A 60,948-nucleotide genomic window follows, 5' to 3' on the forward strand; every position below is an offset into this window, starting at 1 on the left:
GGAATTTATATTTGTTTGGTAGGTGCAGAACTTAACATCAGAGACCGGTGGACATGACCCAATCTTATTATAAAGTATAAGCTTTGACCACTTTACACTATCTGCAGATACAAGAGGTCACTAACCACCAGTCCTCACACAAAGGTCCACCTACCCATCCTCTTTGTAACACAAATAGTAAGCTTTCCTCCTTTGTAATGTGAATAAAATTGTTTCAATAAGCCAATCAGTCACCAAATATAGTAAATCACAGCTTATAAGTGGTTATGTTGGATTAGGGGGTGAAATTAGGGGAATAAAATACAGAATAATGCCAAATATAAACACTAAGTATAGCACATCAAATGGAGTTAAAAACAGGAGGAAAGTGTTTATCTAAAAGGGAGAGGTAGCTTATGATAAAGGAATTAAAGGAGGCAAAATCAGCAATGCGAGAAATGAGAAGTGAAAGTTTGATGACTTTACCTTGGACAAATATATGGGGCAGGGCCCAACAGGTCCAAGGACAGCCCAAAGGCAACTGTGCTATAACATCCCTTACAGGTACCCAAATTTCAAGTGAAGTTGTGTTCATTTCCATCTAATATAAAAGGGTGAATAATTTAGATAATATAGATACATATAAAGTATATTTCTTCTACATAAGAATTTAATAATAATTGGCATAAGATAGAGATAAACTTATCTCAGATCCAAGCAGAACATACCTTATCAGTTTTTAAACTTGTAAACTTTACTGTGAGAAATTATTAAATTGCTTCTACTTACATTTGCATCAAGATGGAGGGCTAATATAATACTTCACAAATCTTCTCTTTATTTTCATAACCAATCACTGAAAATGTGAGATTTTATTTCCTTGAAATGTTATGACTGGTGTAAGGGAGATAACTGAATGATATACATAAGGTGTGGTAACCTCTAATACAGTATCCATGTAATATAGATGAGTTCATCAACAACCTGTATTAACTTCATTGCAATTAAATTATCTCAAAATACATTACTGATAAAGTGAGAACCTAACATTTAGACTCCTATATTTAGTGGAGACCTCAAGAGTCATGTAATTTTAATTTCTAAGATGACGCAGCTCTTTCATATCACATAGTTCATATTTTCTACAATGCCGGCATGTAGAGTGCAGCCTTCCATAACCATGCAGATATCATCTCATGCCAATTTGGATTCTTGTGATGGGATGCAAAGTTTCAAGAACAGTGTGGATTTGAATGGAATGAATACGCACTGTGTGACTAAAATGGTTATCATTCTGTAATGTTGGACCAAACATGGAAATTCCACAAGAGCAGCTTGACAGAAAGAAATAGGATTAATTGAAAGTCAATAGTAGATTATAATTGGGCTTATACAAGTGCCAATGGGAAATGATGACTTAAGGAAACTGTTCTTGTTTGTTGGTATTCACTGCTACTTCAACAAAAGGGAATGCAAGAGAACTGAACTAACTACATGAACAATTTCAAAGCAGGAAAGTGTAAAAAAAAATGGACAATTAGAGCAGGACAATTCAAATCAAAGTGTGAAGGAATACCATATCCTTAATAAATTACCTAAAAATTACTCATGCCAGAACATCCCACATGGTACAAGTGATCTCTCTACAAGTGTACTTAGAGTGTTCTCTATCCTGGTTTATGGCATGCCTTACAAGAACAAGAAAGCTGTTTTTTGTACACATGATTTTTCATCTTTTGCAGGTAAAATAGCCAATATTTGGCCAAAATCAACTATATTATGTTTCCATAACTTATTTTGTTGCATGCATTCCAATCTAGGAGGTAACAGCACATACATAAAGGCATCAGGTAACACAAGTCTATATCTATCATAGCTATAGTTATCAAAAGTCCCCATCCAAAGCCAACTTGTGCTATTTTCTGAAGATTTCATACATTTTATTCTTAAAGAACTTTCAATATTTGACCAAAACTGTTCAGCACACATTTGTTTTCCTACATCAAACTAGTATAGTTCATAAATGCCGCCCACATGTATGCGTTTCTATGGATACACTGTGAGGCTATTCTTTCCTTTAGGTATCACGGTACCAATTGTTTTTCCATATACCTCAATGCTAATGTTCTGTGAAATAAATATACTTTCTGTCCTACTTGGGCATGCATGTCACACACTGCCATATAGAACAATGCTAGATTGTCAATTTGACAATGACATAACCAGGTACTCCATTGCATTTAAGAGAGATAACTCTACTGGAACTAGACAGGGGTAAGAGTTATCTAGTCACAACAAGCACATTTTCAGCCATGTGTACCATATTTTAAAAAAATCATAAAAAATACAAAATATGATCTAGATAGAAATTAACACAAACTCACATGTTGCCAAGAGGCTCAACATTTTTTTAAGCCAAACAGAAAGTACAACTCTTACGTAATGCACCAATCACAGCTAGTGTTGTTCTTTAATTCTGAATACAATGTTCCATACACCTTAAGCTCCGCCCACCTGGACTTGCGCAATTGGTACCGTTATACCTTATGAGATAAAAATGAGATAAAAATGATAAAGAAAATCTGGAATTCAAAAACAAGCATGAAATCCAAAAATATTCTAAATCTATCATGCTACTAAGAGATATACCTGACCATGACCCTAAGATGATCCAATTAGTCATTCTATTTTCTGTCTTACTTACACAGCAATCATACTCTTGGGTGGAAGGACATAGAGGTTCAAAAATCAAAGTACATTTGTTATCTTATCACTGATGAATGTTTGCCAAATACACTCATTATTCATTAGATACAATCTTCATACATCCTATAAAATCAACCTGAAATGATCTTTTTTATATCAAGCCACTTTTGTTAGAAGATTTGTTTATATTTACACTAAATTTAATTTAAAATTAAAACAGATATATTTCTTAAATATATGCACTCTGTGTTTCAACATTGAATTATCAACTTTGTTTCAACACTGCAAGCAATATATGACTTGAATTGTTGGTTACCATAATGCAAAACTAATCACTTATAACATATATAAAAAAACAACAGTAATTTACAATTTTAAAACTATCACTTATAATAATAAACAACAGTAATTTACAGTTTTAAAATGTGTTGTATCTCCTGCAGTAGAGAACAACTAATTACATTCGAATACTAATAAGCTAGTGGGTCCATCAAGTCCATGAAAATACCATGTGGATAAATTTTAACATTTTACTGAGTGACATCACAAAAATAAATTCCTCCAAAATTTACCACCTTATGTCTTACTTCTTTGGACCTACTAAAGCTGCAATATATCGAGATCAAAATTTTAAATCATCTTTTTTTAAATAAAATCACAAAATTTTTCATTTGCAAAACTACCTGTTATATGGAAATATAGTTATATATGAATTATTGTTACATAAAAATATTTCTCAAAAGCTGCTACAGTCAGTAGATCATCTTTCCTCAGCAATTACTACTGTATCGTGGTTATGAAAAATACAGGTATACTTGCTTACTAGGAGTGGGTATTGAATAATACTGGTGTACTTGCATACTGAAACTGGGTATTGAATAATGCAGGTCTATTCGTATATTGGGACGTCATACTGAATAATACAGGTGTACTTGCATACTGGGACTGGGTATTGAATGATACACATGTACTTGCATACTGGGACTTCATATTGAATAATACATATGTGCTAACATACTGGGACTGGGTATTAAATAATACACATATACTTGCATACTGGGACTTCATACTGAATAATACATATGTGCTAATATACTGGGACTGGGTATTAAATAATACACATATACTTGCATACTGGGACTTCATACTGAATAATACAGATGTGCTTGCATACTGGGACAGGGTATTGAATAATACACGTGTACTTGCACAATGGGACTTAATATTGAATAGTACAGGTGTGCTTGCATACTGGGACTAGGTATTGAATAATACGTGTACTTGCACACTGGGACTGGGTATTGAATAATGCAGGTGGACGTGCATATTGGGACTGGGTATTGAATAATGCAGGTGTACTTGCATACTGGGACTGGGTATTTTATAATGCAGGTGTACTTGTATACTGGGACTGGGTATTGAATAATGCAGGTGTACTTGCATACTGGGACTGGGTATTTTATAGTGCAGGTGTACTTGTATACTGGGACTGGGTATTGAATAAGGCAGGTGTACTTGCATACTGGGACTGGGTATTAAATAATACAGGTATACTTGAATCATGGGACTGGGTATTGAATAATACAGGCATACTTGCATAATGGGACTGGGTATTGAATAATACTGCTGTTCTTACATACTGGGAATAAGTACTGAATAATACAGTTGGAATTGTATACTGGGACTCAGTACTGAATAATACAGTTGGAATTTGTGTACTGGGACTCAGTATTGAATAATACAGGTGTCCTTGCATACCAGGACTTTAATATAGAATAATACAGTTGTACTAACTTGTATCCTGAGACTGGGTATTGAATAATACAAGTATACATGCATACTGGGACTAGGTATTGAATAATACAGGTATACTTGCATACTGGTACTGGCTATTGAATAATACAGTTCTACTTGTATGTTGGGACTGCTGTTATGTGTGTCTATATTCCATGTTAAATTTTTATCCAAGATCATAGATTACAATAATCATTTGTACATATTACATAACTAAATTTTGTCCATGCATGTAGATAACATTTTAAAATAATAAGCTATAAATGCTGTTTATTTGGGTTTGAGCTAAGAAACTTACCCGTGTACAATAATTTTCTGAGTGGATGGTTTAAGTTATATAATGTATGTCAGGTGGGGATGTAATGTGTGACATGTGGGTGTATTGTGACATGTCACATGGAGGTGAATTATGACAGAATCGTAACAGAGTTGAGGGGATGTATATAAGGAAAAAAACAATTCCTTTCTAGTTCCTATTTTATTACTATTCTTATTTTATTTCAGTCTGAAGAAGTAATTAATGTTGCGTTTAGATTTATTTCAGAAGAATCATTTGTTTCAATTATTCCTTGGAATTACGTGCTTATAGACTTTGGACCAAAAATATGTTGTGATTATTGTGAATTTATTCAAATGAGTTCAGGACAATGCAGCTGTAATATAGATCAAGACAGTTGGCAATTAAACACAGTTTTACTTGTATCCTAAGACTGGGTATTGAATAACAGAAGTGTCCTTGTATACTGGGACTGGATATTACCTTATGCTTTGCATTGCAATATATACTGTAATACAGAACAGTAATGATAAGTACTGCAGTATATTGCAATTCAAGATAGTGTAGTGTGACAAGTATTACAATATATTGTAATACAGGACAGTATTGTGGCAAGTATTGCAATATATTGTAATACAGGACAGTGTATTTTGATAGATATTGCAAAATATTGCCATACAGGACAGTGTACTATGATAGTTATTGCAGTACATTGTAATATAGGTACAGTGTACTGTGACAATTATTGCAAAATAATGTAATACAGGACAGTGTATTATGACAAGTATTGCAAGATATAGTGATACAGAACAGTGTATTTTGATAGATATTGCACTATATTGTAATACAGGATAGTGTACCATGATAGTTACTGCAATACATTGTAATAAAGGTACAGTGTATTGTGACAAGTATTGCAATATACTGTAATACCGGATTGTGTATTGTGACAAGTATTGCAATATACTGTAATACCGGATTGTGTATTGTGACAAGTATTGCAATACAGGACAGTGCATTGGCAAGTATTGCAATATACCGTAATAAAGGACAATGTACAGTATATTTTGAAAGGTACTGCACTATATTGTAATATAGGTACAGTGTATTGTGATAAGTATTGCAATATATTATAATACAGCATAGTATTGTGACAAGTATTGCAATATATTGTGATACAGGACAGAGTATTGTAATAAGTATTGCAATATATTGTGATACAGGACAGAGTATTGTAATAAGTATTGCAATATATTGTGATACAGGACAGAGTATTGTGACAAGTATTGCAATATATTGTGATACAGGACAGAGTATTGTAATAAGTATTGCAATATATTGTGATACAGGACAGAGTATTGTGACAAGTATTGCAATATATTGTGATACAGGACAGAGTATTGTAATAAGTATTGCAATATATTGTGATACAGGACAGAGTATTGTAATAAGTATTGCAATATATTGTGATACAGGACAGAGTATTGTGACAAGTATTGCAATATATTGTGATACAGGACAGAGTATTGTGACAAGTATTGCAATATATTGTGATACAGGACAGAGTATTGTAATAAGTATTGCAATATATTGTGATACAGGACAGAGTATTGTGACAAGTATTGCAATATATTGTGATACAGGACAGAGTATTGTAATAAGTATTGCAATATATTGTGATACAGGACAGAGTATTGTGACAAGTATTGCAATATATTGTGATACAGGACAGAGTATTGTAATAAGTATTGCAATATATTGTGATACAGGACAGAGTATTGTAATAAGTATTGCAATATATTGTGATACAGGACAGAGTATTGTAATAAGTATTGCAATATATTGTGATACAGGACAGTGCATTGTGATAAGTATTGCAGCATCATGGGAAAATCTGTTAAAATTGCTACTAATATTAAAGTGTGAACAAGAAGTCAAAGTTTCATTCAACTTTATTGTCTTTTAAATCTTTTTACATGAACAATGATTTGAAAAATATCCTTACACGTGGGCAAATCTGAACTACACGCAACATGCTCTGGTTTTATTTGCATCTCCTTAACTCTGTCCATATTAGTGGCTAGGATGCGATTGTACTGGCCAATGTGGGCAGCTGACTACATCATCCCACCTGTGACTTTCACCTCCAGTTTACATTTCCAACAAATGACAAGGTTATCAACTAATTTATAATCATTCATTTAGTTATAGACAACATGTTGCCAAATGAGTTATTTCTCTAATTTATTTGGAACCAGCTCATCAAGACTTCATGCCTCACATCCTCAATTATGGATCACTGCTATGCAAGGAAAGAAATGAAGCTGAAGGAATTGTTTTAATTATTTTTAAAATACCATAAATATTAGTTCATTGGACATGCACCATGAAATACGTACAGACAGGATCTGTACTTAACATGCTCATAGAAATGAGAAGAATGATACAACTTATATTTGGACTAAAGTTCTATTAGCGAAGTTCGTGTCAGGTTTTCAAATATGAAATTTATTATTTCCTTTGCAAAAATACAGACTGTGATTTTGGCCTTCCACCACTTGGCTCTTCAAGCAAAATATAATCAACTGAATTTGACAGGAAAGTACATTGCCCATGGCTGAAATAAAACGGTTAAGTTCCCAACAGTCATGCTGTATCAATCCATTGCTCGTAAACCAGTATCAACATAGAACAGTGGAACCCGTCATATGCAAATAACAGGGCTGTGCATATAAAACTAATACATGTAGAAACAGGTCTTCATGGTACAGATTAAACCATTTAATCAGATACAATTTGATCTGCTAGACACAACTGAAGAATTAGTCAGTCCTGATTGGGGAAAAAGATGTCAAAATGGAAATATTGTTTTAGATCTTTCATGAATGGTCTAGGGTATTAGTAAAATAAAAATACACCTACAATAAATATATTAAGTTACAAAGCACAGAGCATGAAGCAGATATACTGTTAGTAAGAGTAAGCTGACACTAAAACTTCATATGACTAACGGCCCTCACTGTCTAAGTCAACATAAGTGAAGAAACTGCATCATGTGAAGTGATTCTTGGCACTTTTTCTGTTTAAATGTAACAATTTTCCTTGCTTGTCTAGTTCTGTCCTACAAATGGCACTTAAACTCTTGTATTCCAAGGTCTTCCACAAATTTCCTTGAAGCTGGTGCAAATATATTTCTCTACATTTCATCCAATGCACATTAATACATACTGACTTAATGGCAACAATTTATTAAAAATCTAACTATGCAAATATACTTGATACAAAAATAACAGTAATAATACAAGTGATCAAATTCACTGAAAAATAAGAAGAAAATAATTTTGTATTTAAATTATATTTAAACAGTAGGTATATGCAAATAGACAGTATGAAATTAAATGAAATGCACTTTATATGCACCCTGATATCATTAAGCAGAACAAAATAGTTTTATGACACGTGTATAAAATCTTTTACTTGATTATTTGGCACAGAGGGTATCACAGAAGACTTGCAACATTCTTCTATTCAAACATCTTGATTATTTATTTTATTATCCATGCCTTTAATCATCACTAATGGTGTTGCTGCTGTTGTTGCTGTCATTTTGGTGGTGGTGAGTTTTGCAGGCGACATTTCTAATATCTTATGGCTATAATAGAGAACATCCTTTATGAAATATACATACTTGCGAAAACCACAGCCAGTAAGAAATGAACATCCCTGTATTTTGCAAGGATGATCCTGCCATGAATACACAAAGCTTTGGTGATGTGAGTTACATCTTTCGCAGGCCATGGTTCTGATATGTTAACCGTATCTACACCATTGTGGATCAAAGAGATATTTCACTGCTTTGGGTCTATGAATTACACTGGATGCAGCAGCAAGCTGTTCAAATTTGAACACTATTCCTGCATGATCGAGACAAGGTCAGCACACAACTGGAATGGATTCATAAATAAGCAATTTTCCATTGCCAGTTGTTCCATGCCCTCAGATACACCTGTAATGGCTTCCCTCTGGTCCTTAGTCATACTATCGATGTTAAACTTACAAAGTATCCTTTTGAAGTCAATTGTCTCCACCATTTCTGGCTGATGCACAATACTGTGCTTTTATGCCCTATTGGTAAATTAGCATTATATACTAAGGCAGACAATTCATGAACTCGAATAGATGTCTTCAGGAGAAAGCACTTAAATATCTGTTTAATCCAACAATGTGTAGATAGGGTTTACACATCATAACCTTGGCAAGCGAAGATGTATGAGTTGGGAAAACAAAATCATAGTGTCTGCATCTGTCAGTGCATGTTTGTGTAGTGTTCATCCCTCAACAATTAAAAAAAATTTGGAATTCTACTGACACTTAAAGACACAACTGATTTCATAGACCACACTATCTTTCTACCCATGTTGCTTATTTGATTTACAATAAAATCTGACAAAGTTCATTCTATTGGAAATATGCTGGAGAGTGAAGAGACACCAAAAAGTCATTTTTATTTAAAGCATGTTTTTCAGTTTCATTCTTACCAGACTTTAAGTCAGTTAAATTATTTTAATCTCGTATAACATTTTTGGGTGGGAATAAATAAATCCATCCTTTTGTTTCAATTTAAAACTGAAATGATTGGCAAAGACAAAGGCTTAACCAAAGTAAAAAAAATTCATAACAAGTGGCTCATAGAGCAAGTAAAATGAATACACACTTAACAAGATAACTTAGAACATGAAACTCAAGCACAAACTTAAAACCCCAAATTAACATGTAGTACCTGGCATATATCTCTATTATTAACATTTAGCAAGAAAAGGAAGGAAGAGTTCTATAATTCCAACTTCACTGTAATGAAAGATGCAGAGTCTAAAATTCTGATATTTGACCTTCAGTCTCTTGCTCAAAACATCTTGAAAATAAAGAGCAAAGAATGATAGAAGAAAAAAGAAAAAATGGTGAAAAAATGGTACAAAAATGAAAAACAACATCTGAGTGAACGTACATCATGTAAATTAAAACCATGGATAAAAAGAGTGCTAAACTAAAGGATATATTTAATGAACAAGTTATTTAAATCTACAAATGACAAAAATAACGTTATATTCAGTACATACTGAAGTTATGCAATTTTTTGTTTTGTACATCATTAGTAATTGCCCCAGTAATCTAGTGGACTATGTCATTCTTGTCAATTTATATTTTGAAGTAAATGCCCTAGTAATCTAGTGGACTATATCAATCTTGGCAATTAATATTTGAAGTAAACGTCCTGGTAATCGTGTGGACTATGTCATTCTTGGCAATTAACATTTGAAGTAAATGCTCCAGTAATCTAGTGGACTATATCAATCTTAGCAATTAATATTTGAAGTAAATGTCCTGGTAATCTTGTGGACTATGTCATTCTTGGCAATTAACATTTGAAGTAAATGCCCCCGTAATCTAGTGGACTATATCAATCTTAGCAATTAACATTTGAAGTAAATGTCCTGGTAATCTTGTGGACTATGTCATTATTGGCAATTAACATTTGAAGTAAATGCTCCAGTAATCTAGTGGACTATGTCATTCTTGGCAATTAACATTTGAAGTAAATGCTCCAGTAATCTAGTGGACTATATCAATCTTAGCAATCAATATTTGAAGTAAACGTCCTGGTAATCGTGTGGACTATGTCATTCTTGGCAATTAACATTTGAAGTAAATGCTCCAGTAATCTAGTGGACTATATCAATCTTAGCAATTAATATTTGAAGTAAATGTCCTGGTAATCTTGTGGACTATGTCATTCTTGGCAATTAACATTTGAAGTAAATGTCCTGGTAATCTTGTGGACTATGTCATTCTTGGCAATTAACATTTGAAGTAAATGTCCTGGTAATCTTGTGGACTATGTCATTCTTGGCAATTAACATTTGAAGTAAATGTCCTGGTAATCTAGTGGACTATGTCATTCTTGGCAATTAACGTTTGAAGTAAATGCTCCCATAATCTAGTGGATTATATCAATCTTAGCAATTAACATTTGAAGTAAATGTCCTGGTAATCTTGTGAACTATGTCATTCTTGGCAATTAACATTTGAAGTAAATGCCCCAGTAATCTAGTGGACTATATCAATCTTGGCAATTAACGTTTGAAGTAAATGCCCCAGTAATCTAGTGGATTATATCAATCTTGGCAATTAACATTTGAAGTAAATGTCCTGGTAATCTTGTGGACTATGTCATTCTTGGCAATTAACATTTGAAGTAAATGTCCTAGTAATCTTGTGGACTATGTCATTCTTGGCAATTAACGTTTGAAGTAAATCCCCAGTAATCTAGTGGACTATGTCATTCTTGGCAATTAACATTTGAAGTAAATGTCCTGGTAATCGTGTGGACTATGTCATTCTTGGCAATTAACATTTGAAGTAAATGCTCCAGTAATCTAGTGGACTATGTCATTCTTGGCAATTAACATTTGAAGTAAATGTCCTGGTAATCGTGTGGACTATGTCATTCTTGGCAATTAACATTTGAAGTAAATGCTCCAGTAATCTAGTGGACTATGTCATTCTTGGCAATTAACATTTGAAGTAAATGTCCTGGTAATCTTGTGGACTATGTCATTCTTGGAAATTAACATTTGAAGTAAATGCTCCAGTAATCTAGTGGACTATGTCATTCTTGGCAATTAATATTTGAAGTAAATACCCCAGTAATCTAGTGGACTATGTCATTCTTGGCAATTTATATTTTGAAGTAAATGCCCCAGTAATCTAGTGGACTATATCAATCTTAGCAATTAACATTTGAAGTAAATGTCCTGGTAATCTTGTGGACTGTCATTCTTGGCAATTAACGTTTGAAGTAAATGCCCCAGTAATCCTGTGGACTATGTCATTCTTGGCAATTTATATTTTGAAGTAAATGCCCCAGTAATCTAGTGGACTATGCCATTCTTGGCAATTAACATTTGAAGTTAATGTCCTGGTAATCTTGTGGACTATGTCATTCTTGGCAATTAACATTTGAAGTAAATGCCCCAGTAATCTAGTGGACTATGTCATTCTTGGCAATTAACATTTGAAGTAAATGCCCCAGTAATCTAGTGGACTATATCAATCTTGGCAATTAATGTTTGATGTAAATGTCCTGGTAATCTTGTGGACTATGTCATTCTTGGCAATTAACATTTGAAGTAAATGTCCTGGTAATCTTGTGGACTATGTCATTCTTGGCAATTAACATTTGAAGTAAATGTCCTGGTAATCTTGTGGACTATGTCATTCTTGGCAATTAACATTTGAAGTAAATCCACAGTAATCCACTGGATTAGGTCATTCATGGTAATTAAAATCTGAAGTAATGCCACAGTGATCCACTGGACTAAATCATTCTTGGCAATCAACATTTGAAGTAATATCACAGTAATCCATTGGACTAAGTCCTCCTTGGCAATCAACATTTATAGTAATACCCCAGTAATCCACTGGACCAAGTCATTCTTGGTGATTAACATGGCAGGTAACATAAGAAAACCTATCACTTCCATTAAGACTGAGAATGGATTTTACTTTGTAAAAGAATAGGTATATGGTTAAAGTTTGAGACAGTTAAGGAAACAATGCACTGGCTAAAAAAATAATGGATACATGGATTTTAAAAAGCATCGTTAAAGCTAGAAAGAGAGAAATCTCTGTAGCATAATAACAAACATCGATTACAATAGATCAATGCTTTTTGCTTAAGTCTATTCAACAGGGGTGCAAAGATATACTAGTAAAACGGTATATTGCGGTTTACTGTTCTGGCAATAAATACAACAAAGCTGCTTTCTGTACTGGAATTGTTTTCATGGTCTTATACTCATCCAACAAAAATACAATTTTTACAATTTAATTAAAGAACTGTATTTTCATATTTTTTTTACATGAACTCTTAGCATGAGATTACACTAGAACATTTGGCAATGTTTAATTGGGGAGGGGTGTGGCAAAGCACGACCAGGCGACATTTTTCCAGTTAAAAATAATAATTTATAAACTTCAATTTGCCTGAGATATTTATGTCCTGTTCATAATGACACTAAATGAGCAGTACTTGAGAATCTGTGTTTGTAAATATATCAATTCTGCAAAAATAATTTATTTTTGTATCCATTGCCCAGATTGTAATACAATAAAGCATGCAACATCTGCTGTTATGAATATTTTAGCTTCAAAGAATAAAAAGAGAGCAAAACATTTAAACAAACAGCTGCCACATCAGATGTTTTGCCTCTGAAATACATGGCTGGTCAGATCAAAGTACTTACTTCACATTAACTTCCTTTTCTTGTCTCCAAATATCAATTAATGTCAACTCATTTTTCAAGTTATCTGACAGGCATGTAGATGAATTTTAATTTTCATAAATTTTTTCTTCAAAAAATGGATTTTGAAACTATTCCCACCCGAAAAAGCAAAAGGTGCACTGTGGGAATTCGAAAACAGAGACTAGAAATGACAGTGAGATTTTTATTTGCTGATAATTTTACTGCTTTCAGGTGTTTGTAGACTTTCATTCTTTTGTTAATTTTATATGTTCATCTGTCTACCATATGAAGTCTTAGAAGGTAACATCACTTATAGATGTTGTATTTTTCAAGCAGTAAATGTTATAGTAATTATTTTATTGTTTTCATAAAGTGTTTGGTATATCTCAATATGGTTTTGGGTGTATCACTGCACCCCTACTAATCAACATACAATTAAAACAGAATATGAGAAAACGGTATCCTAGTGGAGTAAAAAATATGAATAATAAATCAGTGTATCAATTTTTTTTAAGATTTTTAATTAATCCTATGGGATAAACGCCAATACTGTTCATTAACATTGTTTAGCACTGTTGTAGCTGGATGATCTTTACCTAATATATCATTTTGATTGACTAAAGTTGTAACATTTTGTTACATGGCTAAATGTAATTCAAAAGTAGCATTCAGCTTTACCATATATATATATATATATTTAAAGAATATATATTATTGTCATAATACTTTAAAGATAATTAATGAGAAAAGGAAAATATAAAAAGCAAGTAAATAGTGAAATCGATTACATGTAAATTCCCACCTCACTATTTAAATAAAAGTAATTAAAGTGTTCTGAAACGTAAAGCATTGGTATGAAATGGACTTAACAGTTTTAACCATTTCTTTTCAAATTTAATCATTTCATTGAACAAATTACAGGATAATGTAAAGACCTCAATGAAAAACAGACCCTGTATCATAGCTGTTGTCCAGATAACTAGGAGAAGATGAAAAACCTGCCATCAAGTGCACATCACCACTATCACAATCAGCCAGTCAACTATTTTTCTGGTTCAATATTTATATGTTCTAAGGATCTGTCATTGTATCAGTACTCTCTGGACTGCAATCAGATACTTTATCAGTATTCTCTGGACTGCTTTAATCAGATGATTGACTCCACCATGAGTGTCAGTACACTCTGGACTGCTTTAATCAGGTGATTTAATCCACTGTATCAGTACTCTCTGGACTGCTTTAATCAGATGCTTTAATCCACTGTGAGTATTGGAACTCTCTGGACAGCTTTAATCAGGTGCCTTAATCCACTGTATCAGTACTCTATGGACTGCTTTAATCAGGTACTTTAATCTTGGCAATTGTAATAATCAACAAGCTTGTATTTTGTTATCAGGGACAGAGTTGTCTAGAATTGGATGCAACAGATATTTTTAATTTAGCTTCCCCTTCTTAATACTGAACAAAGTCTGATGGATGTATGTTAACAATATATCATGATTTCTGGGAAGTTTTAGACTGAAAATTACGGTGGTCCAAAGTCCTGGACCAATTCTTTTTAGCCACAGACCAGTCATATTTAAACAGCACAAGCCCTGTTGACCTTTAACATTACTTATTTGTTTTTATAAAATAAAGTAAATGTTGTTTTTAAAAAAATCCTTAAAACAGCTGAAAAAGAGTCATAAAGTTGTACTGATGCATGTGGAAGCCACAAGATCAAGGGATACTGGTGGTTTAAAAAACTGCTGAAAATCTGCAAAATTTAGTATGCAATATGCTGATCACCAATTGAAGCTTGACCACTGTCAATCAAATGTTTGTCTGGTCTCAACCAGTGCAAAAACTAAGCATCCATAGTATTGGTTTACCATATGCTCTAGATGCTATGAGTTTGTATGGATTTACCTGTGGAAGGGAAATTGTATGCTATAAGACGTTTAGCACTGAAGGCTTCAAACATCTCAGGTCCGAAAAGGACAGAAATTATTATAAAAATAAACGTATTCTGACTTTCCAGGATAAATGAAAATGACAAGGGCTGAGTATGATAAGACTAGGTCATTTAAATTTGTTTATTATTTACAGCATACACAGAGTCACCCAATCGTTCAAGTCCCATATTCAAAGGCACATTCAATTTTATAAATGACCCACTGATAGTACATGAAACAAGCAAAGAGAATATTAATTCAACCAGCTAGTAAATAAAACATACCCCTCTCAATCATCAATACCCTCACTGCCTGAGCATTAACAAAGCCGAGAGCTGACCCAGTTGTTCATCATGTCAGAGACCATAGAACTAGCTGATTTCTGTCCTGATGAGACCATGCACACTGACTGTTTCTTCTGAGAACAGAGCACTTGACGTGTACATCCCAAGGGTCAAGGCAAAGTTCATTTCAGACTGAGCAATCTGCCAAGTTGTCCAAGTTTTCTCTGACCTTGCACATTCCATTTTTAGATAATTTGTCAATAAAAATGTCAAAATATCTAAAATGGGATGGAAAAGATCAGAGAAAACTTTTGCTCTTTGCCAAAGTGAATTGTTACTATTGAAGCCATGATTAGATATAAAATGACTGGGTTGTTTTCCCATCTAAATGAGTTTGGAATGGCAAATGTTTTAAAATTTATCTGGGTGTAAGATATTTTGAACTGATGCTGAGAACTCTTAAACTGGAAGTTTTAACTACATTACTGTAATTCAAAGAGGATCTGCCCATAAAAGGTATGATCAAGTGATTTGAAAACTGTAAAATTTTAAGCTTCAAAAATATTTATATGATCGAATAAGCAAACAAATAGTTGTCTAAATTTTGAGTTTGCATTAGTCCCCCCCCCACCCGCCTTTAGTTTATGTTAATGTACTGGAGTAAACATTCACATCAGACTTAGCTACTTAACTGTTCCATGGCTTATGCAGACATGGGCAATTTGGGGTCCTACTGGTCCTACACCAGCGAGTCAAAAATGAAATTTTCTGGCCTGAAAGTAATTTTCATTAACTGAATATCTGACGAATCAACCTTTCATTTGGGATAAAATCCATTTCAATCATTTAAACAAACATAGTCATTCTATTCAATGTGAGGTCACATGAAGATATTCTGGTTACATGCTCGTTATCGACAAAGCAAAACTAGCTCATTGAGAACTTTTTTTTATCATTTACACATTTACAGCTTTTTAAACATCCATAATATATAAACTTTTTTCCATTTATTTTACATTATCTTAAACATAAAGCACACAGCTATGAAACCTTGTTAGGAAGATACTGATTTCAGTATAGACAGCCCAAAAAAAATGGAGTAAATAATAATTAGACCAGAAACACCTCAAGCAATGTTAACCATATATGCTTGACAAAGAATCAATGAACGACAAACAAAAGGATAATATGCATGATGATTCAATTAAAGCCAAGGTATTCCTCAATCAGATTTTTTAAATGATAACTGAAATCGATACCTTCTTTATCTCGTACACAAACTTGCTCTCAATGACTAGGTCTGTTTTAGGAACATAAACAAAATTACAAGTATGCATGTATGTATATAGTTAAATGGCACATTTGTGGCTAAATAATGCCAGTAAGTTTGTTTATTCCAGGCTGTATAATCTCCAATAAGCTTGGGTATTCCCAAAAAAGACATACAAAATAAAAACAAAGATGACTAAATCCTTAAAATACAAAGAGAAAGTTTAAAAAAATATAAACTTTATTCATTTAAAAAGTCAAAGACCTCAGCTGGAGCAGAAAGTTGGTGGATAATCAGCAACTATGACAACAATAATAACAACCACCACTACTAATTGACCAAAATCAGATGTTAGTAATCATTAATGCACTTTTTCTTACCAATAACACATTATAAATGTAGTCCACTTGTTTATTAACCACTTGTTTATTAACCTAAACAATCGACCTTATCTGCAACAGTTTACATTGAAATTGTTTGAAATTTTTATCTCCAAAGTGAAGCCTTGAAAAGTGTACTTAATGAAAGGCACATCTGAGGCACATTAAAAACAAGAGTGCAATAAGGACATAATCACGTTTTTAATGCATGGAAGAAAGCCATTATATACAGAAAGATTTTTTTGCCAGGCAAGTTGATTTTATTGCTGGCCGATTAAGTTTTAATTGTCTGGTGGGCATGTGGGGAACAAAAATCAACATTTAAAAACCCTGAGATTAAGAAATCAAACCATTTCCATTACAAAAAACATTAACTGAATTATAAATCAATTATAACTTGCCTTTATGTCCACACACAAAAATCAGCCAATGAAACATGATTGAATCATTTTTTTAAATTTTTGTTTTGTGCTATGGATTGAGATTCAGTGCAAAATTAAATTCATTGCCAAAAAATTTCATGAAAGATTTGAATCTTAACTTTCAAAAGTTTTTGAATCTTGATCTAGTTGTTTCAAGAAGCTAAGCATAATGACTACAAATAATACAGTTTATATAAAAATAATTAATAATAAAGCTAGACTAGTAGTGACATATGCTGAATGATCTAGATGTAACTGTATGAAACAAACTTATTCTCAAAATGTAAATCTGTGTCATGTACCAACATCCTGAAAATACAGTATGGTGGCAAATTGCTTGAGTGACATTTTACTGTATTTGCTACTGTACAAAGAAGACCAGATCAAATCTGCCCTTGCATTAACTTATGTTATATCAAAGTATAATTGGTTTATCCTACTCAGGATTTTTAGCAAACCATGTAATTTTTATTACCTTATAAACAAAATTTCAAGAAACATGATTTGTCAAACATCAAGTTATAAACTCGAGTATTTCTATTGAATTGTTTTAGCCAAGATCACAGGGAGAGAGGCAAGGGAGGTAAGTACTATAACTGGTACAGTCCTTGTCAACAATTGTCTGCATAGACAACAATGGTAGCTTTGTGATTTATAACATACTAAGAATAAAATCTTGACCTAAATAGGTTGATGAGGTAATAAATTGCTTGCATGTTAATTTACTGGGGAATGTTATGACTGTCAAGATGGTTAAAATATTCCAAACGTACTGGTGTAACTAATAATATGGGATATGCTGTTTAAAGCTCACTGCACATTATATAATAGTAAATAAAATAATATTCTATCTTGCTTATCAAGGTTATTGTTCACATTTTTATCCTGATCTGCATATGAACTCAGTAAAAATCATCTATTCAACCTCTGAGGCACAAATTGTTCTTTTGATAACAAGCAGAATTTGCATGTGGGTGCAAAATGATATGTTCACATAAGACAGCAAAATGTGCAAAGCTACAAGACAATAAAAAGACCATAAATTATGCTAACATTGCTTCCTTCAAGACACTTGTTCTATACCTCAGTACATATTGTTCTATTGTTTAATTCATTTTATATTAGGATTTCTTTGCCCATTTGAGATCATCATCTCTTGGTTTAAAACCTGTTAAAGTTTCTATAATATTTTCTAATGCTGGCCAGAATCGCATTGCTTCCAGTGGATAGTTCAGCCACCCCGTTGTTATACAGAAATATGTCTCATGTGGAGCCACATGATGTATCCTGTGGTGCTTCCGAGGCAAAATGATGTGGCAATCCTGGAGAAATGTTATCCACCTGGGTAGTCCAAAGTAAGTGTGAGACCACTTGTGAAACTGGAAAGTACAAAAATATATTGCTTTAGAGTCAAAACTCTTTAACAGATACTGTATGTAGAGACCAATAAAGAAAACTTACAAAAACGGACGAGTTGGTAACAGTAATGAAAAGTTCATTTCAAACAAGAATTAGAGTATGATAATTTTTAACACCAACAAATTTAGTTAAAAAGCTAGTTACTTCAAACTCAAATGAACTTGTTTTGTTGCCTTAAGCAAAAAAGACCTGTACTTATAGTGATAAAAAGTAACTTAATAAAATTTGTTCTAAATGATGTTTTGCATGCAAAACTGTCAGCAAATTCTGCTGCGTCTATCTTGACCAAAAATGGTGTAATTTTTTTATTTGTATATGTGATAACTGCAGTGCAGTTACCCCTACCCAAAAAAAGCCAAACTGACAAAAACAGAGTGTGTGTGTGTGTTTGTGTATGTGATTTGGATTTTCAATGTGGCTTTCACAATTTTTCAGTCATATCGCTTTGATATCTGCAGTGTGGCAGTTTATAGTGATGTCAAGCACTGGGGCATCATGCCACAGACATGTAGCATGATGTCCCACCCAGTCGAATTATCCTGACACCAGGCAGACCAGTCCTGACACTAACCTCTTAATGCTGAGCACCAAGCAAGGCAGCTGTTAGTACCATTTTTATAAGTCTCTGTTATGACTCTGCTGGGGTTTGAACCCTTGACCTCCCAACAAAAAGAATAAGAGAAGTAGTACTGCAGAAAATTCATAACGACAAGAAGACCTGTCATTTGTCTTTTATTTCAAAATCTGTATGTCAAAGCAAATGCGATGTCAAAGCTTAAAAACATGTACCAATACCAATACTGCTGGCATACTCTGACAACCGTCTTAATGTCTGAACTTATTTCTGTTGTTATGTAAGCCATATACTGTGAACTCACTGATTTTTGAGATATTGTCATGGTATTTCAATTCATCAAATTGGAAGGATTGTTGCTCATTAGGTCTCTAAATTTGTGGTGCGTTGTTGAACAGAAATACTGCTACCAATTAAACCACAAAATGTAAAGAATTCATGTCCACTTATAAATCTATAGATTCCTGGAAAGTAGTACAGGCTGTACACAGGAATATTTTTCAGCAATGGCCTTTTTGTTATTCTGAATTTAACTAAGATTACTAATTTATCAACATTCAAGATAAAAACTTGTATAAAATGTGAAACAATGCAATCAACATAAAAACTGCACCTACCTGACTTTACATTAACATATTTACTGTTTATTTTCAAGTACTACATTTTTAAACACAAAAAACTGTTTAGCCAGAACAATTTTTTCATGCCTTGCAAATTTCTGACATAATTTTAATGTTTTTTTCTCTCCTTGTGAACTTTGTGTCCAAAGTTCTCCAATGATAGGAAAAGATGACCATACTAATATAATTTTAGGAAAGAGGAGGAATGGCTTGCTTTTTTATTTTAATTTGTCCCAAAAGTGTTGATAGTGAGAAAACCATGCTTCACTATTCAATAAGTCACTGACATTGATAACACAAACCGTTTGTTTAACTATATTACTCACCAGCTCAGAGAAAAAAATCTCAGTATTAAGAAGAACAGAAGAATGTGTCACCTTTTATTAAAAAAGAAAACAAATAAAGTTCAAGCCATCTGTGTGAAAAAATTATAAATACTTGTAACATGGATAACATTAAGATGCGCATATGGTTACATACAGGTCTTGCTGTTGTAGGGTTTAACACCATTTCTGTACGTGAGAAGGCTTGCCAGTAGCTTCTCATGGGTCAGTGGTTCTTCCCGGGTTCTTCCTCCACCATTAATACTGGCTGCCATGTATAGCCTATTGTGTGCTGAAAAATGGCGTTAAACTCCACCACAAAAACAACACCACCATTTTTCAGCACAAGATAGGCTATAAATGGCAGCCAGTATAACTGCTGGAGGAAGAACCCTGGAAAACCCCAGGAAGAACCACCAACACACGAGAACCTACTGGCAAGCTTTCTTATGTACCCATGTTAGCCGAGTTTGAGACCTGAACCCATGCAGACAGAGGTGAGATGACAGTGATCCGGAATGGTGAACACTTTAGACCACTTGGTCACTCGAGGCCCCCTACAGGTCTTGTAACTCAGAATGCGTATCACAAGTGAATAACTAACTTAAAAATTAATACAGAGAAAGAATATATAAGTAGTGCAATATAATTATTTTTTTTTTAAAAATCAGTCTGCAGTAAGTTTTGGTCTGAAACCGATAAAACTGGGATCACTTCATTAGTTCTGTTAGTAACATTTAAACATTCTGATCTCCTACCCATTAACAAAATACAACAGGCCAGTGCAACTTCCTCCAGGCCAGAAGCAATTTTTATAGCTGCCCCATATCATCAAAAATAACCAAATAAAACTTTATAATGGGCAAAATCTTTTAAGACTATATAGGATAAATAAGGCCTTTTTTACATTTGATTTTCAACATACTTGGTTTGTTAAGCTGACAAAAATGGTTAACAGGAACATGTACATCTCCCAGTTATAATTTTGTCTTATGATTTCCTCTGGGTAGGTGAAAAACTTGTAGGCCATGTATGCCAAGGGAAGTAGAATCACAGCAAAGTTATCACCATTGGTTTCTATGAAGTCATGACGAGTAATAGAAGTGGGATCTATGTGATGTTCTCGAAAAGGTCGTATGAAACCCTGAAATGGAAAAGAAATGAATTCAATATACTGAAAACCCTAAATGATGAAATGTCAGTTAGTCTGACTTAACTTTTGTTTGTGATTAATGATACTCTACTAGATGAAGAAACACTTCAAGTTTCATGACAATACATACAACAGTATAACTGGCATGTGAAGGTGAAAATGAAGTAAATGTGAGTTAATTGCCAATAGCGAGTAGCACCCTCCAAGATGAATTGATCCAAGTTTTCCAAGTGTACATAAAACAGTGTCTGAGAAGTCAGAGAAACTGAGCTCAATGCAAATGTAATCAATGGAGCATGAAATGTTTGTCATTGTGACCTACTTGGCCTGTGGTAAGTTGAAGCCTCCAGAATGAATAAACCCATCAAGTTTCAGAGTGGGTCAATAAACAGTTTCTAAGTTATGAGTCAGGGCTGGTCATACCGCTCCAGTGGTCAAGTGGTTAAACCATCTGCCTTTGATGCGGGAGCTCGTGGGTTTGAACCCCGGCAGAGTCATACCAAAGACTCATAAATAATGGTACAAGCAGCTGCCATGCTTGGCACTCAGCATTAAGGGTTAAAGCTAGGACTGGTTGGCCTGGTATGAGGATAATGTGATTGGGTGGGGCATCATGCTATGTGTCTGCTGCATGATTCCCCATTTGCTAGCATCACTATAAACTGACACTGCAGACACTCTAGTGATATGACTGAAAACGTGTTAAAGCTACATTAAAAAATTCAAAACATACAGTCACACACAGGACCTAGTCACCATGGAAGGAAGAGATCCATAGCATAATCCTGGCTGAATTAATGACTTTTCTCTGTTATGCAGAGAAAGTGATCCTACAGCATATTGTTGTTGATGTTGTTGATGGGTTTAACGCCATTTTTCAGCACACAACAGGCTATAAATGGCAGCCAGTATTAATGGTGGAGGAACAACCCGGGAAATCCCCAGAAAGAACCACCGACCCTCGAGAAGCTACTGGCAAGTTTTCTCACATACCCACATAGGCCGAATCCGAGACTTGAACTTACGCAGACAGAGGTGAGATGGCAGTGATCCGTAACGGAGAGCGCTTCAGACCACTCGGCCACTCGGGGCCCCCCCCCTACAGCATATAACCTTTCAATTGATAATTCATTCCCTGATTGGGTCAGGTTTGGATCCCATTTTTTCCCCCTTAGAAAGTACCAAAAAAATTAGCCTCTATTTGTTGAATGTGAAGAAATAAGAATACCAATTACCACAGTTATTTTAATAGATGTACTGGTGGTGCAATTTATGGGGTGGGGTGGCAATGAATACTGTATATCACTATTTGTCTGAAAATGTTTGTAAATTAACTTGTTTTGACTTTTCTAACAGTTGTTGGATTACTCATATACTGTTTTAAGTACCTGGACATACCATGATATATATATATATATATATATATATATATATATATATATATATATATATATATGGATCCATAAACCTTGATAAGGTATGAATATCTTTTCTGGGGGTGTGTGGAAAAAAGTGGGTGGTGGGTGGATTTATTAGAAGGAGGTATTCTATTTGAATAACTGCAGTAAATAAGTTTTACCAAGTGAAATTCATGTTTTGGTTCTATCTTTTAATTCGGTTTTAGCATAATCATCACAAATGTGATATGCCTCTTGTATTCAAACATGAAAGTATCAATCAACCATCACAGCTATGTCTCCAAACTTTCCTGAGACCTAATTATGAACAAACTTTATTTTGATTTTAGATTGCAAAAGTGTATGCTGTATTATTACAATCAATTAAAAGCAGATCTTCAATGTAATCTCATGTTAATTACATCTTTTGTATCAAATCAAATAAAGGGAGTGGAATAATAAATCAACTTTTAAGGTATGCCAATCATACCCTCCTATGATCACAGTGGTGTGTTAGACTAAATCATTTCATCTGACCAATTTAACATTGTTATAAATATTATGTATGTAACATAATAAAAAGTAACATTACTCTGTGGTTTATGCTACTGATTAGCAGATCTGATCGTGGTTTATGCTACTGATTAGCAGATCTGATCAAGGAAAGTAAGCGAAAGTAGTAGTTGCACGAAAACTTTTATTTTACAGACATGACAACGAAGTCTGTAATGAACGTAATAGAGTGTATTGCTGAATTGGCAAGGATGATCAGAAATATCACTACTGCTTGTGATGAAATTGCAGCATCAATAGTTCACTAATAGACAGCAGTTGTTTCATGAACAAATGTCAATAGTTTTTGAAAAAAGGAAACCTTGTTGTGAGTTGACAATAATACTTGAATATATCAATGTAAATATGCAAAAAACAGTGATGAAATGCACATTTCATTCTAGGTGCAGTTCTGGTATTTGTTTTGCTTTTTATTTGTAAAAATATGTTAGTTTATTCATCTAGATGTACTACTGTGATAGATATGCACATTATCCAAATATCACCAGTGACTGGCAATACAGGATGTAATGACTTTAATTTATGTAAGCTTTGAGCACACACAAACTGAGGAAGATATGTTGTTTAATTTATCCAAATGGATTTAACATACTAACAAAGTCTATTGATAAACCCAACAAGTATGAATTATTGGCACTGGGTTTATGTAAATGAACCAAATCACTTTAAAATGTTCAGGAATTTGATCAGAGAATATAATTATTCAGTTTTTCAGATATGTCGGGGGGGGGGGGAGCACACGAGGGAGAGAGAGGACTAATCATTGGCACTGGGCTTATGCAAATGAACCAAATCACTTTGAATGGTTCAGGATCTTAATCAGAGAGTATAAATAATTATTGAGAGAGAGAGAGAGAGAGAGAGAGAGAGAGAGAGAGAGAGAGAAAGAGAGAGAATTCTACCTTTCCTATGACTGGTAATTCTACAGAGCCCCAGGTATCTGCCCCCCAGTGCACAAGGCCACTTAGAAAATCAGCTGTCAAGATCCCCAAAACTAAAGAAGAAAAAAAAAACAAGGTGCAATAATGGATGTAGTTTGAAATAATTTTCATATATGAAAAACAATATACAATTAAAAGAATTCTAATGAAAATCCCATGTTGATAATGACAATCCATTCTGGAGAATTAGAGAAAATATTTTTAATGTCTTAATTGTAGCAGCCATAATTGAGGTCAGATTGGTACTATTTTCATTCAGGACCAACTAGATATCAAAATTAGTCTTGTTGTAAAAACACCAAGTCAATACGACTTTCCATTTAGGAGTAACAAGATTTTCCAGATGGTTGCCATGGTAGTCACACCTGATTGGCATCTTTTTCATTCAGTACCAACTAGGCATTGTAAGAAGTCTTCTGGTGAAAAAAACCCAATGTAGATGTGACTTTCCATTTGGAATGATTGGCATCTTTTTCATTCAGTACCAACTAGGCATTGTAAGAAGTCTTCTGGTGAAAAAAACCCAATGTAGATGTGACTTTCCATTTGGAATAATAGTGATCAGATTTTAATGTTTCTGCAACATCTGGGATATTAATGGGTACCAAACTTGAAACGGTACAGTCACTTTATTCTGCTGAGTAATGGAGACCATCTGGTTTTATCAAACTATGTTACATGTACGTAATACACATACATATTTAGTTATCAAGGGCTGGACTATGAACTGTGTCTGTCTATCCAAGCATGTATGCTACAAAGAGCAAGGCTGATAAATCTACAGGTAATTATATCATGTTTACTGAGAAGGCAGAGATCAGTGCTACAAGCAACAGTCAATTTACATAATTTTCCATGAACAGGGTTTTTGTCTTTTGTTAAAAGCAGAGATATTTTCTCCACATTTCTACAGAGGTGTAATAAAAATATGGATATATTGTGAATGAACGCAGAGAAGTATATTCTGAAGAAACTGGGATATATATATATATATATATATATATATATACATCCATGGTTTAATAGGGGCCTATGCATATTCAGGGGGTTGGTGAAGACCCTAACAAGAGGCCCAACCAGGCCTGATATTTCTCACCTGGCTTTCGTAACAGCTGGCCTTTCCACTAAGTTGGGCTATCTAGTACTGTAACAACGCACCCTATGCAAACTATCTTCCACGCTTTATATTATATCACTTTTACCTATTGGACTCTAGTCTGATAAAGTTTTATTTCCAAAAATAAAATCATAATTTATATGCACAGTCCCAAGCCCACAATCAAAGTCATCCAAGAGTTTTAAAAGTTAAGTATACAAAGCTTTAATCAAAGTCTACAGAATCTCGCCTTTCACATGGATCACAAAATTTCAAATTACTTGTTTTTTTTTTTTTTTAGGCCAAGGGTTTGTTTCTTCTTGACATTTAAATTTGAAAGTGTTTCAGGAGACAAGCATATAGAAAGATTTTGTTTCTATTAAAAGCTAGAAATACAAAATATAACTTCCAAATAATCTGTAAGGAATGACAGTGAATATATGAAACGCCATAAGATAATGCACAATACATGTGATACCACATAAATGACAAACGTTTCAGGCACTATAATATGACAATTTCTTTGTCCATGTTGACAAACCATCTTAACAGTGCACTGTTACATCATAATCTGCTTATGTTGACATCAAGTATGAGCACTGTATGTTGTGAAAGATCTGGGTTTTTCCTGTTGTTGACATTTCTGGTAGCGGAGATCAACTAGATGAGGCATTATCTCGTAATCTTTCTTTCGTCGGATTTTTGGCTGCTCGCTAGTAATTAATAAATTTACATAGACTGACATCTGCATGTGGATGGTAAGTAAAATTCCTCTTCTTTTCAGTCAGAATTAAATCCTTTAGAACACTCACATTTTCTGTGCTAATCCTTGTCATCAGACCAGAACACCTGCGTCTCTATCATCCGTTTGACCATTTGTTAAATTTCTGATGCATGCATGGAAGGCAGCATCACTCTGCTACCACAAATGTAAAAAAGAAACAAACAAAAAAAATACAAAAAAAACCAAACATCTTGTTAGTCTATTCAATAGGCAGGGAGGAACAGTAACTACAATCGACCAAATGATGACCAATTCCTTTTTAAAAAATGTACCTAGATAAAATAGTTTGCTGAAGTTTCAAAGAAAACTGATTGCCTTTGAAGCATCGATTGTTATGAAAATGTACTAAACAAATGGAAAAAATCAGTCTCAATCATGCAATACAATTATTTGATGTTGCCGCCACAATAAGAAACAGGCATTTGTTTAGTTCTCCTAAGCTGCACCTAGCGGTGACTTCAATAATGCATGTAACCTTCATCAAAGAAAGCTGACTACAATCTTCAATAAAAACAAAGAACTTTTCTTCAAAGGAAGCCAGTACCAAACTTACATAAAAGCAATGGAATCTGATGGATTGTTTTTCATTTTCCAACATGACTGGAACACGTTTACTGTGGTGCAAAAGTTTCCTTTTTGCAGTGAAAAAGTTTATGCTTATGAACTTTACCAACGGCAGCTTAAAATGCAAACTGACTTCTACCAACTTCGGACCTACTGAAAAGTAGATGTGCTTCATCATTCGTTACGTGACTGTGCTGTTTTTCCACTGAATTCAGACCTATATGACCTATGAATATTTTCAATCTGTGTGCATGCATATTTTCAGTGGAATTACTTATATTGTGGATTCAATGTAGGTGATGTGATTCGCAAGTGAGTACATGGTGTTGACACTCTATTCATGCTATACATTAGACATGTATATATAAACAGTATACACGTACACGTACCAATCCGCGGTTCTCTAAATAAAGTAAAAGATTATACATGCCTTGTCTGTTTTCACTATAGGTGTATTTCCCATTTAATATGCATCGATTTAAAATGGTAACAGTGCCAATGAATCATGTATTTACCACCTGCATTTATCACCTACCCCCCCCTTGCAAATTTGTTGGGGTACATGCACCATTTTCTTCAGCTAACTGACCTGGTTGCTTATAGCACGGTTATATTTTTTTATATATAAGCCAATCATTAATTTTCACTGAACACTGCACAACAGAGGAAGACTTTACAAACATTCAAATCTATTGGCACCATCCAAATGAACAATAATTTTAAAAAATATTTAATTAAATATGCATAACTCAGTTTATGACCAAAAGGTGCACAAATTTGGCTGCCATGAAAATTTCTCTATTTCTGCAAGAATTTTATATAAATTGTGAAGTAAAAATAGATTTTTATGTATTTTCATGATAATCTCTGTGTGAAAAGTCACATTTTGAACATTGTTGTCATATTTTTCCATTTCCAAGTCAAAAATACTTACTTGCTGTACTGAGTATCACCTTCCAATCCTCAAGCTGAAAATATCTGATCAGCTGAATGCCATTGACTACAATCAAGACTGATGTACCTATCACACATATAGTCTCCTGAAGCCTCTTTCCTGAAAAGATTGAATGAAAACTACCAATAACAACATGTACAAAAAGAGCTCCTATGTTTTAGTTCCAGGGATACCTCTCCTTAAAATGGGTGAAGACAGACTTTTTGAACCACAACTCTTACTAAAGCAGTACTACAACATATGGTGATTTACAATGAACAAGCAATTCCTGATGTAAGCATAATATCACAACACTGCTAGGTGAACAAGTCATTTGCACAGCTTACAAATGCTACCCTTGCTTTGGAAGTCTACTCATGATTCCCTATACATAAAAGGACATGTCTGACTCACATTTAAGAGTGTAAACAAAAGTACTAAAATAAAATCAGATCCATCTTGATTTAATCATACATACAAAACATACATCAGCGCAAGTCAGACCAGCAATTAGTTAATGTTCAGGATCTCACTCAAGACTATACTGGCCCTACTTGAAGCAAATGGATCTCACTCAAGACTATACTGGCCCTACTAGAAGCAAATGGATCTCACTCAAGACTATACTGGCCCTACTTGAAGCAAATGGATCTCACTCAAGACTATACTGGCCCTACTAGAAGCAAATGGATCTCACTCAAGACTATACTGGCCCTACTTGAAGCAAATGAATCTTACTCAAGACTATACTGGTCCTACTTGAAGCAAATGGATCTCACTCAAGACCATACTGGCCCTACTTGAAGCAAATGGATCTCACTCAAGACCATACTGGCCCTACTTGAAGCAAATGAATCTAACTCAAGACTATACTGGTCCTACTTGAAGCAAATGGATCTCACTCAAGACTATACTGGCCCTACTTGAAGCAAATGGATCTCACTCAAGACTATACTGGCCCTACTTGAAGCAAATGGATCTCACTCAAGACTATACTGGCCCTACTTGAAGCAAATGGATCTCACTCAAGACTATAGTGGCCCTACCTGAAGCAAATGGATCTCACTCAAGACTATACTGGCCCTACTTGAAGCAAATGGATCTCATTCAAGACTATACTGGCCCTACTCGAAGCAAATGGATCTCACTCAAGATGTTCTGACTGCTTAATTCACTGTCCACTTGCTGTAAATCACCATTTGCAATGCTGCATTACTGGCAAGAATAGTTACTTTCTACACATTATAAGATACTGTCAATGCACTATTTTTTCTGGAGTCCACGTTTTCTCTGGTTTGTGTACTATTATTATTTTATCTGTGTTAGCCAAACATTTCTGATAGAGTTATCATCATTGGCAAGAATGACACACATACCAACTTTCCCAATTAAACAGAGAGTCTCCCAAATGTGTGTAGAATACCTGACAGTCTGAGTCACAAGCAGGAGTAAAAATCTCCTGATTAAAACAACGTTCAACAGGAAGTAACAGGCAATTGTCATATAAAATATCTTGGTTTTTTTTCCTTCATATTTCCAAGTCGTTCTGAGTTAGTAGGAACTAACAGGGCAATCTTTGTATTAAAGATGCCAGTGGGTATCTGGATACTCTGGGTTGTTGTTATTGGGTTTAATGCCATTTTTCAGCACAAGATAGGCTATGCATGGCAACTAGTATAACTGGTAAAGGAAGAACCTGGGACAACCATGGGAAAAACCACCAACCCATGAGAAACTACTGGCAAACTTTCTCATGTACACACATCAGCCAAGCCTGAGACTGGAACCAATGCTGACAGATGTCAGTGATCTGGACCAGTGAGCGCTTTAAACCATCCAGCCCTCAGGGTTGACTATACAATCATTAGGTTTTGAGTACAGGTAAAATGTTCCTTAGTTTACTTAGGTTTCTGTTTTTGTCTGCATTTAAAAAAAAAATTTCTTGGTGTCTAGATAATTGTTGATTACAAATTTTGAAAATATCATCACTGGAAAATTGAGGGTTCCAATTATTAGTGTCAATCAAAATATTGAGGCATAAGTTGCTCTTATAAACTTCCAAAAACTGTGTGTGTGTGTGAATTGGATTTTTAACATAGCTTTAACAATTCTCCAACGGCCAATGTGGGTATGTGAGAAAGCTTGCCAGTAGCTTCTCGAGGGTCAGTGGTTCTTTCCGGGGTTTTCCCAGGTACTTCCTCCACCATTAATACTGGCCACCATGCATAGCCTATTGTGTGCTGAAAAATGGCATTAAACCCTACAACAACAACAACAACAATTCTCCAATCATACTGGTACGATGTATGCAGTGTGGCAGTTTATAGTGATGTCTAGCTTTGGGGTATCATGCCTCAGACATGTAAATATCATGTCCCATCCAGTCACATTATCCTGACACTAGCCCAACCAGTCTGAACACTAATCTCTTAATGCAAAGCACCAAGCAAGGAGGCTACTAGTACCATTTTTGTAAGTCTCTGGTATGACTCGACCAGGATTCGAACATGTGGCCTCCTGCATCAAAGGCAGAGTCTAAACACTTAGGCCACCAGAGAGGTACAAACTGCTCTTAATCTTTTCAATGCACATCAGACTATTTCACATTGTTTCCTTTTTCATGAAATCAATTTTCCCTTGCATCATTCATTATGGGAGGATACCAAATCATATCATATTATATGAAAACTGTGATTTTTATCTACCAATCAACCCTAAACCCAACAAATATCAATCTAATTCCGAGTCTACATTATTTAATGCTTGCCAAAACAACTTAATTAATATTGAATACTTATTTAATTTCCTGGCCTATTTCTAAGAATCACTGGCATAAACATGTGGAGTCACTGACTTTCAAAAGCATGAAAAAGTACATGACTATCGTTTTATTACATATCTGGATTAAATTTTTGAACACTTATAATATCACACAAATATTTTTCTGCAAACATAATGTTTAAACATACAGTACATATAAATTTATTATTTCTACCCTACTACAACTCTATAAACACAAAAAAGCCACACAAAATAAAATCATCAATAATCTGTTTCAAGAATGATCATTTAGAATGCTGTGTAGTTTTCTCTGAAAGTAAAATAGCAGCTCCATTTACAGCAAAGTAACTTACACATCTGACAGTATACTGTAAATATAAATGTATACTACCATCATTAAAGAAAACAAAGGAATGAAAATAGATACCAAACACCATGCAGTGCCCAAGTAACAAATCACATGTTATTATGGTACATAAATAACTGGACAATACTGTACAGATCTAACTACAGTATGAGGAAACTTTAATTACTTTACTAGCTTCTACCCCAAAATAATTTAAATACAGTTATTTGGTAAAAATAGGAGTCTCACCAGCAAAAGTTTAATTTATACATTCTTTATAACACTGACATATAGCTATTGTTTGTGCATCAGAGTGAGACTGAATTTTGTCAATCTAAGGAAAGGTCTTATTCCAAAAACTAAACCAGGCATCACACACTTTCTTACACTTGGCTACTGTCTCATCCAAACTATCTGTCACAGCAACTTTAACACTCTTCTGAACCTCATCACAATCTCCATCAATTTGCCGTTTAACCCCAAAATACTTGTCCAAATTTGTGAATGGCATTTTGTCTACATAAGTCTCAACATGTTTTGATTCTGAGGCCACATGCACTAACAATAATGAAAGCTAAAGTTGTTTATTTGATATATTCTTATAAATGACATGTACATCTCTGGGTCTTTCTGCCTCTGAATTCAATCACTGTAAATGTCAGTACATTTTCCCACCCAGCAACCAGTCAACGTCTTTGAACTTGCTGCCCGTACTCCTATAATGGCAACATGTACATCAGTGTGTCTCACAACCACTTAATTGTATCATTGTAAATATCAGCACAGCTAATTGATCAACACATTTTCCCACTAAGCAGGTGGCTCAAGCAGGACTGGCAAGTCTTTAAATTTTGCCACACACCTATTACATGCGTACAGAGGACTCCTGCCTAAGTGATTTTCTGCATCCCAGTTTACAAAAAATTGTGTCCACATATGTGTGATTAAGCATTTACAAGACTTCTGGTAAGGTTATTGTTGTTATTATAGGGTTTAACGCCATCTTTCAGCACAAGATAGGCTATACATGGCAGCCAGTATAACTGGTGGAGGAAGAACCCTGGAAAAGCCTGGAAAGAACCACTGGACTGAGTAGTAAAACTTTCAAGAATATCTCACAAACTTGGCAGCCTATATCAACACTCTACCACTAATTCATGTGTAATTAACCCTTTACCTCATACAATCGTCTTTGGACGCCTCTACTCCATTCGCATGGAAGCGCCTTTTGACGCCTCTGCAAGATTCGCATAGAAGCGCCGTTTGACGCCTGCTGTAAACAGCAGCCATTTTGAGATAGTTTTCGTAGCGCCACCGTCGGGGAAAACCCCCCTATTACATACTACATTCATTTCTACGAATGACAATTACGTCAGATCACGTGGTCGCTATTCATGCACTGGTCGATATCTGCTATTTAAAGTAACTGGGTCGTAATCTCCACTCTCCAAAATGGCAGCCGCGGATTTCATTCAGTACGTACGAAGTTTTCACGATTAGAATAACAACCACGAAAGATTCAATAAATTAGGTAAATGCTCTGATATTAATGTAGGCAGCAATTAGTTTTTATAAATTATCAAATTCAGATGACTTAGTGATATAGACGCACACGAAAACCTTGTAAATTTCGAGTATCGGAAATGGCAGCTACGGTTGGTCACGCGGCCTCACTGACATGACGGTGAACGAGTTCTCTCAAGATTTCGAAGCACATAAAAAATTCTTCTGTGGAAAATAATTACACAGCTATAACCATCGGACATTACTCTTAAATTTTTCCACATATAATATATGTGTACCAAAAATGTAAAATGGTTAAAATTGTTGTAAATAACATACACTAAATTGCTTAACAGTTCACAGGCAGGATTTCATTCAGTACTTACGAAGTTTTCACGAGTAGAATCTCAGCCACGAAAGATTCAATAACTTTGGTAAAGGCTATGATATTTATGTAAGCAGCAATTAGTTTTTATTGATTATCAAATTCAGATGACTTAGTGATGTAGACGCAGACGAAAAACGTGTAAATTTCGAGTATGGGAAATGGCAGCTACGGTCGGTCACGCGGCCTCACTGACATGACGGTGAATGAGTTCTCTCTCGATTTTAAAGCACATTAAATATTCTTCTGTGAAAAATAATTACACAGCTATAACAATCGGACTTTACTCTTCAATTTTTCCATATATAATAGATGTCTACCTTAAACGTAAAATGGTTAAAACTGCTGTTAAACGTAACACCACTACATTGCTTAACAATTCACAGGCATGCCTATGCGGATGCGGTCTGCTAGGTAACAGGTGTTCTATTTATAGCGTGCTGCACTTTGTCACTATGCTCTATGAGGTAAAGGGTTAATACACTTATTGTGCTGTCTTTATCCTGGCAGAATGAAAATATGACACTAGCAAATGGATGCAATACCGAAATATGTTTAAGTAGGTTCATGTGGGGGATATGTTACTTGAATGAAACAAAACATTGCTTACATTTCCAACAGACATAATATATTTGTATTTGTTTCATTAAAGAATAATATTTCAACTTAACCCGATTTTGGCATTCCTGGTTTTCACTGCTTTCCAGCCAACTGAAATGAAGGCCAATGAAACTTGAAAGCAGGTCCATTTCTTTTGTGAGAATTGAATTTATTAGAGAAAAGACATCAGGGTAAGTAAAGTCTGACAAAAACATTATAACTTTACTTTGTAGAAAAGCGTCATTATTGGTTGCCAGTTTTGTGTGATATTTCTGAAAATGTGACTTTCATTACACTGTCAGTCAACATCAAAACACACTACACAGCACCGTTGGTTAGGCAGTAAGACCCATCACCCCCTAGTCATACAATGTAAGACATAGCATATGTTGTTTTTGTTTTAGTGCTATGTGCTATGAAAATAACGATTGGAACACGATGAAAGCTGGGAATGCCGAAATTGGGGTAAGCTGAAATATTATTCTTTAACGAAACGAATAAAAAATATATTATGCCTATTGGAACTGTAAGCAATGGTTTGTCTCGTTCACGAAACAGATCCCCAACATGAACTTACTTGAACTTACTTCGGCATAACTCAACTACCGTCGCATTGCAACAAATTCAAATGTATGTCAATGGAACGTGAAAATGCACCCATTTGCTAGTGTCATATTTTCATTTCGCCGGATAAAGACAGCACAGTAAGAATATTAATTACACATACATTAGTGGAAGAGTGTCGATATAAGCTGCCAAGTGTGTGAGATGTTCCTGAAACTTTGATTACTCATTCCGATGTCAACGACATCGGAACACGCTATACAAGGCCGTTATTTGGATAGTAAGACATAGCACCTAAACAAAATCAACATGTGCTGTCTTACACGTAGGACTATGGCAACTTCTGACATGAACGGCAAGTTCTCCATATGATACAAATGCCACTCCCATCCAATTTTCACTTCTAGTAGAAGTTCTACGTTATCTTTCAGAACAGTTTAAACTTATGTATTGATTTACTATGATTATTTATCCTTAATTTAAAAATGCATCACATATATTTGGCATTGAAATTCGTTGATGGATAATCCCCAGCAACATGTCAACAAACCGACCTGCTGTGTACTGGCTAGCAAGCTCCTTTGCACCGGCGTGTTGTGGTCCCCATCGCGGTACTGCAGGCCTTTCGCTCAACGTAGAATCACTATTTTGGTTGATTTCATCCTCTGGCATAGAATTTTGCTTAATGTAATCCGCTCCAGTTTCTGTCATTTTTATGAATTTTATCGGCTACCTTTTTTTCTGACTAGGTCTGCTTGCTCACCTGATAGCTGCTCCGCACCTAAAGTAGGATATACCTTGAATAAATTACAAAACAAAAATCTAAATATCTTATAATTATTTTTAAATTATTAAAATACTACTTCTATTCAAAAATGCTATTTAAAGGATCAATGTAATAATAAAACTCTGGAAAGGTTTTCGGCACCGAATGACTTGTGATAATATTGACCTTGACATCGAAGAGGAAAGCACATGCCAACGTGATGTTGATCGAATAGGATACGCTTCAGACTTAGTGCGTTGTCATTGAAATACAGTGTTTGCACCACATTTAAAATTGAATAAATTAACAGTTGTTACGTTATAACTATTCAGTTTACAAATATTTGACCGGATATCAATTTCAGTGTGGCCGCACTTATACAAGGTTGGGGAGCAGTGATATAAACGCTGCATCCAGAGTGTAGCTGTAAGTGTTACTCATAAACCCATTTTTTTTTTTTCCCCTTGCCTCACCATGTGTTACTAATACATGGTAAGTCGGAAGAAACAGGGTTTATAGAGTCACTCGTGCAAGGGTCAAACAGTTTTATTCCTTTTCAGCTCATAATATTCCGAACTAAATTGTGGAATAAATAGAAGCAATATGATAGCGACATCACCGTCCTTGATTTAGCTGCAGACACATCAAGGAGGGTGATGTTGTAATCATATTGTTTATTGTTCAGATATAATAAATGGGATGTAAGAGTCATTGGAAACTCGGACTAGGCTGTGGCATTTGACAATAGACCATGGTATAGTCGCCGTCTCCATCTTGTATTTGGTATTCACGATACAGCCTTACTATGATTCAACTTCGTCAAGGGGACACTAATTGTACATGAAAATATTCCAGCCCAGTTGATCAGTTTTTGGTGTTTCTAAAGACTCTGTCCTCAATACTGTTCTCTTTCCAATTGCACTGAGCTGCTCTCAAGCGTCATTGACATCCTGTGTCTCACTAATTGTACGCTGATGTATATCAAATTTACAAACTAGCTACAGAACTGAAGTTGAGGCTACCATTCAAGGCGTAGAGATGTGATGTGAATTCAAGGATGACATGTAACAAGTAGTAGATGAATGATAATAAAACTGCAGCCATCCTGGTCACCATGCAAAAACTTTCTCATTAACATACTTTACCACATGCACTAAGTATCAACAATACCACTAAAACATGTGTATTCGTCAGTACTTTCAAGACTTGACTATTGTAATTCACTTCTGTCTGGTTTGTCACAGTATCAAATACAGAAACTTCAAACAGTTCACAGCTGCTCAGATTATCCTTAGAGTACAAAGAACTGAGCACACCTCCTCTCAGCTCTGTAATCTCCACTGGCCTTTCATTAACCCAGAATCTTTTTGCTATGGTACATTTTATTGACTGGCTCTACTCCAGTGTACCTGTCTTACCCATATTTGACAATGATTTTTAACTTTTCAGTCACATACACAATACTGAGAAGGCTAACCTGGAAGTTTTGTCTTCACTGTGACTATGGACTTCATCAGCAGACTAATTTAATCTCTACTTTTAATATCACTTGATGGAATGGTGAGTGATGTTAACATTGTCCCAGATATGCGTCAGGCTGTAATGGCCCCCGTCCCTGTTCAGCATTGGTTTGTGCACACGGATGTAGATCATTTATTTACACACCCACCTCAAACCAGGCTTGTTCTCATTACAACATGTGACATATCTGGGACAATCAGTTAACATCACTCACCATTCCATCGAGGGATATTTACAGGCAGTAGAGATTAAACCAGTCTGCTGATGAAGTCCTTAGCATGAGGATGAAAGCCCCAGGTTAGCTTTCATGATATTGTTTGTGTATGTGATTGAAAAGTTAAAAATCATTGTCAGATATGAATAATAACACTACACAGTTACCTCACCCATGTTTATACCCATCTAGAAACATGCTTTTCTTTCGACACTTATGTTCCAATTGTTCCCACTGTTAAAACAAAGTCATATGGACAACATTCTTTTATGCGGAACAAATTGCCCTTTGAACTTAGACATAAGGTCACTGATCTCATTGTAGAATGTTCTGAAAACTTGTGTATTTTGACTACAAGAACAGAGTTAATAATGTTTACTTCCTTAAATATTATCAACATGATTTTGCTTTGTAATTTCATAGTGTTTGTTTTTGTAATCTTGTCATTGTATATGTTTTTATGTGTTATCTAATATTGTAAACTGCTTATTGCTTCTAAAAATAGGTGCTGTACCAAGTTCACATACACACACACACACAAAATACAAATCATATGGCAAATTAAAGTCCTTTCTTGTGAACTGGATGCAGCAAGGGATCATGTTTGCCAGGGACTGAGTAAGATAAATGCAATAAACTGACAAAGAACAGTGCAAAACTAGTTTCAAACTAGCCTAAGGGCTTTTGAATCTAAATGAGTCTTTTTCAAAGGCAATACAAAGCACAGACAGGACAAACATTAAACAAAAGTGTTGAGGTTACACAATTTTACATGACTATTTCTACAGGAATAAAAGCTTGAAAGCTTCCACTAGATGCTCCTGCTAAATTAAAGTTTCTCTTCCAAACACAGTGACTTAATTGATCTACAAAACAAGCCCTGTTGTTGATATATAGGAAATTGTTACATTGTCATGGTAGAGTAGATTGTTTGTCTTCGGAGTTAATACATAGTGCTTAATGTGAATGATCCCCCCCATTATTATTAATAGTAAATTAGAATAATTTACCATATTTGATTGTCACTGTGTGAGGTTTGTGTTGTTTCTTGTGGTTTTGGATGTTTCAGTAATTACAACCCATATAACAAACTGACATCTGTTTAACTTACATTGTGGATTAAAAGTTTTCTTGGTTAGAATGTTTCAGTTTCCATTTCCCCAGCCAGATTCCTAGCTAATGTGTATTCCAAAGGCTTTGTTACACATTTCCTTTTTACAGTGTTCAATTCATTGGTTATAGTATTTGATTTGTGTGGTCCACCCGAGAAAGTTGCTCAGTGATAACATTTTTATAATCTGACACACCTATGCCAGATAAAAAGTGGTGGTCGTTTAAATAAGAAAGGCATAAAAACAAAGGTACTAGGTTAATCATACATAATTTATAATCCGTAAATAAAAAAGGTCAAACATATTTGAGAGATAACAAAGATGTGATCATAACACATCATTTGTAATTGGTACTTTAGATTTTCATATTTCTAATTCAATGCAATTAAAGCAGGAATGTTTTTGCTTTATATGCTTTTGACTGAATAATTTAAAGATATCCTTTCACTGTCATTCTATACCTGTATGTTGATTAATTTAGTATGGCTTGAAGCATATCTCTCATGTTCATTTTGAATTGTGACTGTTGTTAAAATGGCTGAGAAAAAAAATTAGACATTAAACTACAAATAATATTAGGAACAGAAGCAGGGCAATCACAGAAATTAAATGACTGATTATGCAGGGAGGGATGTTACTGTTTTCATGAGGCATTTAAGTGAGCAAACAGATGTCATTACCAATGACAGCAGTGCTGCTGATGTTCCCATTGCTTTGGTGCATGAAGCATTACATCTACTTGGGTTTGGTAATGAGGCTGCTAATTCTGATAGTGACACTGTCACATCTGTGATTCCAGCAATTGATGATATTATTTGTGAGCAATACATGTTTCTGCTAAAGAAAATGTTTATAAAAAGAGTTTTTACTTTTTCCTTTAATGTAAGACAGCAGCACTGAGAGTTATTGATGAGGGAGGAGGGTTGCTTCCCCTCCATCATAACTGTATTGGTTTTGGTCATACTCTCAATGGGTTACCTCCTTTGGATAACACAGTTGCCATAATTATGTAAATTTGATAGTATGATGCCACCTGGAGAAAACTGTATACATACTTTGATAATCAGACATGCTTTGTTTGGATTGTATTTGATACTATCTTTCTCTATAGTGGCTTTAGTTCAAAATGTCAAGAATTTTCCAGACATGTTGGAGCAATAAGGGATTTTTTTGCTTGCACTGATGGAGCACAAAGCTAGTGATGTTAAAGGTAGCATGTGGCAAGCATCACATGATATCGAGATGTCAAAATAAAATGCATTGGAGCCACCATGCACAATATGATTCTTTTACCCTTGTGTATGATTTGATTTTATACTGTAAAATGAGAAGTATGCTAGGTTTCAGTCAGCATGATTGCATAGTAATGCATGAAGACTATTAAATAAGGTTTAGATGACCAAGGGTTAAAAAAAAAACCCAATAGAAAACCATTATGTCATCAGTGGAGTATGAGCTGCAGGGAACATTGGTATTGCCCCGGAGTTGTTGGACTAAGTATGTACTAAAACAGACAGCCTACAAAATGTACATCTGTCCACAACTTAAATGCTGTGCAATGTATGGCAGCCTTAGAAGAAAGCTTGATAAAATAAACTAGAAAGATAAAATTAGATAGGAAGAGTACATGATCAGCTGCATAGTTTGTGCTGTAGTTGTGGTAAATTTAATTCTAGCATTTACAAAAATATTTTTATGTAGAGCTATCTTTTGAGTAATAAATACAACATATTAAGGTAACATAAGCTATCTTTTGCATAATAAACACAACATATTAGGGTAACATTAGCTATCTTTTACGTAATAAACACAACATATTGGGGTAAAATTGGCTATCTTTTGAGTAATAAACAATATATTAGGATAACATTGGCTATCTTTTGAGCAATAAATAACAGGATAACATTGGCTATCTTTTGAGTAATAAACAACATATTGGGATAACATTGGCTATCTTTTGAGTAATAAACAACATATTGGGGTAACATTGGCTATCTTTTGAGTAATAAACACAACATATTAGGGTAACATTGGCTATCTTTTGAGTAATAAATAACAGGATAACATTGTCTATATTTTTTAGTAATATACACAACATATTGGGATAACATTGGCTATCTTTTGAGTAATAAACACAGCATATTGGGATAACAATGGCTATCTTTTTAGCAATAAACACGGCATATTGGGATAACATTTGCTATCTTTTGAGTAATAAACACAACATATTAGGATAACATCAGCTATCTTTTAAATAATAAACACACCATACAAAAACTACTTGAGCAATACAGCTATTTACAAATTAATGGCAACAGTCTACAATGGTAATTCTTAGAACAAAGAAGAATGAGAAGTATGCTATAATTATCATTGTAAAGAAACTTACAAAAATTACAATTATATCTGCTATACTTAAGATGGGGGTGCCTAAATTCTAAATGAAGGTAAATTAGTGATTATAGAGTAAATTGAATGAATAATCAACAAAAAGAATTTAACAACATTTACAAAGTTAATGACAATATACTAAAATGAGTTGGGGCTAGAAGTGGCCAAGTGGTCTAAAGCGATCATCGTTCCGGATCACTGCCATCTCACCTCTGTCTACGTGGGTTCGAGTCCAAGGCTCGACTAGCATGGGTATGTGGGAAGGCCTGCCAGTAGCTTCTCGTGGGTCGGTGGTTCTTCCCAGGGTTTTCCAGGGTTGTTCCTCCACCTGTTATACTGGCCGCCATGTATCGCCTGTCTTGTGCTGAAAAATGGCATTAAAACCCTAGAACAACAACAACTAAAATGAGTATAGAAAATAATTATTAGTATTACATGTGGTAATTAAAGGATGCTTGTGCTAGTTAATGATGAACATTGTATAGAGAGTGTAGTTTTGCATAATAACTTTGATTCCTGACCATCCAAGTTTGTATAGGGCTTGAGCTTTAGGAATAGAAGAGGTCTATTGAATTTAGGGTCAGATGTCATGGTCATCTTGGGGGGGGACCCAAAGGACATTGCAGAATACCTTGGAACTGTACAGTAACGCTAAAAAGAAAATAATGTTTTTTGTTTATTAAATTTAATAAGTAAAATGCATAGATAGGAGACTATTAAACACTGAAGGCATACAGCATTACATTAAGGTACTATTGTTTTCCTGTTGGAAATAATTTTAATGTTATATTTCGAGAAAAGAAAAAGTAGCATCCATATTATCATGTGGTATCCCATTAGATTACCTGAATTCAAAATATGGTTGCCAAGACACAGTTGTACTTTAGCCCTTGGGCTCCAGGCATAAGATTGGTCTTACACTAACAGAAGATTATTGGCATTGTACAGTGTATATCAGAGTGTATGAAAACATGAACAAAATTATCTATATCAGTGAACTCTTTTTCAAGTATACTCATGCTAACTTGTAGATCAGCCATCGATTTATAAAAATGTAATTTTCTGCACAGTTTAGAAGATTGTTTGGCATGCTTCATTAGATAATACTTGCCTATGTTGTTTTCTTTCAGATTTTTCCCAATAGTGAAGGAATTTTTGAATGGGTGCACCTTTGTCCTATAGTCAGTTGCAATGGCTGCAGTCAAGCCTGAAAATATCTTTAAGGATACTTCATTCGTACACTGCTAAGCCACTTAAACCACACAAACCTAAGGCAGAGGGAAATCAGGTATTTATATATTTGCAGCATTTAATGTTAACTACCATAATTGATTCAAATAGTTGGACCCTCCATTTTAAATAGTATAAAAAATTATCGGGAAAGCAAGAACTTTTTTTTTTTTTATTTTTAAAGGCAATGTAAAAAACATTGTTTTTCCCATACTGAGAAACTTGTGACTGAGTAGTCAACTCCAAGAAACTGGTTTGATTACCTCAGTTATCGTGTGGATTAACTGATAACATTGTTGGTGGGCAGCAATAAAAGCAGCCGAAATGCTTCACAACTCCAGATTAGGCTGACAGTCAACAAAGTGAGCCACAAGCTTGTTAAAGGTAATGATAAAGAAAAGATGTCCTTTTATCTTGGGACAGTTGGCAGTATTAATTATCGAATCACTTTGGTAACTAAGTAGTCCTCAACATTGTATCAGGCTGATGTGATTGCAAGCTTTTATATATATTGCTAAAGAGTATACAAAGGGCAGACAAACCAGTTATGCATATCCATTTATATTCACACTAAAGGGATTAACTCTTGTGATATAAAGTTTTTAAATATATATATATGTGGGTTATCATCTTTATTTTCCCATTTCCAGTACAATAAATTGGGTTGGGAAGAAGTTATACGACAAACAGACATGACAATGTCATCCTTTATAAACAAAGCCTGAGAAAACCCTGGCAGGAAAAACAAATGGCATACAAGAACAATAAATTGGAGGCAATTTTGTAACTTCATATATATCTTCTGTATGGTATGTCATGTCTTTTATTTCAGTTCATAATAATAGCTATTTTTTCCATTCAGATATGTGCTTTCATACATGTAATAGATAGGAGAGACACAGCTGTCAATTCCGATTTATTTTAGTTAAAGTTTACATCATGTTAAATTATCAATTTGAAGAAATGTCATATATGCAGGTTAATAATAAAACTTATTGTATGTTACTCCTCTGTCCAATTTATAGTTGAAAATCCATACAGGAGATGAATGAAAATGCATGTGACTTCTTGTTTGCCGCGATTGTACTTGATTTCCCTTGCACCAGTACAAGTTAAATCCATATCAACTTTCTTGACCCAGTGTAATGCCAAACTGCCATAATTGTAAATGTCCATAGCAATCAGTAAATTACATCTAGAAATTTTGTTATGACAATTAATGTGTAGATCCCTCAAAAATCATGATTGAATAAACTTTGTTATAAGTATATTACAATTAAAGTTTAAAAATAAAATTAATTTTTAAATTTTTATCAGTAAATGCACTTACATGACCATTAAAAAATAGAAATGGTCATATCTTGGGTTCCTGGAAATTCTTTTCAGTCTGTGGAGTCATCACCTTCAAGGAACTCTTGTTGTCAGAGGTATTGCTATTATTGTCCAGTAGCTGAATGTAATGTACGACAGACTTGTGTGAATGCAACTTGTCCTGCAGTTTTGTGTGGATTGTAGTGAAATTTCATACATATGATGTCATTATCCAAAATGTATGTATTGACAAATGTGTGCTTTCTCGAGTTTTTGTTGTTGTTGGAGTTACTGCCCTTTCTGAGTTGCAGCTGGATGAAGTATATGACAGAATTTGTGAAAGTTTCTCTTACTCAGGTTTTCAGTAGATTGCTGTGAAACTAAGTACAAATTGTAGCTGTCATCAAAAGATATTTATGCTGACCAATCATTGTAGATGTGGTATTTTTAGAGCTTTTTTAAACTATGGACTTGTCTCCATCATGGTTAAGGGGTGAAATATGAGACATGCAGGCATATTTTTATATTGGAAAATTTGCTCACCATTCCGCTAGTTTAATCTGCTTACATCTGATGTATATTTTATCCTTGTGTTGTTTTATGCAAGTATACAATGATACTAGCAGAGTAACATAATTGAAATCATGTCTTTGATTACTCTTGGATGATCAAATAAATAGCTGTCATGCTTAAAATGGCTTGAAATTAAAACTTGTTAATCTGTGATAAATCAAGGATCACAATTCTGTTTTATATTTTTACATGAGATAAAAGTATTGCTGTATAAAATATAAGATTCAGACATTGTGAAGTTTGTGAAATTTTTTGATGGATTGCAGATTATTTATCAGGTGAAACCTTGAACATTCTCAGATAAATTAATTTTATTTGAATGATTCTTGGCATGCATATAGTGTGAAATAGGTCTTCTGGTTTTCATGAGTGAAGAATGAAAATAACATAAAATAAATTTAGTTGCAATCATACAATAAAATTTGACAAATGCAATCCAAGATCATGCCATTGATATAAAAGGAGTGGCAGCATACTGAGGAGCTCTATATTGAGTGACCATCTATAATAAATTGAGTAGCAATAATACATTTTGTTTTTGATCACTTGGATTTAAGATCACACCCATGTTATAAATGAGGTGATGGCATTCTTAGGTGCTCTGTATTGAGGGGTCACTGTATACACTTGTACATGAGATTATGTGAAAACTGCTCTGGTGTCATATTCCCATCAGCAAAGAGACAGACAAACAGTGCAGGGTTGAGTGCATCATGATTCACACATGGTAAGCCTCAGTATAGGTCAAAAGTCAACTGGGTCATCTGTAAGTGTTACTTGATTGATGATGGTTAAAAGGTCAAACCATGGAATTTCATTTGTCATTGAAGTGAATTTTAGCAAAGTTTATTCAAATAAAGACAAAGCAAATCTTGTCAATATTATTTGCTAATTACTGTTAATTTATTTGTATTCCTGGTATACATTTTCATATACTGGTAGGTACTTAAATGAGGGGTCTTATTTTTGTTTGTTATAACTCATGGTGTAGAAACCACAAAATGCAAAAAAAAAAAAGCATTGTATCAAAATTTACATGGTTTGAATTCTTTAATTAAAATCTGCATGGTTTGAATTTTAATTAATTTTTTGTATGTGCTTTATCCAGACAGTAAAGTTTTTAGACTTCAAGCGGGTTCAGATTTCTGGTGGCAAGGGTGGTGATGGAATGATGTGTTTCTCCGGCCTTTATAAGAAGGAATTTGCAGGGCCAGATGGTGGGGATGGAGGAAATGGAGGCCACGTCATAGTGTCAGGTAGAAAGGCATATCATATTTTTATTTTTTATGACGAGTGGATTTAGCTTGATACCCTCTTTCATGTCATCTGTGCATACACTGAATTATTTTAGCTTCAAGTTTGTTGGGTAATCCACAAAATGTTCCCCATTTTATGTCAGTGATTTGGAGTATCTGATCATTTTATAAAGTGTCTTCATACAGTGTCATGATTAGTCCCCATTTTATATCAGTGATTTTAGTGTCTGGTCATTTTATTTAGTGCCTTCATCTGTCGGCTTGAGTGGTCCCCATTTTATGTCAGTGATTTTAGTCTGGTCATTTTATTTAGTACCTTCATCCAGTGTCAAGATTGGTCCCTATTTTATGTTGGTGATTTTAGCGTCTGATCATTTTATAAAGTGTCTTCATCTAGTGGTATGATTGGTCCCCATTTTATGTCAGTGATTTTAGTGTCTGGTCATTTTATTTAGTGCCTTCATCTAGCGGCATGTTTGGTCCCCATTTTATGTCAGTGATTTTAGTGTCTGGTCATTTTATTTAGTGCCTTCATCTAGCAGCATGATTGGTCCTCATTTTATGTTGGTGATTTTAGTGTCTGATCATTTTATTTAGTGCTTCATCTAGCGGCATGATTGGTCCCCATTTTATGTCACTGATATTAGTCTGGTCATTTTATTTAGTGCCTTCATCTAGTGGCATGATTGATCCCCATTTTAGTGATTTTATTGTCTGAACATTTCATAAAGTGCCTTCATCCAGTGTCTTGATTGGTCCCCTATTTATGTACTAAGAATGCACTATGTGTATTTTTATTGCAGATTTTTTTCTTGGTGAGAATTCCTAGGATTTTCTATGATTTATTTTATTAACATGTAAACTACACAATTTACTCAAAAGGTAAAAAAGAGAGGCAGTATGATTTGACTTTTAAATAAGAACAACAGAAATGGGTCACTAAGAACAAAGTACAGGATGGAATTCTGGCTGTTTTTAACCTTGAAAACTTTTGAACTTTTATTGATAAAAGCATCCTAATAAGGAGAATGCGAAACAAAGTACTGATTTAACAGTCCATTCAGATTGAAGTTATTTGGTCAGCGATACAGCTACAGTTGATATGCATCAAATAAGTGCAGAAATTTTTCTAAGATGAATTGAAAAAAATACAGTATAGAAGATGATTGAATTATCCTCTGTATCAGTGGTTCTTAACCCATGGGTCACAACCCTAAGCTGGGTCACCATGCTGTTTTGAATGTGTCACCAAGATCAGTCTTTATTTTTTTAACTTTCCTACTTGAGTGGTTTGTTTTTAGCATTTAATGGGTGGTGAGGCTAACATCACAAACCTATACTGGTTTGCTGCCCTAAAAAGTAAAAAATGCAGATCTAAATCATCCAAACTACAGAAGAAACATTTATAATTTAGTTTGTGAAATATTGAAGAAATTACAGTTTCCAAAATTTTAAACTTGATTTACTAGTATTCATCTGAGTGTATATAGGTATGCACTAAGTGATTTAAGTGATAATGAAAACTATCTTTCTTCCTCCAAATGCTCTGGAAATAACTATTAGTGGGCCATCTACAGTCATTTCATGCAGCTTTATTCTCTGGAAGTAACTATTAGTATGCCATCTACTGTCATTTCATTCAGCTCTCTTCTTTTCAGCAACAAGGAGTAAGAAGTCACTGAACCATGTTCCCAGCATTATAAAAGCTGAGGATGGAGAAAAAGGAAAGTCCAAGAATTGCTATGGAAAAAATGCTGAACACATTTATATTGAAGTATGTATGACAAACAATGTATTTTAATCAAGTTATAGACAAAAAAGGAATGTTAAGTTTCATTTATTTTAGCTTTAGCCGTGTGAATATTAATCTTTTACAGATATAAGAAAAATTATAGCATTGTTTTATTTCCAGGACAGAAAAGGGTTATTCAGAAACTTGTTAAAATAAGCAATCTTTGTAAATAGTTCCCTGATATATACATTGTCTTTGGTGAACCATTTTATTTTTGGCTTGACGTTGATGTTAATATTTGATGAAATTGCATCAGACTAATTAGTAATGGGTGTATTTATCTCGAATGACACTACTCATCAAGAGCACCGCTCCGGTGGCCTAGTGGTTAGAGCATCCGCCTCAGATGTGGTAGGTCGTGGGTTCGATACCCGGACAAGTGATACCAAAGACTTACAACAATGCTACTAACAACTGATGAAACTAATGCATTGATGAAATTTGAGCTGGTACTAGCGATTTTGATAGCATGTCGCACGAGCACACAGAATCTCACAACCATCATTTTCAAATATTGTAGAAAAAAATATTAAATTAAAGTCGTATACTGGTTGTAATAAAAATACAAAAACAAAAGAGCACAAAATTCTCAATACTTATTCCAAGACCAACTAAAGAGTTTTGTTGTCTCACATGACTACCACATTGACATGTCCTCTCTCACATAGGGAGCATATGAAGCAGGGAACCAGACTACTCTGCTTGATGAATCAGACTGGTCAAGTTTCTTGTACTCAAGAATTTAACGAGAAAGAATGAAGAGCAGAAAAACAAGAATTAAGGAACAAACTTAAAGAACAGAAAATCGGAGTCTCTAATTGCAGAATAACAACCTCAGAAACAGATGGAACACACAAAGAAAAAGAAGAAAATAAGGAGATCCTCACATTATGATGCATAAAGTGATTTATTGCTATCTACCTTGGAGGAAAGTGAAAGGAAAAGAAAAACTAGAGAAGAATATAAACTGACACTTGATGAAGAACTCGACACATTTGAAAAATGCAATAGAGATCCTAAATCGCAAATTGTGATCTAAAATTCAAAAAATAAAAATAAAAATAAAAAAAATAAAAAGATTCAAAAGAATCAAAAAAATTAAAAAATATATCAATATATACAATCATATAATCACATAGCATACAAATACCCATGAATAGATAAAAAGAACAATCACACTAAATGTGTATTTAGCATTTCAACATACAGATAAGCCTTCAGGTAGTGCAATACAATATAAGCCTTCAGGTATTTGTAACAATAGGGAGGGGGTTGACCTGAATGGTCTGTGAAGATCAGATGGGGAATTCCCCCACCCACCCCAAGTTTCTTGTAGTTCTCGAAAAAAAAATGTTGAGAATTATATGTTCTTTCTGGTTTTACAAACGGTATCAGACTTTCATTTAATATAATTGAAAGTTTGTACAACAACATTAAAAAGGAGTTTGTTGTTGATATCATGTGACTATAGAACTTCTGATGTCATTGTTTGAGATTTGTGAAGTAATGTGACTATTAACACAAATGGTGAGTAATTCGATATATACATGTAGCTTGAAGCATTGGCTTCAGATCTTTAATAGAATGCAGGATTAATGGGAAATTGTCGTCCTTTGTAAAAATTCCTCTTCTATTTGCTTATTGAATTAAATCCTTCAGAACACTCATATTTTCTCTAGTAATTCCTGTCCAAACAGAACACCTGTGTATTCATCATCTGTTGGCCTTTTTTCTTTAATAAAATATTCTGATGCATGTGTGAAAGTTAGTATCATTTCACCACCAGAAATGTCACCAAAAAACCCAACAAAAATGGAGATCTACTTGTTGGTCTATCCATGCTACCGGGACTAGGTACAACCGTCCAGCTTTTGAAAGCAGGAAAAGTAACTGCTACAATCAACCAGATGACAGCTAATTCCTTTTACTTTTAAAATGTACCCCAAAAAATAGTTTTGCTGAAACTTAAGAGAAAACTGATCACCTTTGAAGCACCAGTCTTTCTGTATAAATACTAAGCAAATGAGAGAAAAAAATCAGTTTCAATTGATGTTCTACAGTTATTTGATGTTGCCGCCGCAGTGAGAAACAGACATCCGTTTGGTCCTTCAAAGCTGTCCTTTACTGGTAACTTCAATAACACATGCACAGTTCATCAAAGAAAGCCGACTACAATTGTCAGCAAAAATAAATAACCTTTTATCAAGGGAAGTTAGCACCAAATTTAAATAAAAGCAATGGAATCTGACAGATTGTTGTATTTACCAAAGTGACTGGAAGACGATTATTGTTCCATGATAGGTTCATTTTTGCAGGGGAAAAAAAGTATGCTTACAGTAGCTACCAGTGGCGGCATAAAACGCCGTCAAGTTAATTGAAAATAGGCTGGTATCTTGCAAAGATTTTGTTTAACTTATTAAATTGTTCAAGTTTTCAATTCCCTATCAATAGTCTCATACCCTGGGTAGTTTCAGCAAGAGGTTTGTGTCTCCAGCCAACCAAAATCTAAGCCAGTTTAAGTACATATACATGTAGCATGTAAACAGCTACAGCCATGTGCTACTTGTGACCAGTGCAGTGAATTGTTGAGTGACAATCGGATATAGGTCAAATTGAGGACTATCATTTGTTGTAATTTATACATGTTATATGTGTTTTCTAACAGGATGTGAGACATATATGAAGTTTATAACATGTGATCTATACTCGAATTCATGGATTTATTATATACAAGTACAGTACTGAACGGATTATGGATTGTACTACACAAATGTAAGTTGTCTATATACAAGTGTTTTTTTTTAGACTAGCTTGCATTCATTTATTCAAAGTCACATCATTTTGCTCCCACTTTTATTACACATACACACACACAAACACACACACACCGCCCACCATAATTTAGGAAAATGCATCATTTTCATCAGTTAACTGATTTGGTTGGTTATAACACGGTTGGGTTCTATGGACCCCAACTACTGTGTTTTAGAGGGGTCACGCTGTATTAACAGTGCATGGAGTCAGCAGGGTACTTCATGTAAGAACAGTGCATGGAGTCAGTAGGGTACTTCATGTAAGAACAGTGTATGGAGTCAGTATTGTACTACATGTATTAACAGTGCATGGAGTCAGTACTGGTACTTCATGTCTTAACAGTGCATGGAGTCAGTAGGGTATTTCATGTATTAACAGTGCATGGAGTCAGTAAGGTACTTCATGTATTAACAGTGCCTGGAGTCAGTAGGGTATTCCATGTATTAATAGTGCATGGATTCAGTAGGGTATTCCATGTGAGAACAGTGCATGGAGTCAGTAGGGTACTTCATGTAAGAACAGTGCATAGAGTCAGTAAGGTACTTCATGTATTAACAGTGCCTGGAGTCAGCAGGGTACTTCATGTAAGAACAGTGCCTGGAGTCAGCAGGGTACTTCATGTATTAACAGTGCCTGGAGTCAGTAAGGTACTTCATGTAAGAACAGTGCATAGAGTCAGTAAGGAACTTCATGTATTAACAGTGCCTGGAGTCAGTAAGGTACTTCATGTATTAACAGTGCCTGGAGTCAGTAAGGTACTTCATGTATTAACAGTGCCTGGAGTCAGCAGGGTACTTCATGTATTAACAGTGCCTGGAGTCAGCAGGGTACTTCATGTAAGAACAGTGCCTGGAGTCAGCAGGGTACTTCATGTAAGAACAGTGCATAGAGTCAGTAAGGTATTTCATGTAAAAACAGTGCATATAGTCAGTAAGGTACTTCATGTATTAACAGTGCATAGAGTCAGTGAGGTACTTCATGTATTAACAGTGCCTGGAGTCAGCAGGGTACTTCATGTAAGAACAGTGCCTGGAGTCAGCAGGGTACTTCATGTATTAACAGTGCCTGGAGTCAACAGGGTACTTCATGTAAGAACAGTGCATAGAGTCAGTAAGGTGCTTAATGTAAGAACAGTGAATATGGTCAGTAAGGTACTTCATGTAAGAACAGTGCATAGAGTCAGTAAGGTACTTCATGTAAGAACAGTGCATATAGTCGGTAAGGTACTTCATGTATTAACAGTGCCTAGAGTCAGTAAGGTACTTCATGTATTAACAGTGCCTGGAGTCAGCAGGGTACTTCATGTATTAACAGTGCCTGGAGTCAGCAGGGTACTTCATGTAAGAACAGTGCCTGGAGTCAGCAGGGTACTTCATGTATTAACAGTGCCTGGAATCAGCAGGGTACTTCATGTAAGAACAGTGCATAGAGTCAGTAAGGTACTTAATGTAAGAACAGTGCATATAGTCAGTAAGGTACTTCATGTATTAACAGTGCCTGGAGTCAGTAAGGTACTTCATGTATTAACAGTGCCTGGAGTCAGTAAGGTACTTCATGTATTAACAGTGCCTGGAGTCAGCAGGGTACTTCATGTATTAACAGTGCCTGGAGTCAGCAGGGTACTTCATGTAAGAACAGTGCCTGGAGTCAGCAGGGTACTTCATGTAAGAACAGTGCATAGAGTCAGTAAGGTACTTCATGTATTAACAGTGCCTGGAGTCAGTAAGGTACTTCATGTATTAACAGTGCCTGGAGTCAGTAAGGTACTTCATGTATTAACAGTGCCTGGAGTCAGCAGGGTACTTCATGTATTAACAGTGCCTGGAGTCAGCAGGGTACTTCATGTAAGAACAGTGCCTGGAGTCAGCAGGGTACTTCATGTAAGAACAGTGCATAGAGCCAGTAAGGTATTTCATGTAAAAACAGTGCATATAGTCAGTAAGGTACTTCATGTATTAACAGTGCATAGAGTCAGTGAGGTACTTCATGTATTAACAGTGCCTGGAGTCAGCAGGGTACTTCATGTAAGAACAGTGCCTGGAGTCAGCAGGGTACTTCATGTATTAACAGTGCCTGGAGTCAACAGGGTACTTCATGTAAGAACAGTGCATAGAGTCAGTAAGGTGCTTAATGTAAGAACAGTGAATATGGTCAGTAAGGTACTTCATGTAAGAACAGTGCATAGAGTCAGTAAGGTACTTCATGTAAGAACAGTGCATATAGTCAGGAAGGTACTTCATGTATTAACAGTGCCTGGAGTCAGTAAGGTACTTCATGTATTAACAGTGCCTGGAGTCAGTAAGGTACTTCATGTATTAACAGTGCCTGGAGTCAGCAGGGTACTTCATATATTAACAGTGCCTGGAGTCAGCAGGGTACTTCATGTATTAACAGTGCCAGGAGTCAGCAGGGTACTTCATGTAAGAACAGTGCCTGGAGTCAGCAGGGTACTTCATGTATTAACAGTGCCTGGAATCAGCAGGGTACTTCATGTAAGAACAGTGCATAGAGTCAGTAAGGTACTTAATGTAAGAACAGTGCATATAGTCAGTAAGGTACTTCATGTATTAACAGTGCATAGAGTCAGTAAGGTACTTCATGTATTAACAGTGCCAGGAGTCAGCTTCAGACCAGTTTATAAGCAATAAACATTTAGTGCAAGATTACAGGTAAAGTTGCCATTTCCATGTATTAAATGAACCCTCTATAAGGTATCATCTTGAACTATATCGATGACTTTGGCCACATACATCATATAATATGTTTAAGAACAAGCCTATGAATATTTCATATAAGATTGACAATTATTGGAAGCACGCAGTCAGTGGTTTACTCCATGCTGACATAAAAATAATACATTTGAGAAGAAAATAACCTTTGCACATGTCATGAAAAAAGTCAGTGCATCCATTTAAAATTTTATCCAGGAGATAATATTCAAACAGTTAATAACAGTATGTTCTCAAATGGTCTAGCTAGATGAGATATCAAGATATTGCAGAAGCCAGATTATACTTGTACATGTCAAAAGCAAAGGTCTAACTTGATGAGATATCAGGGGATTGAAGAAACCAGCTTATACTTCTACATGTCAAAAGTCATGAGAAAAAATTAACACCCTTTACTGTTGAAGCCCTAGCTTTTGTGGTTGTCATAATTGTGCAAACTCAAATCTAATTGGAGATTTGTTTGTTGCTTGGTTTTAACAGCACTTTTGACACATTATTTCCTATATCATGCCACATGGAAATGAAAGCTAAGTGCCTTTCCCAAGGGCTCATTGACACAGCTGACCCAGGCAGGCCTGAGTAAGTATTGAACCTGATTCTTGGATTAGGAGTTCATCACTATACTGTGGTTCCTTCATCCAAGATGTAAAATTGAGATGTAGAATTAAGAATAGTTATTAGGTTAACATGTTTTTAACTTAATCTTCTTTGTTTCCAGCAAAATCATTCTGTTTTTATAGGTGCTTATTTTTGTGGATTTCATGGTTGGTACAGGCTGCAAATTTGAAGTCCAGCAAACTTAAAACAGCAGAACCCTTTCCCTGTCAATGAACATTGATCCTTATATGAAACTATTAGGACTTTTCTTACAACGAATGAACAAAGTTCCTTTGGTGTAAATATAAAGGCCTTTTCCAAATTCATGAACAAAGATACACTGGTTTAAACAGCAAGACCTTTTCCAAGTTCATGAACAAAGATACATTGGTGTAAACAGTGGAGCCCTTTCCCTAATCCATGAATAATGATCATTCTTTGAAAACAATTGGACCCTTTCCTAATCCATGAGCTGTGATCCTTGTATGAAAACAATAGGACCCTTTCCCAATCCATGAACAATGATACTTGCATGAAAACAGTGGGACCCTTTTTTAATCCATGAACAGTGAGTGATACTTGTATGAAAACAATAGGACCCTTTCCTAATCCATGAACAATGATACTTGTATGAAAACAGTTGGACCCTATCCCAATCCATGAACAGTGATACTTGCATGAAAACAGTAGGACCCTTTCCCAATCCATGAACAATGATACTTGCTTGAAAACAATAGGACCCTTTCCTAATCCATGAACAGTGATACTTGTATGAAAACAGTAGGACCCTTTCCCAATCCATGAACAGTATTACTTGTATGAAAACAGTAGGACCCTTTCCCAGTCCATGAACAGTGATACTTGTATGAAAACAATAGGACCCATTCCTTATCCATGAACAGATACTTGTATGAAAACAGTAGAACCCTTTCCTAATCCATGAACAGTGATACCTGTATGAAAACAGTAGGACCCTTTCCCAATCCATGAACAGTGATACTTGCATGGAAACAATAGGACCCTTTCCTAATCCATGAATGGTGATACTTGTATGAAAACAGTAGGACCCTTTCCCAATCCATGAACAGTGATACTTGCATGAAAACAATAGGACCCTTTCCTAATCCATGAACAGTGTTACTTGTATGAAAACAGTAGGACCCTTTCCCAATCCATGAACAGTGATACTTGTATGAAAACAATATGACCCTTTCCCAATCCATGAACAGTGATACTTTTATGAAAACAATAGGACCCTTTCCCAATCCATGAACAGTAATACTTGTATGAAAACAGTAGGACCCTTTCCCAATCCATGAACAATGATACTTGTATGAAAACAGTTGGACCCTTTCCCAATCCATGAACAGTGATACTTGCATGAAAACAGTAGGACCCTTTCCCAATCCATGAACAGTGATACTTGTATGAAAACAGTAGGACCCTTTCCCAATCCATGAACAATGATACTTGTATGAAAACAGTAGGACCCTTTTCTAATCCATGAACAGTGATACTTGTATGAAAACAGTAGGACCCTTTCCCAATCCATGAACAATGATACTTGCATGAAAACAGTAGAAGCTTTTCCAGTCCATGAACAGTGATACTTGTATGAAAACAGTAGGACCCTTTCCCAATCCATGAACAATGATACTTGTATGAAAACAGTAGGACCCTTTTCTAATCCATGAACAGTGATCAATGAACAAATGATCCTTGTATGAAAACAATAGGATTCTTTCCCAATCCATAAACTTAAGTACCAGTGAAATGTTACATTTTGGAAATCTATAAAATCTGATACAAGCAAAAATAAAGGAATTCATAGTAATTTCCAAATTAATTTTTCAAAATATAACTGCTTAAGACATTACACAATATAATCTTTTCAGGTTCCAGTGGGTACAGTTATAAAGGATGAATTTCAGCAAGAGATAGCCAATCTTGATACAGAGGGAAACTATGTTGTCATGGCAAGAGGTGGTGCCGGTGGCAAGGGAAATCGCTTCTTCTTATCCAATGAAGTGCGAGCTCCAGCGTATGCAGAAAAGGGAGCAGAAGGGGAGAAAAAGACAGTCTACCTGGAATTAAAGACAATGGCACATGCTGGTCTGGTATGGAGACATGAATTTGTAATATTTCATTTATATTGTGTTTGATGGCAGAGAATAGTCAATTTCCAGATTACTTTCCATGTGCAACTTCCTAGAGACTTGGTCTCATCTTGGGCTTTAACAACAACTCTGTTGCACAGCATGTATCCTATCTGATTTTGCAGTATGGTCACCACTGCAGCCATCTTGAAACTTTAGTTATTGTTCTCCAAAATGGAAAGTCATATCAGCATGGGATTTCTACCAGAAGAATTCTTGTAGTGTCTTGTTGGTCCTAAATGAAAATGATGCCAATCTGACATCCACAGCAGCTAATTTGAAAATCATATTATTGCTGAAAAATATCACAGATGTGTTCAACACTCAGCAGTTAAAAGGAAAAAATGGTCCTGTCTTGAATTCATGGAAATCCTTCCAGTAGAGCATCAGTCACTTTGAAGGACCTGTGTTATGCTTTCTTGACTTTTTCACACGTTGACTAATTCTGTGTCTGGCAGAATTCCATGAATGCAACTACTTGGATAGATTTCAGTGGATTGAAATGCAAATTGGTAATTATTATGTGGGTTTGAGTCTCACCTTGGCCATTGTGGATATTTGAGAAGCTTGCCAGTAACTTCCTGTGAGACATTTGTTCTTATAAAAGTTTTTTTCTCTGGTTCTTCCTCCACAATTATTTACTGGCTACTGTGTATAGCCTATCGTGAAAAATGGCATTAAATCCACAACAGAATCTTGAAAACATAACTAGGCCTGCAGTTTATTTTTTTGATCTGTGAAAATTTTATACACATTGTGATCATGATCTGATGATGAACATCAACAAATGACTGCACTCCAATGATTTTTGTTTGATTTTTTTTTTTCTTCTCGACTTTGAGTCTGCTGTAGTGTATGACAGAATTATGTGAACCTAGTTAGTGTTGAAGTTTTCAGTGAATCGTCATGAAGCATATTTTGGACATTGTCAGAGGAATATGTCATAATTCTATTTGTTTTGCAGCTGAATATAGTGCAAGACAGAATTTGTAAACATAACTTGCAATTTTTTATGGCTCATTGTGAAACTTGGTGGATATTACAGTTCTCATAAAATACGCATGTATTGACAGATCTTTGTGTTCCTGCGATTATTGTAAGAGTTATTGCCCTTTTCGCAGCTGGGTGCAAAGTATGACTATTTTGTGAAGATACTCTTGCAGTTTGTAGTGGAATGCTGTGAAACGTAAAACATATTATAGTCATCATTAGATGATATACTTTTTGGCCAGTCATTGTAACCACACTATTTTCAGAAGAGTTATGCCCTTTTCTTAATTGTAGACTTCTCTGCATCATTGTACAATGGTGGGATCAATAGAGGCATGGGTATTATCATGTAAGCAAAATAATTGTTTATCATTAATCTAGTTTCATCTATATTAAATCTATTGATGGCATAACAGGCTTAGTAGAAAAACATGGATCTTTTTAAAAAATTCTGGAAATTAAAATGAAGCCACTAAATATTTCTGAAGTTATACTTCAAACTTTTTCAACTTCCTGTATTTCATTCCAACTGGGACTACGGAAATTGATTTTCCTTTTTTCTTTTTGCTAGATTGGTTTTCCAAATGCTGGAAAGTCTACATTGCTGAGGGCTATTTCACGAGCACGACCCAAAGTGGCTGCATATCCCTTCACGACCCTCAACCCACATGTGGGAATGGTGGTGTATGATGACTTTGAACAGATAGCAGGTGATAAACTGATTCATGTTAAATTTTGTGTTTTTTAATTGATGCGAATGATGATGACGTATCAGCATGGTGTCACTCGGCTGATTTATAGATTAAAAGATTATTTAAATAATAGTAAAAACTTGATTAGTTAAGGATGGGGTTTTAGAGTCAGGTTTGGTTTTACTTGTACAGCAGTGATCCTTAATTTGATGTATTAGTGAGATATGACCAACTCATGTGCTATGAGAAATTGGACAATCATAGTATAACTCTAATGTCAGTATATCAAATTATCTTTCTTTTGTTTAATTTATTTATTAAAGTGTCAACTAAGTAAAATTGAAAGATATTTAGTTTACACTTAGTATCTTTGTTGGACACCCAGTACAGATGTCACCAATAAAACTTGCTACAGGCCACCTGCTGTACCTTACACTTAATATCTTTGTTGGACAACCAGTACAGCTGTCACCAACAAAACTTGCTACAGGCCCCCTGCTCTACCATACACTTAACATCTTTGTTGGACAACCAGTACAGGTGTCACCAACAATACTTGTTACAACCCACCTGCTCTGCCTGTCAGATTCACCTGGGGAGAGGGGAGTAGTGTAGGGCAACTCCATTCTTTAACAAACATTTGCACAATTAGTTTCAAAGAACAGTTTCTGAGTAAAAAAAATATTTGTTTTGCTGCTCTCCCTTAGTCCTGCAGATGGTTTGCTTTGCTGTTTGCTGTAGGGTTTAATGCCATTTTTCAGCACACAATAGGCTATGCATGGCAGCCAGTATTAATGGTAGAGGAAGAACCTGGGAAAACCCCCAGGAAGAACCACTGACTCACAAGAAGCTACTGGCAAGCTTTCTCACATACCCACATTGGCCGAATCCTAGACTCTAACACACGCAGACAGTGGTGAGATGGCAGTGATCCGTAACAGAGCGCTTTAGACCACTCTGCCACTCTGGGCCCCCTCCATACATGAAAAAGGGTCAGTCTAGACACCATGTATTTTATAACGATGTGGTGATGTGAGACCTTTAAAACAAAATTTGTATGGCCTTGGCCCTAATTAAACAGAAAAAAATATATAAGTAACAACATTGAACCTTTTAACCTTTATTATGATAATCCAACACATGCATAGGGTTGCATCTAGGACATGCACTTGTGTGAAAATCGCTACTATAATTGAAAATTATTTTACAACCAAATTTAATATCTTTAATCATGTATTCAAAATGCTTAAGAAATCAGGAATAAGGATACTGTAAACCTACATTTTATTATCCACCCCATACCCATATGTAATACAGGGAATGTAACTAATGTTATGTAATTAATAAAGATCCTGACATTTTCCTGAGTAAAACTGGAACATTTTGGCACCAATTTTCATGAACCATACTTGTTTACTCTCCCCCACCAAAGAAATGTAGGAATTGCTGATTATTCTCCAGTACATTGTTACTCTTGTGGACCACCATTGTAATGATTAAAGAGTGATGGTAGCAGAAGAGTGCCAAATATAGTTGAACTACCAATTAACTTTATTTAATAATTTGACTATGTCTAACCTCATTAGGCTGAATGTGATTAGACATATTTTTGTTTCATTAAAGAAATTGCAGCTGTAGTTCAACAGACTTTGGCATTCTTTGGGTACCATTGTTCTTCAAAGAATTGAAATTGCAGTCAGCACTGTCAGATGAGTTTGAAAAAAGCAACCACTTGATTAAGCCTGGATTTACTCAACAAGGAAAAAGGCACTACAGTAAATATAATAGGAATAAAGCAATACAATGTAAGCTGAGCAACAATGACATGATATATTTGTGAAAATGTGACCTTGTTTTTCCTGTTAATACTTTTTAACAAAGCTCTGCGGCACTGATCGTTATGACAGTAAGATTTGACTCACCATCCCCCCCACTTTCCCGGGTTCTTCCTCCACCACTAAAACTGGCCACCATGTATAGCCTATCATGTGCTGAAAAATGGCATTAAACCCCACAACAACAACAACAACAACCATCCCCCCACCCCAGGTTAAACATATCAGGGTCAATGTCTTGTTTTGTTGGACTACCATCATATAATGGACCAGCAGATCTTAATCTACACTGTTTTGTTCTATTGATGAATTTCACTAATTGACATAGACTAATGATAGTATTGCTGGTGTAATGTGCATGATGTTCAGCTGTTTGTAGACTGACAAGTCCTTGTTTTACTTAAAGGACAAGTCTGTACTGGGTGTAGACTGAAAAGTCCTTGTTTTACTTAAAGGACAAGTCTGTACTGGATGTGCATCTGGAGGTTCTTCATTTCAGTTGTACTTTCATGTCACAGCAAAGTTCAAACATTCAGTACTGTTCAGAGCTTAAGGATGGACATACGAGTGATTGACTCTATTGTGGACGCGAGTCCAAGTTGTTGCTTTTTAATGGCAAATGTAAAAAAAATTAAAACATGAGCTAAAGAGAAAGTTTTTTTAAATTTCATATTTTAACATCTGTTTCAAAATGAGATACAATATAATGCGATTGTTCTGCTTTTGTTTTTAGTTCCTTTTTTGAGATTCCCCAACTTCAACTCGATTAGCCCACCTTATTCTACTTTAAGGGGAAAGGGTGCCCAAATTTACTAAATCTTTGCATGTTTAAGGACATGGGAAATTAATGCTTTACAATCAGGTTGACTAGAAATGCTCATCAATTAAAGTGTTATATATTTTGATGTAGCATGTCTCCTTGTTGTCAAACATTAATGAACTGTTTTAAACAGTAGAGTGTTGGATGAATTCAGTTCTATACTTTTTAGAAAGAGGAAAAAATCATTTTTACAAATAAATAGTTTGATAAAAAATTAGTGTAGTTCTGAAGACAACACTAGAACTGAAGCAACTTCTAATCCAACTAAAAATGATACAGTTTATGGTACATTTAATAACTGCATGTATTGATCTTTTTTCTTTTATGTTACAACCTTTTTTTCCTTTTTTGAATTGAAAAGTTTTTTTTTCTCACAAATATCAGGCTACAACATCAATTTTAGGACAAGTGTCCGATAAGAGCCATCAGAATTTCAGAATGCCAGCTGTACAAATGTGAAGTCAGGCCCATCTATTAAAACCCTGGTATACATAATTCAGTGTCTGTTTAGAGTGTAGCTCGCTACCACAGCCAGAGAGAATAATAAAACCTGCTAAGTTAATTTTCCTTTTACACCCCAATCTTGTATTAAATGGTCAAGTGCAGTAATATGAGCCTGTTGAGCAATATCAAAGTGATGGAACTAAAAAGGATAAACAACCCACTTGCCATTGCTCTTTACACCAGGTTTCCTTTTAAACAGCTAAACCAGGGGACTCAAACACGGCCCATAGGCCGCATGCAGCTTGTGTAATTTTATGCAGCCAGCAACGACACTTGGAAATTGGGAGAATAATTAATAATGCAATTTGGTTTTTTTTACAGCATGCCAGTTTTCGTAAAAATTTGGTTGTTACATTGTATACTTCTTTTTCCCAACATTTCAACTGGTGTCAGTGATGCAACCCTAGGGCCAGTGTACTAGTCCTCATGTGCCCCTAGGGTCAGTGTACTAGTCCTCATGTGACCCTTGGGCCAGTGTACTAATCCTCATGTGACCCTAGGGCCAGTGTACTAGTCCTCATGAGGCCCATGTGGTGATTTGAGTTTGAGACCCCTAAACAGTCGCTAAATGCCCAGTCTGGAGATATACAACTCTTGCAGTTGCATTTCCACTCAGTAGTCAATCAAGAGAGATTTTAAAAGAAAATAAACTGTTTTCAAATGGTTGAAATTGTATGATCTCCAGTTCAAAGCATTCCGACTTACGCCAGTAATATGTACCCTTGCTGTGCAGTCTGACACCAGCACAATGTACCCTTACTATGCAATTTTCATCCAATCCTTTGACGTAAGACCCAGTTTATTTAAATTGATTACTGTCCCCTTCTGTGTTTTCCAAAAAGAAATCACAAAATTATGCATATTTATTCAATTGTATTTAAATAAATGAATGAAAATGTTATGGTTGATGAGGGCAATTTTAATCACAACAAAATGTTCAAATTTTATTTGCTCCTGCTGTCAGTCAGTCAAATAATTGGAAACTTATTTCTTCCTCTAGTATGGTATAATTGGACTGTTGACAAGTCTTTCCCCTTTCATTTCTATCCTTTACAGTAGCTGACATTCCTGGCCTAATTCCAGATGCCCACAAAAATCGTGGCCTTGGAATTGCCTTCCTACGTCACATAGAGCGTTGTACGTGCCTTCTGTATGTGATTGATCTGTCTGTTGATGAACCATGGATTCAGTTGGACAGTTTGAAGTTTGAACTAGAGCAGTACAAAGAGGGATTATCCAAGCGACCTCATGCTGTTATTGGGAATAAGATCGACTTACCAAATGCTGAAAAAAAATTGAAAGAGTTGGAGGAACGAATTGATCTGCCAGTATTTGCGGTGTCAGCCAAAAATAGATTGAACATTGAACCTGTTTTATATCATCTTCGAGAACTGTATGATAAATATTCACAGAAAAAAGGAGCTGGTTGGTGATTAAAGGATGTTTACTGATGCTATTTTTCTAAACTTCTGTTTTTGGGAGATTAAATAAGTGTCTTAATTGTATGTAGTGTTTATTTCACAGCCAAATATTATTTATCTTTGATAATATAATAATAATAATAAATCAAGCAGACCGATCCAGTAGCCTTGTGGTTAGAGTGTCCACCTCGGATGCAGGAAGTCACGGGTTCAAACCCCAGCCAAATCATACCAAAGATTTATAAGAATAGTACTTACAGCTGCCTCACTAGACACTCAGCATTAAAAGGTTAGTGTTAGGGCTTATCAGCCTGGTGT

The 60,948-nt window shown here is 35.0% G+C and overlaps 2 protein-coding genes across 3 annotated transcripts; one reads left to right on the plus strand and one right to left on the minus strand.

The window, feature by feature from the left end:
* Positions 1-15,120: 15,120 nt before the first annotated feature.
* On the minus strand, positions 15,121-34,681 carry LOC149780840 (plasmanylethanolamine desaturase 1-like). Its single transcript, XM_089937908.1, has 5 exons — positions 34,461-34,681; positions 27,728-27,847; positions 24,311-24,402; positions 21,211-21,429; positions 15,121-18,728 (listed from the first exon to the last, which is right to left on the minus strand). The coding sequence occupies exons 1-5, from the start codon at positions 34,615-34,617 to the stop codon at positions 18,471-18,473; spliced, it is 846 nt and encodes a 281-aa protein (XP_089794034.1). The 5' UTR covers positions 34,618-34,681; the 3' UTR covers positions 15,121-18,470.
* A 148-nt stretch (positions 34,682-34,829) lies between these two features.
* Positions 34,830-60,710, plus strand: LOC149780841 (mitochondrial ribosome-associated GTPase 2-like). Of its 2 annotated transcripts, none has more exons than XM_089937910.1 (7): positions 34,830-34,924; positions 41,041-41,198; positions 44,133-44,280; positions 45,939-46,054; positions 54,108-54,329; positions 55,930-56,068; positions 60,266-60,710. In XM_089937910.1, exons 2-7 carry the CDS (start codon positions 41,070-41,072, stop codon positions 60,640-60,642), a joined length of 1,131 nt encoding a protein of 376 aa, XP_089794036.1. In that variant the 5' UTR covers positions 34,830-34,924; positions 41,041-41,069; the 3' UTR covers positions 60,643-60,710. The 2 variants fall into 2 exon arrangements, with proteins under 2 accessions (XP_089794036.1, XP_089794035.1); XM_089937909.1 differs by lacking the exon at positions 34,830-34,924 and adding an exon at positions 34,939-35,098.
* The last annotated feature ends 238 nt before the right edge of the window (positions 60,711-60,948 follow it).

This window comes from Sinohyriopsis cumingii, chromosome 16 (assembly GCF_028554795.1).
Source record: "Sinohyriopsis cumingii isolate HCF-2022 chromosome 16, ASM2855479v2, whole genome shotgun sequence".
NCBI classification, from domain to species: Eukaryota; Metazoa; Mollusca; class Bivalvia; order Unionida; family Unionidae; genus Sinohyriopsis; species Sinohyriopsis cumingii.

What these genes read in the sequence shown, in the direction of transcription:
- LOC149780840 (XM_089937908.1), bottom strand. Translation starts at nt 34,617, where the DNA reads ATGACAGAAACTGGAGCGGATTACATTAAGCAAAATTCTATGCCAGAG. An exon ending in TGCTAGCCAGTACACAGCAG is followed by an intron (nt 27,848 to 34,460) that starts GTCGGTTTGTTG and finishes CAATCTTTTCAG; the next exon opens with GAAAGAGGCTTCAGGAGACT. An exon ending in GGTGATACTCAGTACAGCAA is followed by an intron (nt 24,403 to 27,727) that starts GTAAGTATTTTT and finishes TTTCTTCTTTAG; the next exon opens with TTTTGGGGATCTTGACAGCT.
- LOC149780841 (XM_089937910.1), top strand. Translation starts at nt 41,070, where the DNA reads ATGGGTGCACCTTTGTCCTATAGTCAGTTGCAATGGCTGCAGTCAAGC. An exon ending in CTAAGGCAGAGGGAAATCAG is followed by an intron (nt 41,199 to 44,132) that starts GTATTTATATAT and finishes TGCTTTATCCAG; the next exon opens with ACAGTAAAGTTTTTAGACTT. An exon ending in TGACTTTGAACAGATAGCAG is followed by an intron (nt 56,069 to 60,265) that starts GTGATAAACTGA and finishes TATCCTTTACAG; the next exon opens with TAGCTGACATTCCTGGCCTA.